At 34.1% G+C, this 70,498-nt stretch overlaps 10 protein-coding genes across 12 annotated transcripts; 4 read left to right on the plus strand and 6 right to left on the minus strand.

Moving 5' to 3' along the window:
* Positions 1-3,886: 3,886 nt before the first annotated feature.
* On the minus strand, positions 3,887-11,852 carry LOC121262898 (la-related protein 1C-like). The gene is made up of 6 exons (XM_041165580.1): positions 11,106-11,852; positions 10,156-10,723; positions 9,913-10,042; positions 9,704-9,794; positions 5,117-5,188; positions 3,887-4,880 (listed from the first exon to the last, which is right to left on the minus strand). Exons 1-6 carry the CDS (start codon positions 11,586-11,588, stop codon positions 4,593-4,595), a joined length of 1,632 nt encoding a protein of 543 aa, XP_041021514.1. The 5' UTR covers positions 11,589-11,852; the 3' UTR covers positions 3,887-4,592.
* A 4,189-nt stretch (positions 11,853-16,041) lies between these two features.
* On the plus strand, positions 16,042-21,027 carry LOC121263005 (probable cinnamyl alcohol dehydrogenase 6). The gene is made up of 6 exons (XM_041165761.1): positions 16,042-16,191; positions 16,339-16,452; positions 16,591-16,818; positions 18,653-18,941; positions 20,335-20,488; positions 20,593-21,027. Exons 1-6 carry the CDS (start codon positions 16,097-16,099, stop codon positions 20,796-20,798), a joined length of 1,086 nt encoding a protein of 361 aa, XP_041021695.1. The 5' UTR covers positions 16,042-16,096; the 3' UTR covers positions 20,799-21,027.
* A 2,229-nt stretch (positions 21,028-23,256) lies between these two features.
* On the plus strand, positions 23,257-25,141 carry LOC121262988 (UPF0496 protein At1g20180). 2 transcript variants are annotated; one of them, XM_041165731.1, is made up of 3 exons: positions 23,257-23,448; positions 23,643-23,691; positions 23,823-25,141. In XM_041165731.1, the coding sequence occupies exons 2-3, from the start codon at positions 23,643-23,645 to the stop codon at positions 24,899-24,901; spliced, it is 1,128 nt and encodes a 375-aa protein (XP_041021665.1). In that variant the 5' UTR covers positions 23,257-23,448; the 3' UTR covers positions 24,902-25,141. The 2 variants fall into 2 exon arrangements, with proteins under 2 accessions (XP_041021665.1, XP_041021664.1); XM_041165730.1 differs by lacking the exon at positions 23,257-23,448 and having other exon boundaries at positions 23,455-23,691.
* A 1,419-nt stretch (positions 25,142-26,560) lies between these two features.
* LOC121263091 (expansin-A11) lies at positions 26,561-30,529 on the minus strand. 2 transcript variants are annotated; one of them, XM_041165882.1, is made up of 4 exons: positions 30,142-30,529; positions 27,858-28,256; positions 27,447-27,768; positions 26,561-27,272 (listed from the first exon to the last, which is right to left on the minus strand). In XM_041165882.1, the coding sequence occupies exons 2-4, from the start codon at positions 27,994-27,996 to the stop codon at positions 26,966-26,968; spliced, it is 768 nt and encodes a 255-aa protein (XP_041021816.1). In that variant the 5' UTR covers positions 27,997-28,256; positions 30,142-30,529; the 3' UTR covers positions 26,561-26,965. The 2 variants fall into 2 exon arrangements, with proteins under 2 accessions (XP_041021816.1, XP_041021815.1); XM_041165881.1 differs by lacking the exon at positions 30,142-30,529 and having other exon boundaries at positions 27,858-28,823.
* A 140-nt stretch (positions 30,530-30,669) lies between these two features.
* Positions 30,670-34,849, minus strand: LOC121263095 (ribonuclease P protein subunit p25-like protein). Its single transcript, XM_041165888.1, has 9 exons — positions 34,689-34,849; positions 34,327-34,449; positions 33,653-33,736; positions 33,465-33,553; positions 33,260-33,334; positions 32,522-32,583; positions 32,382-32,441; positions 31,801-31,986; positions 30,670-31,016 (listed from the first exon to the last, which is right to left on the minus strand). Exons 2-9 carry the CDS (start codon positions 34,447-34,449, stop codon positions 30,940-30,942), a joined length of 756 nt encoding a protein of 251 aa, XP_041021822.1. The 5' UTR covers positions 34,689-34,849; the 3' UTR covers positions 30,670-30,939.
* A 6,814-nt stretch (positions 34,850-41,663) lies between these two features.
* On the plus strand, positions 41,664-46,042 carry LOC121262957 (probable nucleoredoxin 2). Its single transcript, XM_041165677.1, has 3 exons — positions 41,664-41,983; positions 43,884-44,378; positions 45,148-46,042. Exons 1-3 carry the CDS (start codon positions 41,834-41,836, stop codon positions 45,790-45,792), a joined length of 1,290 nt encoding a protein of 429 aa, XP_041021611.1. The 5' UTR covers positions 41,664-41,833; the 3' UTR covers positions 45,793-46,042.
* Positions 46,043-46,996: 954 nt separating this feature from the next.
* LOC121263172 lies at positions 46,997-47,834 on the minus strand. The gene is given in 2 exon segments (XM_041165997.1): positions 46,997-47,503; positions 47,506-47,834. Coding segments are annotated over 2 exon segments (465 nt in total). The 5' UTR covers positions 47,768-47,834; the 3' UTR covers positions 46,997-47,300.
* A 2,598-nt stretch (positions 47,835-50,432) lies between these two features.
* On the plus strand, positions 50,433-51,641 carry LOC121263081 (uncharacterized protein At1g76070-like). Its single transcript, XM_041165871.1, has one exon. It carries the CDS (start codon positions 50,660-50,662, stop codon positions 51,461-51,463), a length of 804 nt encoding a protein of 267 aa, XP_041021805.1. The 5' UTR covers positions 50,433-50,659; the 3' UTR covers positions 51,464-51,641.
* A 2,789-nt stretch (positions 51,642-54,430) lies between these two features.
* LOC121263006 (thioredoxin-like protein CDSP32, chloroplastic) lies at positions 54,431-55,753 on the minus strand. Its single transcript, XM_041165762.1, has 2 exons — positions 55,598-55,753; positions 54,431-55,561 (listed from the first exon to the last, which is right to left on the minus strand). The coding sequence occupies exons 1-2, from the start codon at positions 55,736-55,738 to the stop codon at positions 54,617-54,619; spliced, it is 1,086 nt and encodes a 361-aa protein (XP_041021696.1). The 5' UTR covers positions 55,739-55,753; the 3' UTR covers positions 54,431-54,616.
* Positions 55,754-57,817: 2,064 nt separating this feature from the next.
* LOC121263008 (24-methylenesterol C-methyltransferase 2-like) lies at positions 57,818-59,367 on the minus strand. The gene has a single exon (XM_041165764.1). It carries the CDS (start codon positions 59,154-59,156, stop codon positions 58,074-58,076), a length of 1,083 nt encoding a protein of 360 aa, XP_041021698.1. The 5' UTR covers positions 59,157-59,367; the 3' UTR covers positions 57,818-58,073.
* Positions 59,368-70,498: the final 11,131 nt, after the last annotated feature.

Raw genomic sequence — 70,498 nt, forward strand, 5'->3', positions numbered from 1 at the left:
TCCTATGATTTTTTTTTTCTTTTTTTGTGTTTTGTTTTGTTTTTAGTTGTGTTTTGGGCAGAATGCAAGACTGGCAAAAGCAGGTGCCTGTCAAAGGTAAAATTCCCGTAACAGTGATTGAGCACTGTTGTGTGATTCTCTTGCGTCATCTGTAGAGAGATGGAGTGTGAAAGACAAACACAGAAATGAAACGGATTGAAAGAGATGAAGGAATCTAAATCATTACGTTCACACATCGGGAGAGACTTGAGAAACCAGAATCTGTTCTATTTATGCCATTCAATAAAACTTCTTTCAAAACTTGATTGTCCTGCATCTACCGTTTTAAAACGCTGGGGCCACTCGGAATCTAACATTTGTCCCCAAAATGCATATTTCTATTTGGAGTTTTTAATGTTCGAGACTCCTATAAATTATGCAAAGTCCACTTTTGTTGAAAGAAAAATACTAATATGTGGTCTGACTTTATATTCTTATTTTGACCCTTTATGTATTTAAATTTATTTTTACTTAATGATTAAAGAAGTAATTTTTAGTGTATTGATATTTTTTTTAAATATTTAAATATGTTAAAAAATATAAAAAGAAAAAAAATGAAAACGGTAATTTGTGCTAGCGAGCACATCCAGCAGCATGCTAGCACTGCCCTTTGTTGAAATAAACTAAGTTCGATATATCGGAACTGGTGGATAACGACCTTACCATCAGAGTTGTCAACGTCGTTTAAGAATAGAGAGGTGCTAGAGATACAAAATGATCTCACAAAAGGATTTCACACACTGATGTGGCGCAGTGTGCCACTTCTTCCTTCTTCTTCTTCTTCTTTTTCTTCTTCTTTTTTTCTCTCTCTCCCCCTCTCCTCTCCCCATGCCTCCCCCCTTCCCTCTCTCTCTCTCCCCATTTTCCCTCTTTGTCGACATTGTCTGCCCTCCCGGGGTGGTTCCCGACCACCACAAATGGCCAAGGGGCAATGCATCAGCTCAGATTCCACCACCCCAGCCAACTAGTGATGCGCGGTCGACCATGCACACAGTGTGCGAAATATGGTCCCCAGCCACCAACGTGCATGGCGAGCTGCCGTGAGCTCCAAGCAAGCAGTGCCGCTTGGACCGTCAGTGTCTTCTACCCACCTTGAGGTGGTCCCCGACCAACATAGCCGGTGTGGAGAGAGGGCAATGGTGGCGGCACAGGGGAGGGGAGAAAGAAAGAGGGGGAAAAAAATGAGGAGACGTGGCGAAGTAGTATGCCATATAAGTGTATGGGATCCCTTTGTAGAACTCCTTTGTTTCTGTAGTATTTTTCTTAAAGGTATAGGTACAGAGTTTTAATACTAACTCATAATTCATTTATGTGTCTGTTGTTTAAAGTTCAACCCTAAATAGAAACCAACCTAGCCTGGTGCCAGCCCGTTTAATTAAAGTTGCTTCATGCACCATCTTTTCCCTTGTATATATTTGTTCACTGCCAAGAGCAGGGTATTCAAAAGCCAACTACGTTCCCGGCCGATATATCTATGTTATTAACCACTTTTCTTTAATTATTTGAGTTTAATATTAAACTCATCGCAAATAAAGCCAACTATCAGATTCTACGTAAAGCCAAACATGTTTTCTATATTGAAAAGACTAATTAGATTAAAATTTAAAATTTAAAATTATATGTAAGCTAGAAATGAAAACACGTTGGTTTTATGCAGAAGTACATAAAATTGATTGTATGTAGCATAATTCATATATATATATATATATATCAATATATGAATGAGTTTTAATCAAATCGTACTAACAAGTCGATTCACACATAAAGGAACGGGCCTTAACGAACTTTATTTGAGTCAAGTCGAATTTAGCCGGATATGTATTATTTACTAATCAAGCAAGTATCTACTGTTACAATCAAACTTTCTTTTTTTACGAATCAAATTCGATTTGAATTTAACCAACCGAGTACCAAATAGGTTATCAAAGAGATTGGTTCATTTACAGCCTTATGTGTAAATGACACCTTACATGCTGTTTAAATGACAATATTCCATTTATAAGAAATTTAGTTTTAAAACTTTTTTTTTTAAAAGTTGAGTCATGCTAAGTCAGCCATACATAGAATATATTCTCCACACAATTGAATAAAATAAATAGTTTTCAATATAAAAATTAAAATTGAATGAAATAGATAAGAAATATTATATATAGAAGCTACTGTTTATTGAAGTCAATTTTGCACACATTAGGTGTCAAAATATACACCATATGTTTGAGAGGGAAAACGAGTGAGAGAGCAGAGATGAGAGAGAGAACGAGAGAGAGAGAGTGACAGCAGAGATGAGAGAGAGAACGAGCGAGAGATGAGAGAGAGAGCGAGATGAGAGAGAGAGAGAGAGAGCGAGAGCAGAGATGAGAGAGAGCGGGACGAGAGATGAGAGAGAGAGCGAGACGAGAGAGAGAGAGAGCGAGAGCAGATATGAGAGAGAGAGCGAGAGCAGAGATGAGAGAGAGCGAGAGAGAGTAGTGATGAGAGAGAGAGCGAGACGAGAGAGAGAGCAGAGATGAGAGAGAGAGCGAAGATGATGAGAGAGAGAGACGGGAGAGAGATGCTGGTGAGAGAGAGATGAGAGAGAGAAGCCAAAGGAAAAAAAAATTGGATGAGAGACATCCACGTAGTATGTGTATTGTGTGCACCATTACAATAGATCTCGTATAGCACTTCTCGATAGATAAATATAGACTAAAATTTTTATTTTCATTTTACCAAGTGAACGAGAATGCTCTTTAAGTGGTAGACTTCGGGAGACAAAATATATGCACACCGGCTGCCGGCCTCGTCACACAATAAATCCCACCATAAATACAAGTAATTTCTTCATCTTTTCAACGGTCACAATCGAGCAGGGGGGCTGTAAAAGTCTTATCAGATAGCAAATGAGCCATACAGCTGTAGCCTGTATACACAGAAGGGCAAGTACCAGCTACATCCGAGTATGGGTGCCATCAACTTAATTATTTTATCTCAAAAGTAATTATTTTTGAATTAATTTTATTATTCAAAAGAAATTATTCCTGACTAGATGGTAAATTCTACCTCGATCTAGAGGAGGGTGAAGACAGCACTCTTTTAACAAAGACACTGAAAATCATACAATGCAACTCCAATTACAATAAATTTCTCAAACATTCATTGAAAGCATTCCTCCGAGAGGAGCAGTATAATCTAAAATGAATAGTAGAAACCTAATCGTCAATGGGCGGGCATACTAGGGTTCAATTGGAACTAAAAATTATGCATTCTAGAACACTCCAAGTGAACTTCATGCTACTACAAAAGGCCAACATAGTAACAGAAGAAAATCTATTTAGAAATCTACCACCGTAGATGAATACTGTGGGTCTCGTCTAGTAATTTACACCGTAGATGAAAAATACTAAACAAGCTTTGACAGATAAAAGCAGGCATAACAATTATGCCTTGAAACTTGCAATATTCTAAAGATTTGCGATATGAGATCCTTTATAAATAGTAATGAAATAATTTAAATTAATATATTTTATAAAATTTTGAAAAAAGAGACAAAACTAATAAAAATATTATTAAGATATAATTTTTAATATTATTTTTATTTTAAAATTTGATAAAATTAAATTATTTGTTATATTTTATTTAGAAGTTTAGAAAAATTGTAATGAATAAGTAATTATTAGATAAAAAAATTAAGATTTGAAATTGAAAAGTATTTATATTTATAGTGTTTAAATATTGAGATGAGGTAAGATGAAATGAGTTTAAATGATTTTACCATCCAAACCAGGCCTAAATAAACACTAATATTTTAGCCTGAAACAAAGATCCAAGACTAATGCAGAGCACAACTTAAAAAAATAAAAATAAAAAAGATCTTCTAATCTTCCATGCAGCATTTCAGACTATGCTATCATCGAACAAAACCTTCACAAAATTCCTTAAAAAAAAAAAAATACATTTAAGATCTAATGTAACGATGTATTTTCCAAGAAATAATAAATTTAGAAAATAAAAGATAAAAATTATTGAAGTCTGAGGAAGTACAAATAGGAGGCATTCAAACAAAGTCTCGCCGACCGTTTTCTGGCCACCGAGCACACCAAGGCACGGCAATTCACATCCCCATCTTCTCTGTTTCCCCTAGACAAGGAAGTTAACCAGGACCCAGAACAAGCTTACTGGGAAACACCTCTAGTTTTGCCCTCTTGAGTGTCTTACCCACCCACACCACCGGATAGCATCATAAATCCAAAAGACAGACAGACATCCACGCCAAAACCAAGCTATACAACCCGAGAACTTCAGCGGTTCAGCCTGAACCAATCGTCTACGTACTGTCTCACTCTCTTTTCATTCTTTATCTTTAGCCAATAATTTATAGATAATTTTATTCTGTATCTTCTATCAGCCTCATCAAAATATTGCCAAAACCAGTCTGTGACCGAGTAAACAAAAGAAAAGATCTCACACCTCCAACAGAAGCCTCACTCCCAATTTCCCCCCAGAAACCCTCCAAAACATAGAAGTGCACTGACTTGCCGCGAGTGTGCTTGAATTTCTTTGGGGGCATATATTGATCAGTTCCGTTCTGTGTAGGTGTTTTGGATAACCTCCCCATTAGGGATTTGTGACTCTCCAGTTGACTCGGTTAAACATCTTCCTGTAACAGGTTCAGAGATAGGGTCTGCCTTACCTATCACACCACTTTGATTCGTATCGACTTCCCCCACCGTGATCTTCTGAAATGAAGTGACCAGCCTATCATGACTTGAGTTATTCGGAGAAACAGAGCCTGAATCAGAGGGAAGTAGAGCAGAAGCTGGTATCCATTTCTTCCAATCGTTACGCTTCCTCACCTTGTCATCCTGCAGCAATTTCAAAACAGATTCAGACCAGCCATACAAAACAATTATTATTTGGCAGCATATTGCTTGTTGTTTCCATAATGCTACAGTGCCCCCATAATTCAGTATAAGCATGTAGTATCCAACCGAATGCAAAAATATGATTAAAACATCAGATTGCAAAACATACAAATCCAATATGAGAAAGCAGAAGACGGTCAAAAGAATTCAGTTTTAAAATGAGCAAGGAAATTTACCTGTACTTCCACAATGGTCGATGCTTTCAAGGAATCCAATATGTACTTGATATTGGTTGACAACTTCTTAACCTGCAGAGCCATAAAGTAAAATTGATCAGCAAGGATATTCAATACTGGGGAAATAAATGGAAGGCAAAAGCTTGGAACAAAGTTGGATTCAAATGGAAACAGGAGGCAAGATACATGTAATATATAGAAAGCAAATTGCAGATATTATGCCACTCCTGAGTAATAAACACTTTGCTTGTTGATGTCCTGCCTAAGGAGATCTTAGTTATTTTCAATACTGTGTTAAATTCAGACTGAGGGCCTGCAAATTTTAAAGAAAAGAGAGGGAAAATAAAATGAAGTTGCCCACTCGAGTCCCATATGGCCTGACAAAGTGCGATCATTACCTGAAGTCCACATAAGTTGGGATCTTGGAAGAGAACTAGATATGGCATTGACTCCATAATGTCAACATTTAATTTTAAAATATAAAAGGTATCTACAGCCTGATCTAGTACAAAAACACTAATCCACATGAAGAGGATTTCATGTTAGGCAACATCAAAACATCGTCAACCAGTGCAGCATCCACCATTAAATAGTCTCACAAGTTTAGACAACACAGTTTTAATAATCAACATATTCAACCATAAAGTAGAGTTCACAAATTTCTTAAGATTCTAGTTCAAGATAATTCTTTTTTTTTTTTATCAGCAAAACATGGATTTCATTGATATAAATAGGCATAAATTGCATAATAATGGATCCAAAGAGTATTAATTGGTATAATTTTTAGTTTGCAACACATTTGGGCCATTGCTTTGTCCAAAGCACACCATATATCACAAAGTGAATATGTAACATGGACATCACTAGAGAGAGAAATTTCTTCAAGATATTTGGATCTCCATCGTGTTGTCCTCAGTTTCTTAATAGTCTCATACAAAACAGATTGTTTGTGTGTGTTTTCCCTTCCTAAAAGAGTATGGGGACATTACGAGATCAAGCCACAATTGCTGCATGAAAAAGTGCTACCCGTTCTACTGTTGGCCATTACAGCAGATCATATGGCCTAGATATTTCATTATTTCCAGCACGAGTATCTGAAGAAAGAGTGAGGAAGTAGTCAGGCCCACAGCCAAGGGAAAGTTTCCCATGATCAAAGGCAAAATTACGGAGACTGAGCAACTCAAACCTCTCCATCACCATGTGCCACATGGCAAATTCATTGAATGAAGCACCCAAAAAATGTCTGAAAAAACACTTAAAGATCTGTATCCAAAAACAACTCTTATTTATTAAGCACATACCCTTTCACCACCACTTAAATAATATTATAAGGTATTTTTTAAAAACAGGTACAAATAAATTGCTATTAATATGATAAGAGGGTGTTACACCCATACAAAAGAAGCATACAAGAGATCCACCTAGCTAGCAAAAAGAAAGAACTCAAAAAATCCTTGAAAAAGAGAGATGTAAAAAGCTGTACTTGGACAACCATCCAAAGATAAAGGCTATTAAGAAATGATGACATGAGCTCCATTAGTCCATCTCTGGACTTTCATAGTCCTCAAAAACTACGCACATTTGTTTTCCAAATAGATCACAACAGGCAAGACGGAATGAGTCTCCATAATAGTGTGCACTAATGGCTACCAAACAGCCCTTCCCACACATGCTAGGAGTTCCACCACTAGATTAGGCAAAATCCAATCCATCCAAAACAAGCTAAAGACCATGTAGCATAAAATGCTAGCAACCTCACCATGCAATAAAAGGTGATCCACTGTTTGCCTGCTCTTCTTATACATGAAACACCAATTGAGAACTACAACCCTCACTTCCTCACATTATCCAATTTAAGAATCTTCCTAAAAGCATTGTCAAAATGAAGAAATGCACTCTATGGGTAACTTTTTTTTCTCCAAATAAGTATCCATGGAAAAGGAACCCTATCATGCGCACATAATAATTATAAGATGACTTTGAAAAATCCTTTTCTGAATGGGCCCCACATTATTCTATCGACAACATTGCAACTCACCATATTGGAGTATAGCTGGTCAAAAAATGATGTGAAAAGGTTCACCTCCCAATCACTATCCTCCCTAATAATGTACTAGTGGCACATTATTCACTCATCTTATGCTCTATCTTGCAGATGAAAGTATCATTTGCAAGATCTAGTAACTGGATTTGAACCTCTTCAATTCATATCATTTAGGGCAAAACATGGAGCCAAAAAAGAGTATTTTAGAATATACTAGCAGCATAAAAATTATTTTTTTTATTTTTACATCTTTTGCTATACATTCACTGTCGCACGTATCAACTATTCTCCTGAGTTGCAATTATCTTTTATCTTCCTTAAACTTTCCCACTTACATTAATTTCTAAAATCTTAATTTATAAGCTCCTATATATCATAACTACTTTGATAAATTGCAATTTAATAGCTCAAAAATACCTGCAAAAGAGATTAGTTTTCACATCAAGCATACTAGTTGATTCTATATGTTGGTTTCAGTTGAGGAAAAGTACTCTTTCCATGAAAGAACAGATTTATAGAGAGGATTTTTTTGTCGTGCTGGCCTTTAGGGCTGAAAGTTGAGGGTTTAGGGCTCAAACAATGTAGATGTGATATCCCATATTGAGTCATAAGGGTAGGTGGTGTATGGGATCTCACTTTACTTGGGAATGAGAAGTTTTTGCTCTTTATAATAGTTCCAATGGGGCTCAATTGTATCATTGACTAGTCTTGTTGGAGTATAGGACTAGATGTGGCTTGGGCCTTCCTTGGGGCATTACAAATAGTATCAGAGCCTATCCCAACCAGACATGTGGGACTTGAGCCATACCACCTACGACAGATTTGCCCGACGAGGACGTCGGGAATTTAAGGGGGAAGACTTTGATACCCCATACTAAGTGCTACACGTAGGTGGTGTATCAAATCTCATATTGCTTGGAAATGAGATTATGTTCCTGCCCTTTATACTAGTTCAAATGGAGCTCTAATTGTATTATTAACTAGTCATTTTAAAGTGTAGGCCTAGATGTGGCTTGGGCATTCCTTGGGGCATTACAGTAGAGCAATGTATTTGGGATTTGAATTTCTGTTCTGAAAGGATAAGGATAAAGGACGATTAGGACTGTTTCTTGAAGCAAACAGATTGAGGATTTCGTGTAAAACAAGATATTACATTTTTTAGTTCGTTGTACGGGTCCATTTGGTGGCTTACAATATGGAAAAATTTGAAGTTTCAAGCTTCGAAATATCTAGGACAAAAGTTGAGGATTCATCACAAAAGCACAAGAAGAAAAAAAGGAAGAACGAAAAAGAGGAATTTGAAGAATTGTGAGCAGAGCTGTGTATTAGTGATCAGTGAAATGAACAGCGACCAACAGAAGAAAAAAGAAAGCACCTTAGGCACACAAGCTTTACATAAACCAAAGTACTCAATTGCATCCTTCAACTCTGAATGATTTCAGTGCAATGGAAACTTATATATAGGCTCTAGATCTTAACTCTCCCTAATACAATTAGAACTCCCATCTTGACCATGAACAAGCTCCAAAGCCTACTGCCTACACAAAGAATCCATAAACTGGATGATATTTCACCTATTGACAAAATAAAAGCCCACAACCAGCAATTTCAGGCCTCACAAATATAGCCTAGACTATGGAAAAGTATGTTTCTTCTCTAGCCATGAAATGGCTGGCACCATCATTCCATACCAACATTGGAGGGGCTTCATAGCTAACTAGAAGAGTCTTAGGCCTTGTTTGGATGTTGAGATGAGAAATTTGTGAATAGCAGTGAAATGGTTTGAATTAAGATGTTTTATGGGGTTTTGAGAAATGAGAGAGAAAAAGTTGAATAAAAATATTATAAAAGTTAAAATAGTGTTAGAATATTATTTTTGTTTTGAATTTGAAAAAGTTTTTTTTTTTTTTTCAAGTTTGAGAAAGTTGTAATGATTAGGTACTGATTATATGAAAAGGTTAAAGATTTGAAACTGAAAGGTGTGTGTTTGGATGTTGAGATGGGATGAGATGAAACCATCTCAACATCCAAACGTGTCCTTACTCTATAGTAAGTCCAAGAAATTTACTAAATATATCAAGTAAAGGCTCTTGTTTGCTTGGCAAACATAACTAATGAATGCAACAAAAAACCAGAGGGGAGATCGAATCTCCTAGAGTGAACAAGTGCAGTTGAGTTTATTGTTCTGTGTTTACTAAAACCATAAACAACTGCACTATACTTGAATGAACCTCCTTACACCAGAAGTAATAGGAGAGGACTAATAGATAAGCTTTAAGGGTGCCCTTTAAGCCCCTGCGCAACAATCTAGTAATCTACCACAGAAGAAAGGTAGGCTAATTTTTAAGCTTGGCTGGATTATAGTCATATTTGATAGCTGACATGCTCAACTACCACTGAATTATATAATTTATTAGAAAAAGGTTAATATCCTTGTGAGATGCTGGATAACGCAAAATTGATCGATACAAATAAGATAGATCTAAAGCATAGTCACTGTATTAAAAATGAAATGGGGATTGCTTAACCATAAGAAAACTTACACGAGGGAAGCTTGCTATTAAAGTAATTGGCACCCAGCCCTGATCATCCATGTGAGACCTCAAAAAGTCATCCGTGACCAAATTATTATCACTGTATTTAACAAATCAAGGGTGAATTAATAGTTAACTTCACAAAAGGCTTTAAAAAAGTATAAATAGATTCATATGATATAAACATCCATAAAGAAAGGCTGACAATGTTAAAGTACCCGAAATAATAATTTATCTGGTGAACTAATAAAGCAGGCAAAGGCGGAGGTTCAGGCATAAGCAATGGCAGTGGATGAGGAATGAATGGCCTATTGGGCTCCATTGACACTGGAGGTATATAGTAAAACTCTGAAAAATATTGGAGATATTAGCTTCACGTTTGCGCCATAGAAATGGATATTATCACAAAGAAATAAACTCCTAACGTGTAGATTTTCCAAGCAAAAAATAAATAAACTTACCAGGAAAACCCATGGGGTTGACAAAGGGTCTCACCATAGGATGGTTAACAAATGCAGCTGCATTAGGTTGTGGAGGCGTTACAAAGCCCCTTGGAGGAGCTCTATGTGGCTGCAAGTGAACATCTCTGGCATTCCCATAATTCCCCCGATCATGATCGCGCCTGCCCCCATGATTGTTATGGTAGGTACCATCTCCACGTTGGTGGGGACCAAAATTTCCCCTGCGGAAGGTATTCCGATGATCATTCACAGAATGTGATGGAGACACAAATCCTCCAGCTGGTCTGGTTTCCCAATGACTGCTCCTATAAGGAAACTCTCTATGAGACGGATCAGGCACTCCTGGTACCAGATTAGGATAACCTTTCGGAGCTATCTGGAACACAGGAAACGGTGGTGGTGACGGTGGAGGATGAGTGAAGCCACTATGTGTAGACCCACCCCTGTTGTTTCCACCACCACCCCGCTTCATAGATCTTTGACGAGCAGGAAATATGTGGTTTGTGGTAGAATTAGGATTTGCATTATTAGTAGCTTGTTTCTGGGGTGACTCTAGAATAACAGGGCCCTGTTACAGCACAAAAAGTCAAGCACAAAGATAAGGGTGAGCCTTATATTATTTATTTTTATAATTACTAACTTTATATAGGAAGAATAGCAAGTTGCAAAGAACATGTAGAGGGACAAAAAAAAAGGAAATTCTGATTCTGAATCTGATATATCTTCCATTGTTTAATTCCAGAAAACCCTAAAACACCACCCAACAACTACGCAAGTTTTTTCATTCATCGAAACCCTAAAATAGAAAAGTAAAAAGGAGAAAAAATACATTAAACGTGATATTCAAGATTCTATTATGGAACCAAACGTAAGATCAAGATAATACTCGGCATTCCCTTTTGATCTTAGAAACCAAATATAGAATTAGAGTGAAAGCATTGAAATCAAACCTGAGAAGTGGAGAATGATGCATCGGTGACAATCTTCGAAGATGAATCAACCGACGATTTAGGTAAAGCCTTAGTAGACTCGGATAATGCAGGCCAAGAGGCCGAATCCATTACGGAACCAACCTCGAGAACGCCGTTCGAGAGTTTGTTCCAAGCCAGCTTCGTCTGCCGAGCTACATTGCCGTTATTGACATCAGAACCCTCACCGGCTGAGCAGATATCCAGCGGCGGCGGTGACGGCGAATCCCTCTTCGGTGGAGAGCAATCGGAGAACAGCGTTTGTTCCGGTTGAGAAGCCGTTGATAATGATGAAGACGAAGGCGAAGAATGGACAGCCGAGAGAGACTCCATAACTTCACCCCGAACAACTTGTGTCCACGGAGACTGTAGATTTTTAAGTCGGAATTGCGGACTGTTTATGTTTTCGTCAGCCAGTCCGGATGGTACCGTAGGAGTAGAGGGAGAATCAGCTGTTCTACCCATTCCAAAATTTAAAATTTTTTAAACTACAAAAATTCGTTATTTATATGTAACAGAAAATTCATCTAAAAAGCAAATTAGGGCTAATCTAATACGAGAAAAAACAGAGCGCGAGAGCAAGCGGAGCAAAGGTCTCCATTTCTCCCTCTCTGGTGTTTCTTATAATGTAGGTTTTTGTCATGAACCCTGATTCTGATTTACGAGATAACCCCCAAACTTTTCGTGATTTTTCGAATCACACCATTTTCCTTTTCCGATTTGGATTCTGTTACTTACCTTCCTAAATTACGATATTACCTTGGATAAGACAGATATAGATAGATTTGGTTTTAAATTTATTCATTTATTTGTTTTTTTTAATATATATATATTTATATTTAATTAACTGCATCTAAAACTTATCGCTTAGATCCGATAAAAAAAAAATCCTATAAAAAAAATAAAATAAAATAAAAAAAAAAACTTATATGATTATTGACGTGACACTACCATGTTACGTGATTTATTAAAATAAATTTAAAAAAATATATTCAAATTAAAAGGAAAAATATAAAAAGAAGAAGAGTAAAAATTTAAATTATCTCTGCTCTTTTGTGTTTGTTATTTTATTTTTTTAATAAATCACATTTAAAAATATCACCTGAGCAGTAAATTTCAAATGACAAAATAGCATTATTCTATTAAATTAAAATTTTCTCATTTGAATTATAATTTGTCTTTTTTTTTTTTTATCTGTTATATATCATACTATTATCTTAAAAAATGTAAATTGAGTACTATTGACTTTGACTTTGATATAAATTTGGATTGAAAAAAAATATATATATATTTTGACCTCTGAAACTATAACTCATTTTATAACATGATCATTAAACTATCATAATTTCATTTTATAATCATAATTTAAGGTTCATTTTGAAGCTCATAGTTCATTAAATTATGAACCTCTTTACTGCTCGTTTGTTGACAACTAAAATACAGATATTTTTATACCATATTTAAGCTTTGCCTTTGGTTTCATCTTAGGAAGTTGCATAAACCTTTACTAATGATTATAAATTGTACATATAACCATTTAATTCGCGCCTACTCAATAACTCAGCTAGTTTGATATAATTGTAAAAATAAAATAAAAAAATACTTATTGCACACAAATTGAGTATAATAAAGTCTAAACCAAAAATCAAACGTTAAGAAAATCGAACAAACTAAAAATATTATTTATTATCTTAAATTTTGTCATTATCATTTCTTCGCCAATCATATTTTGAATGACTGTTTATTTATAATAAAAAATCTATATCACACTTTTTTTTTCTTATCAAATATGTAGTGTATGGATGATGAATAGAATAATTCAATTAGTTTAAAAAAAATAAAATCTAAAAAAATTAAAAATAAATATTATGTATGATATGTGAAGTTGATAAGTATTAAAACTCTTATTTAAAATGGTGATAGCATTTGGTCTTTAACAAATTGATAATCAAATTCAAAATCCAAGTTTATGCTAGCGAGTAGAGGATTTTGATGTTGTATACATGGTAACTTTGGAGGGTCAAGGCAAGAGTCCGAAGCCCATCACAGTGGCTGTAATGGGCCATTTAAGTCCATAAAAGCTAAGGCCTAAAAATATAGAGTTCTATGCCAAATTTCTCTCTCATTTAGAGGGAGCTTAATGTTGTATACACACTTTTCTTTTTAATTTTATCTCACTGTGTAAGATTGACACATTTATCATTTTATTCAATTGTGATAAATATGTCACATCTTATATATTGTGATGAAAGTGAAATGCTAGTGTGGTATGTAGAATTTATTTTATTTGGAAAAATACACAAATGTCAAATCCAACTAAACTATTAAGTATTAATAATCGATTTACAATTGTCCCAATACTATTAGTTTTGGTGTTCACCTCCAAACTGTTAATCAATTGCATGTACCTAGTTTTTTCTCTTAAAAAGGAAAAAAATTACATTACAAATGGTATAATAATACATATTGACTCATGGATCATTGATGCTCTCGTGGGGCTAGGTCAGGCTATGGCTACTTACAGTGAGTGTATGCGGTTCTCACCGTCTAAGTCCCTCATGTCCGACTCCCCAGCTAGCAGGTTGGGTGCTACTATGACGAGTACATTCTAGTAGAGAAACCATCTCTAGTCGCTTCCTCTAATCTTTTTTATAAAAAAAAATATAATAATAATAACAATAATAAGAGAGTTCTCTGTGTTTATATCAGAATAAAATAGCTTTGATTACCAATACCAACCTCATCTTTGTCATGTACCAATATAACAACTACCACGTTAGTAACGAGCTAGTACAACCAGGTTAAAATAATAAGACCTTTGAAAAATGTTATAGGTTTCGATTTCTCGTATTTTAATATTGTAATCTTAGAAAATATAGACATTTTTTTATAAAAAAAATCATACTCAACAGTACTACATCACATATTTATTTTTATTTTTTTATCTTTTTTCCTTCAACAAATATATAATATAAGCTGTTGAGTAGAAGAAGTCTTTTTCATGATTAATATAATAGAATTTGATTTGTAATAATACTCAAATTTAAATATTTTATAAATCAAATCTTATCGTATCAATTATACAAATGATAGGTCCTCCACATTTCTTAGAAGGATTACCACTTTCCTTTCTTTTTATTGGATGAGTTTTTATCTCCTGACTGAGTCCAATATACATGGGGATTTTTATTTTTTTTTTAAGCCCAATTTATACATGGGGACTTGAAACATGGGATATACTAATAATTGAATGGATTTAAAACATGCGAGCCGGTCAAAGATCAAAATGAAAGTTTGACTTTTGGGAAAGATATTTCCTTGATTAATGTTAAATTAAAAGTTGCCTAGATTTCTATTAGGATATGGGTACAAAATTATAAAATGGTTGGTACAAAGAATTTTCGCGTCTGCAATCTTTTAATTATTCATTTTGCTCATGAAAAGTTAATTAAAAATGACAAATAATGTATTAATTCTAATCTCTTAAATTTTAATTCAGGTGGACCTTAATTTAAAGTTTCAGACATAAAATCCCCAAAAATATAAATGCCAATACCCACAAATATTAATTTCAGTGCCCCTCGTGAGAATGGTTCTTCTTGTTGAATTCTGCGTCAAACAAAATTTTGAAACATACAGATTATATATAAAAAATTATTTTTATCAGTTACTATTAATCACTCCACACCTTACATTTTATGAAAAACATCCTTAAACTCTATAAAAAAATATATATGTGAGATATGAGAATGAATAATAACTTATGTTTAGCATTTCTATATATAATCACGTTCTCAAGTGAGAAAAATTCCGGATAATTTTCTCCGAATAATTGGGAGATTATGTAGTTTTCTCCGAATAATTTAACGTTAATGGTAGACGAAAGTGGGGATTGGAAAGTTTTGAAAATTCGAAGGTCCAAACTTTGATGTAATTATTAGTTTTATAAGCATATTGTGAATTAAGTAAAAATTTGATAGATAAAGTATAATTAATCTTTTGTGTTTTCTCATTTTATTTTTTATTTTTTGTTTAATAATAGCTGACGGCCACCACGTGGCAAGGCTACGTTAAAGGGGCCAAATGCAAGGGGTACCATAAAGGGGCACCGTAGCATTTTACGTTTATAAGATAGACATGTGAATCTTATTGTATAAGGTTTATATTATCTATTAATAATATTTAATATTTTAGAATTCACATGTGAATCTATCTTCTGATTTATAAAAAAATTATATAAATTAAAAAATTATAGAAAATCTTAATAAGAAAAAGTTTTAAGATTCATACAATTTAAAGTTAAGAAGTCCTAGATCAATATATGGATGGTACAAGAGTAAATTTACGTGCTGTATTATTTTCTATGATCCATGATCCATTAAATTTACAATTCAACCAATCAAAACACTTTACTTTCGTAAGATTAAAAGTATTAAAGTTGTATTAGCAACTATAATCTCAAGAATAATATTAGATACAGACAATTTGAAGGTATTTAATTTCAGCACACTTCTTTAAAAAAAGTTATCTTTGGGGTTGAGAAAATAATTTTTCCTCTAAATTCTAAATTTAATTACTTTTTTAAAAAATAAAATATAGAAAACCTTCACATATTAAAAATATAAATAGAAAAATATTATAATTATAAAAAGATTTTATAAAAATAAACTTACAAATTAAAATATATTTTTATGATATATTAAATATATTTTATAATAAAAATAATTTTATAATCTAAAATCATACATCAATCTAACTTGAGATAACAATTTATTCATCTATTAAGAATCTTATCATTTCTCTAATCCGAACGTATGAACAAACATTAGTAGGACAGGACGTTTCAACAACCAAGGCTTTTGTTTTACTCGAACGACCCTCTTTAAGTATCGGACCCGGAAAAGACTTCAAACTTCAAAGCCGAACTCGTCTCTGTGCGTGTCTCTATCTCTCTCCTTTCTCTGTTATCAGTCATGGCTCAAACTACGCCAAACCACACACAAAAAGTGTCCGGCTGGGCAGCTCACGATTCCTCCGGCAAGATCACCCCTTACATCTTCACCCGAAGGTATAACAACTCGAAGAATTCTTTAATTTATTTTCCTTAAATGAACCACATATTTTCACTATTTCTCAATGTTTTCTCCGTTAATTGCTGATCATTAATCAAGATATCGTCCGTATGAATATGGCTTAAATATTTGTTGGCACGCAGAGAAAACGGCATAAACGATGTGACCATACGGATATTGTACTGCGGGATTTGCCACACTGATCTCCACCAAGCTCGGAATGACTGGGGCATCACCATGTATCCTATCGTCCCTGGGTAACGTCGACATAAGATCTATCTATCTATATATCTATCTCCAGCCTCCACCCTCTAGCGCGCGATCGATTTCTCTGTAATTTGTAGAAGAATCCTAACGCGGTTATTATTTAATTACTCGTGTATGTGCTATGGTAGGCATGAGATTACAGGGGTGATCACCAAGGTGGGAAGCAACGTAAAGAGGTTCAAGGAAGGAGATCGAGTTGGGGTAGGGTGCTTGGCCGCGTCGTGTTTGGAGTGTGAGTTTTGCATCAACTCTCAGGAGAACTACTGCGACCAGATGCAGTTTTCATATAATGGCATCTTCTGGGATGGTAGTATCACTTATGGTGGCTACTCCAAAATGCTAGTAGCAGATCACAGGCAAGTGCATCGACTACTCAAAATTAGTAGTAATACTGATAGAAAAATTCACTTATCCTCACTATATATCGCACATAATTTTTTATTTTTTTTCTTATTAAATATATGGTTTATCATTTCTTATTAAATATGTGGTATATAAATGATAAAGTAAAAGAATTTAATTAATTTAAAAATAAAAAATAAAATAAAATAAATATGATATGTGGCGTTAAGATTATGAGCAACAGGATTCGAGGTTGGTAGGGATCCAGCTTACTCTCGTCCATCTTTTTTAGACCACCGTTTCCATTCATGAATCACTTGGCTGCGTTTAAAAAAAAAAGAAGAGAAAAGAAGAGGATAGTGCTACACTCATGCCGAGAGATTCTCTCGATAAGTCATTTGGCATTTTGTTGATACATTTTTTATACTTTTAAATATTTTTAAAAAATTATACATTATTAAAAAATATTTTCTTAACTACTAATAAACAAAAAGAATAGCCAAAATAATGTCTCGGGACCACCTAAAAAAAACCATATTTTAAAGATTATTAAAAAAAATCATTTTATTTTAACTATTTTTTTTTACAAAATTTTTATATATATTTAAGATTCGATACTTAACATTATCCAAAAAATAAATTAAAAAATAAATAAAGTAAATGAAATATATAGCTTTTGTACGTTGTTATATATTATTTTACACCTGTCCTCGAACTTTCCTGGGTACTTCCCCGCATGCACAATTCATGGTCCCTCCATGCCTGCGAGCAAAAGATAGCATATTTTCTAATATTAGTTGCTAAGATAGTTGACTGAGAATGACGCTTAGGGAGGACTGGGAGTCAGCAACTTAGCACCCAACTAAAAACATATATAAAGTGAAAAATACTTTAACCATAAAAAAATTTATGTAAAAATAAATTTATAAATTGATGTGATTTGATATAATACGTCAGATTATAAAATTACTTTTAATATAGAATAGATCTAATACATCATATGAAGTCACGTCAATTTATAAATTTATTTTTGTGTAATATATTTGTTTATATAGCATTTCTCATATAAAATACTCGTATGGGGCACATATTCTTCACACTTTCAAATGCATTTGTGCTTCAAGTACACATCAGTTTCCACCAATTTTTTTTTTTATAAACTATATTTTATAATTCTGAACTTTATTATATATATATATAGATATATATTTTGCTTAGACTTGTAATTATTGAAGTTGGCAATTGTTACTCTAAACTACCAACTTTTGATAACTTGTAGTATGGTACTCTTGTTTAAGATTTAAACTTAAAGATCATTAATGAACATTAATATAATCTTTCACATAATTTTAATGGTCAAGTTTGGCTCAGGATGTATATATATACAATTACCAAGAATATGGGTAATCTAGGACATCAATTATAGATTAGGGTAGTTAGATAGCAAGGGATATAAATAAATAAATAAATATATTGTAATTCATGATGCGAAATATAATCTCTTTATATGCGCATGATCTGATCACCAATATATTGAAGATGAGATTCGATTTCCAAAAATATCTCACAAAAGTAATTTTATAAATTGATATGACTTATATTAATAAGATACGTCGTTAGCTTTACAATAAAATTAAGTGGCTAACTGTACAATCTAATATACTGTATCAAATCATGTCAGTTTATAAGTTTACTAATTTATAGAATCTTTTTACGGATAAAGCATATGATCTCATTGAAGATTGCTACGATGAAATTAATGTTGACCAACAATATTCTATATCAATATGTGTGTAAATAATTATATATATTGACATATCTGTAAATATTGTAATATTTGGCATGAAGGTATGTGGTGCACATTCCGGGAAATCTGCCCATGGACGCAGCAGCACCGCTTCTATGTGCCGGAATAACCATATTCAGCCCCATGAAAGAAAATAATATGGTAGCGTCGCCGGGGAAAAAGATGGGTATAGTCGGTCTGGGAGGCCTTGGACATGTGGCTGTCAAATTTGGCAAAGCATTTGGTCACCATGTCACCGTCATCAGCACCTCTCCATCCAAGGAAAAAGAGGCTAAACTGCATTTGGGCGCAGATAACTTTATACTGAGCACCAGCGCCGAACAAATGCAGGTTTTTATGGCCTTCCCTTCTCTCGAGATTACATCCCTGCAATTGCTTGGAATTTTTGAGATTTAGATTGAATTATACGTATAATATGCTGCAGCAGCTTCTATGCATTATATTTAGAATTTTGTTACGTACAAGTAAGTTTGCATACCAATTTGTGTATTGATGTTATTATCTTCATATTCTAAATTTAAATTAGCACTGTTTTCAATAAAATCTACTTTCTGACCAATCATATTTAATAAGTGCACGTATTAATGCACAAAATCGTTTACAATTAGATTTTTCCTTATATTTATGAGAAATGTTTTAGCCTGATATACAAATTGACATAACTTGATCTGATATGTTAGATTGTAAAATTAATTTTTGGATCCATTTGATTCAGAAAGTGTTTCATCTCATCTCATCATTATAATTTTTTTAAATTCACACACAAAATATAATAAATAATTCAAAATTTTCAAATTCAAAAACAATAATAATATTAAAAAATAATATTTTTTCAACTTTCATCTTTATTCTAAAATCATATCATCTCATATTTAAATCCAAACCAACTCTTATTATAAAAAAGATCTAATATATTATATAAAGTCATGTCAATTTATAGATTTATTTTTATAAAATATTTTTACGACAGTAGCACTTCTTTTTATTTATTGATACATTCAAAGTGTTTATCACAATTTCAATCCAAGTAAAGAAGTTAGGCTGTTTGAATTGAGAGACTTTCAACTTATTTCATCTCATCTCATTATTATAATTTTTTTAAATTTTTATATAAAATATAATAAATAATTTAATGTTTTTAAATTTTAAAATAAAAATAATATTTTAATAATATTTTATTTAACTTTTAATTTTTATTATGTCTTAGTCTTCACTGTCCGAATCCTTCCATACCACTTGTTATGCACGTGAATTTTTTACAGCTGAAATAGTATATTTATATGGTTTTGGACGACAGCATGAACCATCACCCGCCTCCCCTTCTGGTTGGATCTAGGATTCCTATCCTTTGTTTGTTGGATTTTTTCCCCATTCCTTTCCTGGACTGGTTGAGGACAAAGATTAAGAGTGAGTTTGAATGTTGAAGTGAATTGAATTGAGTTGAGATGATAAAATATTATTAAAATATTATTTTTTAATATTATTATTATTTTAAAATTTAAAAAAGTTGAATTGTTTATTATATTTTATGTTGAGATTTAAAAAAATTATAATGATAAATTAAGATAAATTAAGAGTAGTTCATGATCCAAGTAAGACTGCTATTCGAACACATTAGTGCATTTGCCCTTCGGATTTGAGTGAATTAAATTATTCAAGAAAAAAAAAAAAGAAAGGTGTCCTGATCAGACTCTTATCTACTTTTTGCAATTGTCTGGTGCAGGAAGCTCGGAAGACCCTAGACTTTATTATAGATACAGTATCAGGAAACCACTCTCTGGGTCCCATCCTGGAATTGCTCAAAGTGAATGGGACATTGGCACTTGTGGGTGCACCAGATAAACCCTACGAAATACCTTCTTTTCCTTTGCTTTTTGGTAAGAATTATGCTAATTTTTCAAGGCCTGGCCTTCGTTGTGATGCACAAGACGTAATAGATCAAAATACAAATAAATAAATTTTCTTTGCATTTATTTTACAGGAAAGAGAACAGTAAAGGGCAGTGTTATAGGAGGAATGACAGATACACAAGAGATGATGGATGTTTGCGGGAAACAAAACATTACGTGTGACATCGAACTTATCACACCCGACCAAATCAACGAGGCGATGGAACGCCTCGCTAAGAATGATGTTCGCTATCGTTTTGTCATTGACATTGCCACAGACTCATCTAATAAGCTTTAACAAGGGTACGTATAACGTAGTAGGACTTGGAAGCATTGGCTGATGCTGATCCCCTGATCTGTTCACTTGTGTTCTTGTTCTGTATAATAATAGAGTAGGTGAGTCCGTCGAGAGTCAAGCGACTCAATTAGCATGTGTACGTTTCAAAGTTCAAGCACGTCCCAAATGAATAATACTCTCTCGATCGATCTCAACCTCAAATAATAAAGGCTAAATTACTTTTCAGATATATTAGATTTGTAATTTCTACGTACTGGTATTTGTGATTTAAAAAGTTTAGAATTAATCTTAGGGTTGGAATCATATTTTAATACAAGATAAATTATATTTGTAGTCTTGGGTTACGTAAGTACTGCATAATTTTTTTGAAAACAATAAGTAAATATGATATCCACATAAAAAATTAAATTTTTAAATGGTAGATTTCACTTTTTTAAAAAAAAAAATATGCAGCAACACACATGATTGTATATAGCATTACTATTAATATAATAAATCCACCAAAATTCAACGTGTTTATTGACGAAAAAAGATGATACAGTACATAAGTGCCATGTATCTGAGAGTGTGTCATGATATTTGAAGTCATGGAGTATACAAATATCGCGTATTTCTTTTAATAAAAATGAAAAAATATAGGTTTCACATTAAAAAATTAATTAATTAATTTTTTAATGATATACCCTATTATTTTTTAAAAGGAATATACGATATTTTTACAATATATGACTAAATCTATCATTATTAAGGGTTGTAACTTTGTGTCATGAACTGGGTTTCGAATCTGTTGAATATGAAAGTGATGCAAAGATGGTTGTAGAAGCAATCAATGCAGGAAACTCAGATTTTTCATGATCAGGTCAGATAATTGAAGCCATAAGGCATATTATGGATTGGCATCCAACTTGAAAATTTTCATTCATCTTAAGGGAAGGAAACAAAGTTGCTGATGTTGTTGCAAAATTAGTTTTGTCTCCATCTGGTCCCTCCTCCATCCAGATGTGGTCCTTCCTAATATTGCTTTTGATAAGTCTTGTATCAGTTGAGTTATGAAATGAAAGTTATCTTTTTCAAAAAAAAAAAAAAAAAAAAAATTCTAATACATTAAGGGTGTTGGCTACTGGACTTATGAATCGATTTTAATCCCTGTTTAAGTGCCAAGTATTTTATATTAATTATAAAAACCTTACAATCTTACACATCATATCAATTTTAAAAATTTATGTATAGATTAATATATTTTCTTCTTGTTTCATTTTGATCAGTTTCTCAAGAAAAGAGTTTGTTATTTGCACATTTTAACGTCTATATATTGGAAAAGAAAAATCAATTACACTTGAACGATATGTGCCCACGTGGCTAAATACTAGTCTCAATTAATTGGTGTCGGTTTTGAGGGAGTGGAAGCAAGGATGTCTTCGAATTTAAGAGCTAATTTTGAGGCCGAAAGCAATCGTATAATACTGTATGCTAAAGAAATCAAAGCTTTGCCTTCCCAAATTTTAGGAAATATTTAACTGTATGTATTACAGTACACACCCTGGTAGGATTTAAATCTTATACCGTTATATCAAAGACATATAAATAAATATAAAAAACAAAAATTATGTTCATCATCCATACACTACATAGTTTTTTTTTTTTTTTTTTTTTAGCAAGTATGTAATGTAAGAATAATAAATAGAAGAACTCATATATAAAATGCATCTTACAATATAAAATATATCATTTTATTTGTCAGATTATCTTACAAATTAAATCTTACCACATGAATGATGTGATTGGTGTGTTCTACGCTTGCAAATAGAAGAACTTTATTTATAATTATCTTTATAAGTTAAAAAATCATATTTATAAGCCGGAGTGGATAACCTAGTAAAATGTTTATATGATATAATTTAATTTGAAAGAAAAATTTTAAAATTTGAATTTTACAAATTAAATATTATCATTTAAATAATGCGGATCATGATATACTCTACACACTGATTTATAAATAGAATAACTCTTATGAATTTATCCAACAAAAAGTGATGCTTTTAATATTAGAAATACTTAAAAGTTTCATGACATATATAAATCAATACTTGCAATTTTGCTTCTATAACCATACGTCTTTATGCGCAAGTTATTGAAAAGAGTGAAAATTTTATAATTAAAAATTTAAAATTTAAATTTAAAAATATATAATTTTATGCGTAAAAATGATATGTACGTGTACCACAACTCATCTTAAGAATCAAGTCAGGTGTCATAAATTAAAGTTAATCGACAAGGAAAGTTAAGAGCAATGTGAACCCAGTCTGGTTTGGCTAATAATTACTGGATTTAATAAGCATGGTGGACCCAAATGATCAGTAATCAACTAACCTGTATCACCAACAATCACTTTCATTTAAGATCTTAAGTGGAAAATGACAAACCAAATCTTGAACATCATCAATGGAAACGTACATAACACAGTTCCATCTACAAAACTTCATTGGCAGCTTGAAATGTGAAGCACACGGTACAGAAAATTAGCAGCAGTTTCTACGCATGTACCCCAACAAAAGCATTCTTTACAAGCAGAGAGAACTCACCGTGTGAGCGACGTTTACGTGGGACCAAAGCCATATCCAATGAATTAAGGCGGTGCAATGACGGCCAAGTACTTCTTCCTTTCTTTTGTTCTCCATCTCCAGTACTTTAAATTAATAATTACAAAAGCTCCATATACGTACACAAAGACGCCAAAACTACTGCAGATTTTATTTGATATTTCAAGACGTACAGGATCTGTTCCAACTGATCGCACCTCTTGATTTCTCAGTTTCTGCTTATTGTATTCTTTTAATGACCCAGATGAGAAAGATTGGTTGGCCCAAGTTGAAATTTCCCTTTGGAAGGGCAGGTTTGATTCTATCTTATGATCTTCTTCTTTTATCCTGTTCATAAAGTTTTTCAAATCCTTCTCAATTATTTATTGGGGAAAAGGACGTTGCTGTCTTCTCTGTTAACTGTTGTTTTGTGTTTTGGTCACAGCTCGATCTCGGAAGGAAAGGGCAAATAGCTTGTCGAGCAAGTTAAGCGTGAATGAAGAATACATGGAAGCTTTCAGAACCAAGTCGTACATAGAAATATGGAGCAAAGTTCAAGGTCAGCTGGGAGGAACAAACAATATTAGTAATAGCAGTAAACTCTCTTCATCGCCTTCTCTTCCTCTCTATCTGCATCTTTCTGAATATTTACTCGAACCAAGTCAAGAAACCCTTGTGGAAATGATACAAGGCATGAATCTTCATTACCTTTTAATGAATTATTTTGAAGCCAGCTTTGAAGCGTGTAAAGTCTGTGAATTACTCCTTCAAAGCATCCATCAAACGCGTGCTAATTATAGGAAAATCAAGCTGGGTAGAAGTGGGCATGATCATGCAGATCATTATGCTGATAAGCAATATTGCCAGGCTCTCCTCTGTGAGCTTGCTGCATTTGCAGTGTCAAAAAATCCATTATCGAATATTAGTACAATGCAATTTCGTGATATTCATGATGGCCACATGGCATTGTTCCATAGACTAACATCAAAATACAGAAAGATCAAAAGGGGAGCAAGCTTTCATAGAATTTGGAAGAGGGCTTGTGGGATTAGTCTTTGTATATCACATACTGCACTTCTGATTCTACTCCTGATATTGGCACTCCATAGCATGGTTGGAATCGTGGCAGCACCAACGCTACTTGCATTTTCCTTAGATTCATCCACAAAGAAAATGAAGGGGGGTTGTGGAGGTTTTAAGACTAGATCATTGCTTGATAGACTTGGTGAGCAACTTGATGTTGCAGCCAAAGGGGTTTACATATTGATCAATGATTTCGATACTATAAGCCGGATGGTTAAGAGGTTAAACGATGAGGTAGAGCACCGGAAAGCTGTTGCGGATATGTGTGTTAGGAATGGGAAATGTGAAATATTAAAGGAGGTTGTGAGGGAGTTTCATATCCATGAGTCAAGCTTTCTGGACCAGTTAGAAGAGCTTGAAGAACACATCTACTTGTGCTTTCTCACAATAAACACGTCCAGGAGGCTTGTAATTCAAGAGATAATGGAGGCTCACCATTGACACAGATCTTCATAAGAAAATGAAAATAGACGGTGACAGTTCTTGTTGATCCATAAGAGTCAATTCGAGATGAAGAGTGTTGTGGAATAGATTTTGTTAATCCACAATGATGACTGATCCTCATGATGTTTAATCTGTTCAAGTTCTTATCTTTTCAATTCGTCATTCTTTTTGTATTTAGTTAGTACTAAATATGGCTCTGAAACAAGTCAATTTATACAACTCACATTGTATTCTTCATGTCCGGCTCCACACTGAATTTTAAATATATTATGTATTTTGAGACAATAATTTTAAAAGAAAACATGGAAACAAGAAGAAAAACTAAAGCTTCCCTGACTGGGATTTAGAATGCATGCCGGGAGAATTAGCATCATGAAGCTCGTCGCCAGTGGTGAGGTTACCTGGCAGGGCCATCAAATGAACTGATGAAAAGGAACACAAATCATGCAAGCACTTCCATGGGGCAAGCTTCACTCAGTTTTCTTCCCTCTCTCAAGGCTCCGTAAAGTAACGACATGCTCGATGATTAAAATTCCCCAAACCTCTTATAATGGCAATCTGCTGGTTGTGGCATGATAATGGCAATGTACCCTTCTCTATCTGCCTGGTGGGGAAAAGGCAGATGCACTTAAATTACAAACTAGCAATATCTTCCATGAATGCTACTAGCAAAATGAAGAATCAAAACCAATTTTATACGGGAAAATCATGGAAGCCATGAGAAATGACCATGTCAGCCATTTTTTTAGCTTAGATCAATTGTAGACAACCTGTACGTGTACTTCAGTTTCTTCTTTTTATAATTTTTATTACCTATTTACTCCACCAACATCCTAAAAGCCAGTCACTGATAAACTATCTATTCTATGAGTCAAAATCAACCACTTTCCAATGCCAGAATATATCTTGTATCCTGTGTCTTATAGTCTCCTAGATGATTTTCTAGACAGCTGAACCTACCAATACATTCTGCTTCGTTGGATTAGAATATGATTGGATTAAATTCTCAGAATACCAATATCCTGTTTGTTGAAGCACCAATGACCGTTCATAAAGAGTTATCGACAGCCAAGTTTCCTCGTTGCTTTGCATACCAAAATTGAGTGCATCCAGGAGGTCTTTAACTGATTATGAAAGTACATATGATATGGTCTACCAACACATTGCAGAAAATACACATGAAAACAGAGTTTGTTCTCCCTGATTACCATATAGAAAACTGGCTAATAGATGCAATCTACTGTTCATTTTGGATGTCGAGAGTAAAACATATATATGCTTTTCACCCACTGTATCACTACTCAATGTACTCATGACTACTTGTTTTACTCTCATCAACTACTACATTATTCTCGAATGCCATTGCTGAAGTTGATCAAGTCTTGTATAATTACTTGCGCAGCACCTTTCTCTGCATATTTCCCAACAAATCTCTGACTTATTAGAAGGAAAACAAGTGACTGCATAGTTTATACCATCCAGAAAATGAAATGCAGAAGCAAATGCCTAGCAGGTACTTTGTCTCTAATAAACGAATATTGATAGGCTCTTATCTCATTAGGTTATGCATGCTTCGTACTATATTAAAGCAGATACCGTATAAATTCTGTTATAATTTTTTTGAATAATCCAAAAACATTTGTATGAAACTCCAATTCCCCATTAATGAAACTGTCACAATAAGATTAATATTACAAGCATATATATATATATATATATATATTGCGTAAATTTAAAATTTTCTACAGGCTGAAGGCATTTTCACTGCGCTTCTTATTGGTGTCCCACAACAAATAATGCAAAATCGACACAGCCCCCCACAGAAAGCTGTGAGGATGGATCAAGCATAATGCCTTGTCTTTGTTAAAAAATGCAAACAAGTAGTAGCTTCGAGTTCTTGAGTTTGCTCCCCATCTCAGCCACCGACCAGAACTGTTATGTCCTAACCACCTCAACGACCCAAAAAAAGAGTGGCGGGCTGCTTCAGTAAATTGGTAAGCACGCCTCTGCCTATGGGCTTCCAAACCCCAAAACCCTCAAACCCTGAAGCTGTTTTTCATCTTAGAACTGTACATTGCTGGAGAAGGTTTGGCCAAAAGCCCAGTTGGAAGACACAATGTTTTGGAACAGTCTGGTTTCTCCATCTGTAGTGGTGACTTTGAAGGACAGAGGCTGGCCATTGAGATAGACATTCGATTGCCAATTAGATCCCCAGTTTCTTGACATTGCCATCCAGTTAGTTTTCGAGCCTTTAATGGACACAGATTGAATAGATCCAGCTCCTGCCACATTACTGATCAAAACCAGCTCAAAATAGTCCCTTCCATTGATTGTGAATCTAACACCGCCATGCTTCTTGCAGGGAACCCTGCACCATCAGAATCCAAAGAACATTAGCTAATATGTTAATGAAGTGTACAAACCTTTACTCTGATACTATGTTAAAATATCACTTGCTCCAAATGCTTGAGCTGATGGGAATAAGTCAATTTAATCTTTTAAGTTTTATGTTAACAGAAGTGAAAGAAACAAGAGTTAATACCTTTGGAACAACACAGGCACAATCCCTCCCTTGTAAATGCCAATCTTTTCCCAGGCAGGTTGAGCCATATCAAAATGCTGGAGAGGAGGGTTGCACCAGCCTCCATTGTTGCTTGGAAGATCATAGTTTGGAGGGCAGAAGTTGGTTGCAGTGACTGTCACAGACAATCCCTTCTTACACCACTTAGAGTCAACATTATAATCACATATGATCTTATAACATTGCCCACAGGAAGCTCCATCGTTGAACAATGCAGTACTTAAGGCTGCAGTCCTGGTTCCATACCCGGTAGAAAACAAGTTCCCATAACCACAAGCTCCTCCTGCAGCAAAACCATGACTCATTAAGATTCAGCCGTGTCTTTGAGAAAAGAGGAAAATGAAAGGTATGTTGAAATGGAGTTTTACATACCCATAGTTCCTGAAGCATCACTGCCACCATAAAAGGTAGCATGAGCTTTAGTCCACCCGGAAGGTGAAAATGCATTGGCATGGATGGAAAAATAGCAGAGTCCAGAAAAGATTGCTAATACAGAAATTATTTTCGCCATCTTATGCTAGCCCAGTGAAGGAGAACAAACCGAGACAAATGGAGGAAAGAGTTGGGAGTTTTATCAATGGCTATTGACATTTCCAAGCACAAAAACTTCCTCTATAAATAAGGGACCAGATTCAAAAATGCTAAAAATTTTACATGTGAACTCTGCAAGTAGAGAGAGCTTATATGTTTTATTTAATTGAATTGTATATTGGGACCTGAAGATTTCTGAGCCTCATTCAATTATTCCCATGTTCTCTAAACTCTTACCTCCTGCACCCACATGCTTTCCCCATCAGAAGGGCCGTGAATAAATCGAAATCCACACTCACAATGTTCTTTTATTTTTATTTTTTTGTTTTCAGATTTGTCAATGTGTCGGTTGCTGCCACTTGAAGATAAGATGAAATTTTTAATGATTTTGTAATGGCATATTTTGGTTAGATCATAGCACACAACTTCACATGGTACTACTACTTTGAGCCATATGATACATGGCATTATTCTTCATGTGCAAAGAATATGACCCGCTTTGACATTTGGGGAGACTGATTATATTAATGGGTTTATATTTTATTTTCAAAAAAAAAAAAACAGACCAAACTATCCTTCATAAGTGGATCTATACTTGTAAGGAAGGGTATATTTCAAGATATAACAACAATGAGTAATTTTAGGACCATATTTTTCTTCTATTTATTTATTTATTTATTCCGACGAGTTTAGCTCAACGAGGTGGAATGACTACAAAAGTGAATAACTTCATCTAAACAGGAGTCCTACAAAAGTTATTTTACAAGTTAATGTGCCTATCAATTTTCTCATGAGTTGAACTTTTGAATATCAGAGCATATTTCCAGTCGGCCTGCAAGGTATCAAATGCTCCTTTTATCTAAGTTTTAAGGAATATAATAAATCAAATTTATTTATGTGTCATTGGGATCTACCATTGAATCAACACATGTCATGTGGTTTATTAGCATGATGATCGTCAAGCAAAGCCGCGAAAATGGCCTGTTTCGTAAGTATATAAAAAGAGGCCAACACAATACACAACTGGCCATGATTAGGCAGCCATATGAATCTTCAATACGAAAATTATTTACTATAATTAAAGGAATTGTCATGCTTAATAAGAAGTAATGAATTTCTTGAGACAGCTCGCGCATTCACACCTCAAAGGTGGTTTGAGAAATAATCTCGCTTCGTTAAATAAATTCTAAATTCTTAAGCATTAATAATGAATTGACTCATACAGCGCATGACAAATAAAAATTAGAAAAGGAGATCAGAGGACTAGAGACCCCAACGTACATTATTTTTATAAATTTATTTTTATAAATTTATTTTTATATAATCCTTTTTATATCCGTAGCAATCCACTTTTTATAATTCGAGGAATTAAATCCCATCACAAGAGTTGGGAGACAATAGATTTTAGATCTTGAAATTTAAATGAAAATATTATTTGTACTTACAATTTTTTTTTTCTAAATAACTGTAACTAACATAACATAACAATACGTGCAAATATGTAAGTTATTGATACGGTAAAGATTATGAAATTAAAATTCAAAATTTGAATTTAAAAAGAAATTTGATAAAATGAATATTATAGTACACGTAGCACTACTCAATGTATTCCACTTTTTATATATTCCATCAAGTAGTGTGAGAACCTGACTGTCAAATTGCTTTACGAAGGATCTACTGCTGCCACTAGCCAGCATTAACGGCCACGATTCTATGAGGTCAAGGCCATATTCGATCACATGCTGCGATATAATTCCCCAATGACTGCGACCATAAAACTCTCGCATGGTATTTCACAGGACTTGGCTTTAAAACCATCGGCGTCTCAGCAAATTGGTGCCTAAATCTATTTTCTTCTTTGTAAACAAAGCAAAAAATGGTGCAATCGACCCAACAAACAAAAGCAAAAATTGTGCCTAATTCAAATCAATGGAACGAAACTGTCCCAACAAAAAGATAATAATAATAATAATAATAGTCTTCTTCGAGGAAAATGAAATATTCATGGGGATTTATAAAGCGGAAACAAATGCAGATATAAGAAATGTATAAGGCTCTTTTCACAACACAAAACTAACATCCAATGTTAAAAATCATCATCTTCTTCACACAGATATTCATGTACCTGGCGGCAAGTTCTTGCTCCTGCTGTTGCCTCTCTCTCTCCCCTCTTTTCAGAACTTTACTTCTCCTTGTACGTATTTGGAAGGACCCGAACTGCTTCATTGTACATTTCAAGACAGAAAGCAATCCCCTGAGAGTTCAAAGCAACTTCTGACTCATTAGGGGAGTAAAAATCTCCAATTTCCTGTGATACCATCCATCCATTTCCATAATCCAAGGTGGAGGCTCCATCAGAAACCAGGAAGTGTCTGGAAAACCACGTTTGGGCTGGGCAAGTTCTTTGCCATGGCATTACCCTCACCCTTCACATTTATGAAAAATATACACACATGCATATGCCCCAGTAGATAATGTACACATACACCTATATCTATAGTGTGTGTGAGGGAAAGGCCACCATGATCAAGAACTTTTGGAACCCCTTATTGCAACATCCCCAGCATATACATCCAATTTTCGAAATGCATAATAAGAAGCATTAATTTATCCTAAGAAAATTTAAAAAAAGGTATTAATTTGACACCAAAACTCTCCAAACAAAAATAAAAGAATGCGGCTCAGTCAAAATGGAAAAGTACAACTGTCCAAGCATGTCACCTAAATCTACCACAAAAAGGGTTTGCCTCATTTGGGAGCAATTCCAAACTCGCAAGTCTACAGCACTACCATATGAGTATGACCTACAATAAGTACTAGCACGGGACCATAAATGGTACTAACAAGAGAGAATGAAACATAGATCGGAAAGTTCCATAACTAGAGTCATTTCCATCGTGCTTGTGGAAGCCCACTCAATGTCTCATGCAGTTGCCGGGATCAGTCCATTGGATCTAAAGCCACGGCCTCTTCCACGATTTCCCCTCCCACGGCCTCGTCCTACCACAGAGCAATACCATCACATTAAATTTAGTAATCCCTATCACTACAAGAACAAATAGAATTGAAGAGGGCTGTCTCCTTTTAGTTTACTATCAAATCGTCTGGGAAGACAATGTGTTGAAACTTATCCAAATTCTCATGATTTGTCAATTATAATCCATTAAACAAAATCAAACAGATGCGACCAAGACTTGCTTTGATAAAAGGTTTGCCTCTGACTTGATAAATCATATGATTGCAACAAAACTGAGGCAGTTCTTCTTTGATAGGTCAAAATTTAGGCAGTTCTATTGTTCAACTGAGGATCACAAAGGACATTTTATAGATTGTGATGAAATCATGGCTTTACCACATCTCTGAATTGAGTGGGGCCATCACAAACAATGTTCTACTCAAGGTTTGATTAATGGCTGACAAACAAAAAGAAAAGGGAAGGGAGTTAAATTTATATGACTTCTCTTTCATCTTTAAGGTCTTTGGAAGCTTCGAGTATTATTCAAAACTTGTGGTTAAAGGTAAGCCATCAATTAGTTATCAGATCATGCATCAATTAAATATTGCCAAACACATTTGCAAAATGCTTATGGCGGTAAGTATTTTCCAAGGGAGGGTTCAGGTCCTTTGTTCTCCCAATAATGAACGAATTTCCACAAGAAAGAAAAGGAAATTGACCAAACCCACACCCATTTTTAAAAAGAAAATGCAAGAATGCTGGTGCTCCACCTACAGGAACCTATTCAACAATACCCAGAGTATTAAACCAAAAAAAAAAAAAATTTACCACGGCCTTGAACAGGTGCTTCTCGATGGTATCCTCCCTCTTGCTGTGTATCAACTTGAGGTCCACTATACCATCCCCTTCCACGGCCACGGAAACCACGTCCTCTTCCACGTCCCCTACCCCTTGCATTGCCTCGACCGCGGTCCCAACCTCCATCCTCATAATCAGCTGCCACAAAACCATTCCCTGAAATAAAATGTAAAATCTATCACGAGACATGTCGTCATGCTACCAAAAATCCTTAATATAATTATAAAAAAATCCCTAATATTTCAGAAAACTGATGTACTATCACATGTTGCTTATTTATAATGTGAAGAAACGGATAACACAGTCTGCATCATTAGTTTTAACAGAGGAAAACAAAAAAGGAGATCTCTCTAAAAGTCATTGTTCAATTCCTGCTCACTGCCTTTCCATTTGCAAGACCTATTTGAGACAACTCTCTTGAACTTGACACTCACACATTTAGTCTGCCATCAATTAACAAGAATCGAAATCTTCGACCCAATAAAAAAAAAAAAAAAAGACAAGATATTATGAAATTGAAAGTGTGCAAATAGATATAAAATGTGAAATGCCTCTAGCTTTTGCCCTTCCTCTGCCACCACGGCCCCAACCTCGACCATTAGGTGAACCCTCTGCAACATACAAAGAAATTGAGCGAATTCAAATAAGACAATATCAGAAAGATAAAAGGATAATGATGGTGTGGAACTACCTCCATCATAATCAAACTCTGTAGATGGCTTCACCTGCTCTGCGGGTAATGGAGGCTGGTACCTGAGAACATAAGCAATCCAGAAATGATATGTGACGATAGATATCTGCAAACGATCACAGAAAATCCATCTAAAAAGTAGATAAAATCCTGCCAAACAGTGTTCAAGTTAAAGCTCAACCTCCATTAACACCTTATCTTTCAAAATCAGCCCAATAATCCCATAAATGTAAGTTATAGAAGTCCAGATTCCCTTCAAAAATAACTATCTACTCAGCTTTCAACTTGTAAAGATTAAAAAGGCCTCATGCCAACCTCAACAAAACCATGGCAAGATAAGCAAAGCAACTCATACTTCCATTGCCACCAACACAATCCACATGTAACTATCACATAATAGTTTTTTTTTTTTTTGGTAAGTAACTATCACATAATAGTTTATAAACTGCAGCATGTAGATGCTAAGAGAGAGAATTCAATATCGTCTTCCCAGATGAAAGGGACACAAAAAAATTGTTGATGGTACTTACAATCACATCACACAGCTCACACCACAAATTTATCAGACAGCACTTGAAGCATTTAATGAACTCCATAATAGTTCCAACATATCAAAAACTTGGAACAATTCTAATTTCTATCTTGCAAGTATATCGAAAAAATTCCATAAATTCACACAAAAAGAGAAGCACCTACCGATTTGCATTCAATACTAAATGTCAACGAGTAAAAACTCACCCAACAGAGGATGTATTTAGTTCCTTCTTTGAAAGGGTTATTGTTATCATTGACACATGCCTTGTGGTTTCCAATCTGTGATAAACACAACAGAATAAGTCATTGGAACATCTATAATCATAAATAACCCAAGAATAGGAATCTAACCCCTTTCAAAAAATTTAAAATGCAAAATTTCTTAAAATAAAGTTGAAGCTCTTCTTACGGAAGGAGGCCTTCCTCTAGGGGCTCCCATGTATCAGTTATATCGGTGGATCCAATTGAAGTATTCTGATGAAGGCCAACAATTCTTCTCTGCATGGAAATAAAAAAGATCATATTGAAGCATATTCATCCTAACTGGGAAAAAAAGTCCAATTCTCAGCCCATTGATAGGCAAATTGTAAGAACAACCTTAATTAACTCCACAATTGTCACTGTCTTGTTGATGGCTCTTCCCATTGCCTTGAATACAATTTCACTTGAACCTTTTTCCTCCTACAAATAATATAAAAGGACAAGCAGGGGATTAAAAGACATAAACTAAAACAAAAAATTTAGTGGAGAAAAGGAAAACATTATTACCATGAAACATAAATTCATCAAAATAACTGTTTGACGAAAGGTCTACCTATAACAAAGTAAGCCCTAACAAGGAAAACCCACATACTTGGAAGGCTAGCACAACCATTCCACATTGTGTTAAGAAAAATCAATCTCTTGGTCCCCTTGGTGGTTTTAACTGGTTCAAAATTCATTTCATTTGAGAATACATGATTGGACCTAAGATTTTAGACAATTCCAGCGATAAATGCTCTTTCTCGAAGCTTCCAAATTGTTTTCAAAAGGCCCCAAACAACAACAACAACAACAACAATCACTTAAACCGAAACCCAACAATTTCCCTGGCGTTTCAGAGTCAGTTCAACAAATACAAATTTGACAAATAGTTTTCCTAAAAGGCCCCAAACAATTCTATACAACGCTTGTAAAAACAGCCAACTAATCAGAGGTTTTTCACCACAAAGAATTCAACGATATAACCATGCAAAGGGAAATTGGAGAAAGAGTGCGAGAGAGAGCAATACTTGAAGCAAGCTCATGGCATAGGTGATATAGTTGCGCATCCTTCCCTGACTCGTAATACGAATCTCATTCGCATCAATCGGCGTCTCAGCTCTCGGCTTCTCCACTCTCTGGTACCGATCCATCTTCTCAACCAAAAAACCAAAAGCACATCAGAGCCAAGCACGGAAATCAAGAACAGCTACCATTACGAACAAGAGATTTAAGGCATGAAATAAAGAACACCTATCATTACCAACAGAATTTGAGGAAAATATCACCTAAAGATAAGAAAAGTGATTTCGGAAGAAGGGGGAAGAGAAACAAAACAAAGTAGTTTGAGAGTAAAAATCTAGGATTTAGATAGATATGTTGGGTCTGTTACCGTGGTTCGTTAGGATAAGTTTGCTCCACCAAGAAAGAGCCCTCTTCTACGGCTTCGTTTCTTCTTTTACGCCCTAATCTCTTCCCGACACATTACGCAGTTTATATACTCACACTTTTCCGAAACTGCCCCAACCAAATCTTTATCCGGTCCATCCAGTTTTTCTTTCTAGTACATCCTTGAAACTCCGTTGGATATATAGTTTTGAGAAATGAAATGATATTTATAGTCGTGACTCGTGGTGTGTAATTGTTGTACAATATTTTTAGAAAAATAAAAAATAATATTTGTAATTGTAAAGTACGTAAGAATTGTATAATTATTTTAAAAAAATAAATAAATATGAGACTTACGTAAAAAAAATTAATTTTTTAATAGTAAATTTAATTTTTTTTTAAAATGACTGTACGACACTTGCGCACTGCACCATTACATATAATATTACTTTAAGAAAATAATAAATATGAGATTCACAAAAATAAAAAAATAAATTTTTAATAATAGATCACGTTCTTTTTCAAAATAATTGCATAATATTTAGACATTCTAAAACTCTATACAGCATTACTTTATGGCTTTTACGTTGAAATTTCTAGGACTAGAACTTACCTAATAAATTCTTCTAAAATATTTTTAAATTTATTAAATTTATTTAAAAATAATATAACTTTTAAACATGGTACATTGGTTTAAAAACAATATAAAAATATGATTTTTGAGTTATAAACGAGATAAAAGGTCGTTTAAAAGTTGTAGTGTTGTACATATTATAAGTTTAAAGAACAAAACTGTAATTATTTTAAAGTTGTATTGATAATTTTGTCTATTAACAATCTTTTTTAAAATTAAAACTACATACCACATTATTCATAAAAGCGTGTTTGAATAAAAGTATCAAAATAATGTTTTTTCTTAAGCATATTTTTTAACTTATTTGAAATTAAAAAGTATTTAAATATACAACACTTCATAAACCTATTTTTATTATTAACGAACTTTTAATACTATTTAACCACATTTTAAGACTCTTAATGCAATCTCAAACAGTACCAAGCTTTGAAAAACCAACGCACAAAAAATATATGTGACGTGGGAAATGCTTTGGCACACTTAGATTTCAAAAAAATCAATTCATAAATTAACATGGTTTTATAAAGTAAATAAGATTTTAAAATTATTTTTATTATAAATTAGATGTAACATATCACATAAAATCACGTTAATTTATAATTTAATTTTATAAAATATCGTTATAACTGGAACACTTATCTTTGTTATCTAAATACTTGACTTATAAAATCCTCACTATGACTTAAAAATAAAAAAAACAAAACAAAAACTAGTAAATGATATTTGGATTTAAAAAGTAATGAATGGATTGGAGTCTAATTCTCGTATGTTACGTAGTTATTTAAATCTAATGGCCTTATGAAATAAGCTAATAGATGAGACAATTCTTTTCGGCAACGCCCCATTAGTAATAAATTGTTTTTGAAAGCCAGAAGGAAAATAACAAAATTAAGAGTTTTCTTATTTATCATCTTCACATATTATTTTTATTTTTATTTTTTAATTTCTTTTTAATTTTATTCTTTTTAAATTAATTAAATTTGCCTATTCACCGTTCTATACATTACATATTTAAACTAGTCGATCTTTCGCACGTTAAACCCATTAAATGAAGTCATAATTAATTAATGTGGAGCACCCGATTGCGTATGCAAAACCGTTTTGGATTGCACTTCTTTATGGGAAGTGGGAGCAGAACTAAATTTCATAATTTCATTCGACTGCCCACTCTACTTATAGTAGCCTAGCCATGCCCTTACTCGGCACTAAATTGGTTGTTCATTTTTCCTCTTAAGAAAATCACTTTGTAATTCTATTATTATTCTTTTATAAGAGGAGTGATAAGACTATCATTATTTCTTTGTAATTCATAGTCAAGATGCATGCACACTATTTTGAAGGGAATGTCCTTTTGAAATCCAAAGGCATGCAGCAGTTGGTATGGAGATAAAAAATTATATTTATAAGGAGGTGTGAAATTATTAGGATTGGGCAACGCGGGCAACTTCGCCCGCACCATGCAGGGGCAGGATACCCTGCTCGCAAGATGTGTTAGGGTCGAGCTGAGCCTAGGTTCGCTCTCATTATACCTCTCCCTAGTCATCCCAATAATATATATATAGATAACAATTTCTTAAATATAAAACAATATCGTTATAAGAAAAACTCATAACCGACGTCGTTAACTTACATCCTAAAAAAAAAAAATCCTAACCCTAAATCACTCTGTCTCTCTCTCCTCTCATCTCTTCTTTATTCTTTATCTCATCCTCTTCATCTTCCTCTTTTTCTTCTTCTCCTCTTTTTTTTTTTTTGGTTCTTCTCCTCCTCCTTTTCCTATTTTCAATATTTTATTTTTCTTCTTGATGTTTCATTCTTAAAGCGTGACTATGGAACCACGACCACAAATAGAAAACCCACATCCATTCATGGCCATTGTTACTTTACTCAAATCACAGTCTTACCGTGTGCTGTAGTGGTGATTTTATTTTATTTTTTTGTCATGTGTCACTAATTGTACTTGTAATTTATTGGATGATTTATTTGTGGATTGTAGAAATGGATCTATATATTTGATGTTGTTTTTCAATTGTTTTGAACTTTTTTGACTTTTCCCGATTGTTTTCTACCATGGGTGGACGATAAACAACGGTGGACAGACGAACTAAGGGGCCAATCCGCCCTCCGGAATGTGGATGGGGTATCTCGCCCACGAGGTGTCGGGATGGATTTCAGGATGGCAAACCCCACCACTTGAGCTCTCTTTATTTTTATCTAGCTATAGTAACTCTTTATATTTATATGGTTACTATTCACCCTCCATTGAATAATTTATATTAATTTATCTCGTTTTGTTGCTACATAATAGTTGCACCACTAATTATTATGCACGCACACAAGTTCTTGGGTTCATACAATTTTTAATGGATTTGAATTGCAAAATATGAGAAAAATAAATTAGATAAAAATTATTAAATTAATAATATTTTATTATTATTTTAACTAATAGATGAATAATTCAACGTGAAAATATCTCTTGAATGAAATAGACAAAAAGTAAAATATGTGATTCTAACTTTGCATAAACCAAACAGAATGCTCTCAGAGGGAAGGGAATCGATTTCAAATGAGAAACTAAGGCTAAACAAAAATCTGAAAATCTTACTTCACACCGACTCCACTTTGGAGTCGGAGTTTTTTTACCAAAAAAGTTGAAGTTAGAATCAGAGTTAGATGTAGCAATGTACCGACTCCGACTATGATTGTCCGACTCTGACATCGATATTGTACATATTTTATAAAAATATATGTATTTTTTTTATATACTAATCATATATATTTTTTATATAACTATAATTTATATAGTTAGTTAAATTTAATAATATATTAGTATGAGCAAATTATTATAAAATAATATACTTATACTATAATATAAACAAACTAAATTATTTATTAATATAGTATTCTATTCAAATTAAAGTTTAAACACAATTCAAATAAATTCTACACAAATATTTATATAGCATCTATCTTTAGCACCAAACGTTGTTTTGCTTTTGAGTTTATCATGGAAACTTCAAGAAATGGAACGTGAACTTACTAGCCATGTTTTGCCGACCCCACCATCCCATATTCACACGTTTTGGTTTCACTGCCTTATCCATCAAGGGTGGGTGGGGTTTTGATCACATTTTTGGACATTTCCTTTCGTTTGTCGATTGTGTTCCCCACTTTCATACGCTCCTTTTAAGGTCTGGTTTATTTTCATAATTCTTATCAATTTATCTCATCTTATTTAATTATTATAATTTTTTTAATTTTTATATAAAATAAAATAAATAATTAAAATTTTTAAATTACAAAATAAAATAATATTAAAAAAATATATTCGAACAATATTTTATTCAATTTTTAACTTTAATTTCAATTCATCTCATCTCATTTGCCAAAACAAACGAAATCTTACATATATACTAATAAATATTTTAAAGAGAAGTGATACATATTATAACTATAAAAATATTTTATAAAATTAAATTCATAAATTGAAATAGTTTAGTGTGATTCGTTATATATATTTTAAGATAAAACTAATTTTACAATGCGATATACCATGCTATACCGCTTCAATTTATGAATTTTTTTTGTAATTGTTTTTATTGTTAAAACATTTTTTTATTTCAAAACCACTGATTCTCGTTGTGGGAAACTAGGGCTAAGAAAAAAAAATCTGAAAATCCGACTTCACATCGACTCCATTCTGGAGTTGGAAGATCACCTCCAAGTGTCTTATCTTACTCTTTTAGTCCATTTAAAAAAAAAAAAAATTGGTAGTTACAAGACATTTTCATTATTATAGTAAATCACTCACGCATTAATAGTCATTATTATAGATAACGCTCGCAACGTTAATAAAATAAATTAAAATAATAATAATAATACTATTTTTAATGTTGATTAAGGTAGAAACTTATGCCATAAATAGTGCGTTGTGTATACCAATAAACAAACCTACATATGAGTCTTCTCATTATTATTGTTGAGAATTTGGGTGCCGATCAGGAACACAGTCAGGTGGATTAGTGGACAATTTAGTCAAACTTGGGTCACAAAATAATAATAATAATACTATTAATAATAAAGAAAACTAAACTCGGGTTTTTGTTTTGGGCCCCTAAACCTGTCCTCTGGACCGATGGTTCCTACTTTGATAATGGGCTCTTGGCATATCCAATAAAGCCCACTTTCGACTAAATACGATATCCATTCTTCGTACCTTTTTTAGGTCGAGGAAAAATTAAAGGATGGATAAGTTACACTCATTTATAAAAGGAATAAAATCTTTTATTCATATTTACATATTTTTTTTAAAAAAATTATTTGTTTAATTTATTATTAAATAATTAATTAGGTTTGGAAAAAAAAGTGGGGTCAGTGGCGTGGCACCAAATTAAGTACGAAATACCACGTGTTCGAATCGGAACACACCAAAAAGGCCTTTATAGCTGGCTCTCTCAGATCACGGACTCCAATCAAAGGTTTTTTTGTTTTTTTAAACAAAGTGAGCAGCTTTCTGCTTTGGCAAACTTCGATACGGAACCTTGTTTGGACACGTGGCCATAAGACGCTTAAGCTGCTAGCCTTTCGAGGTGGGCACCAGTATTATTTGTAATTATTGACGTATCAAATCAGTCCCAACATTAGGTGGCTCTGTCACTTGTCCTCATTTCTGGCCACGTGTCTACTCCACTATACTCTCTCTCCGATCTCAATTACATGGGTTAAAATAATTTGATATGAGTTGAGTAGTATATGAGTGGAAAATGATAGGTTTGTACTCTTCTACTATTTATTTATTATTTATTTTATTTTTAATTTTTTAATTTACTTAAGTATTAAAAAAATAACTATTAATAAAATTATATATTATTTTAATTTTTTTAATAATTAAGTATGTTAAAAAAATACTTAAAAATAATAATAATAAAATAAAAAACTTAAAATAAATTATGAATATTAAATAGGTAGTAATAAAATAGTAACTCTATCATTATTTTTTATAAATAATAGTGAATGAAAATAGTAAAATGAGTTTCATAAATTTATTTAAGATTAGTTTAAATGAGTTGAGCTCTTTATAAATTTTAATGAGTTAAGATAATAAAATAAATTTTATAGGACTCACCTAAGATGAGTAACATGTGTTTAGATTTTAAACTGAATTTAACTATATTCATGAGAAATTAAAAAAAGTTATGTGGATCTTACGTATAAAAAATTTTTTGGATGAGATAAGTTTAATAATTTAAAAGTTGAATGTTTTGATGTTAGATTTAGCTTAAAAAATTGACTCTATTTTTTTACCTTTTTTTCATTTTTCTTTGAATTATTTTAAATTTAAGAAATATTTATCCAAATTTTATAATGTCTTATAAAAGAGTATAAGGGAAAAAATTGAGTACGGATTGAACAATGAGATGAATTGTGAAGATAATTAGAAATTGAAAAAAATATTATTAAAATATTATTTTTAAAAATTATTATTATTTTTAAATTTTAAAAAAATTTAATTATTTATTATATTTTATATAAAAATTATAATAATGTGATAAAATGAAAATATTTATATCTAAACATATTGACACGTCAACATTGAATCACATGGCAGAAGTCTACGACATCATTACTTAATGTCCGGAAAAATATAAAGTATATATATATATATATATATTTGAATCAAACTCATGGTATCTGTGATTTTAGTGAGATTACAGTTTAAACACCTCGTGGCTCGTACGCAAAAACCTGATACTTTCCCGGAAAAAAGAAAGATGGAAAAGAAAAAGAAAGAAAGCGACAGACAGGTGTCCCTCTATCTATCCTCTGTACCCTTTGTTTGCTGTTAACTTTTTCGGAACATGAAATTCAATGTCTTTTATGAGAACATAGACCTTTGCGGTGCCGTTGAGTCAATTCCGGTGTCAAGGGTAATTACTGCTCTCACCATCAGCTACCGTTCACGTGGCTCGATCTTGTTTATTGGGCTTAGGGTCAAGCATGCGTTATCAGTGATCAGTTTAGATTAATTATTATTATTATTATTTTTAAAATAGGATGAGATAAAATAAATAAAAATAAAAATAAAAATTTGTATAAAAATTTATTAAAAAATATATATTTTAATATTATTTTTATTTTAAAGTTTAAAATTTTAAAAATTAAATTATTTATTTTATTTAAAATTTAAGTTTAAAAAAATTATAAAATAAAATAACATAAAATAAAATGAAATGAATTGAAAAATTTCTTCAAAAATAAACTAGGTTATTTTATTTATTTTTTTATAGTTCAGGAAATCCTGATACCATCAATATACACCGAAGGATTGATAGGACGTGGCACTCTTCATGAACGACACATGTTGGGTCGTTGGGTGTATTATGGGGAGTGTTGAATAGGATGTAATGATGTAGAAAGAATATGGTTCTTAGGGGAATTTAAAGGCCGGAAGAATGATGTTGGGGCCGGTTTTTTTTCTCTCATTTTGAGAAGGTGAGAAGAGAGAAGAGACAGAGATGAAGGAGGTGAGAGAGTTGAACGACGAAGACTTTCAAGCCATGTTAAACGGTGATTCTGATCAGCAGGCCGTCTCAAGCAGCTCCAGAATCTCATCTCTTTTGGCTTCCAAAAATCGTGATTTTCTTCTCTCTCCAACCGGAGCTCAGGTTCTCTCTCTCTCTCTCTCTCTCTTTAGTTAAGTTTATTTATTTTATGGCTGAAGTATGGATTGATCTTATTTCTCCTTCAATTCCTGTGTAACATAATGGCATGGGAGGCCGTCTGATGAAGCATATACACACTTTTTGCCTAACTTACTAACAAATCATTGACGTCGGTCGGAAAAAAAGGAGGAAGGGAGAAAGAAATTAAAGAAGAAGACTAGTACAATACATGAGCTAGAAAGAGAGAGGAGGAGGCGAGGGAGTAGTCGGGGTGAGAGTATTAACTCTGATAACTAATTTGATGCTTTTCTTTGCTTTTATTCTTTTTAATTCCTTTATAATCCTAATCAAGTTTTTCTTCCTAAAACTTTATTTTTTCTTTATTTTGAGTTTCACAAACACATGAAACTCACACACACGCATATATATAAAAAAAATAATGATTAGGTTCTCCGAAAAAACTAATTGTTGATAGTATTTTGTAGAATCAGAAACTAAAATAATAATTTTGAATATATATTCTCTCTTTTGTGTATAAATCCCAATTAACTCATATATATATAGAGCAAAAGAGATCGAACTTTAATTGGGTCGATCTTAACGCCGCAAGGAGCTAGCCTCAATCTAAAGAGTTAAATTCATTTCAATCTAAAAAAGTTATATCTATATTAACGAGATTCGCAAAATATTACTATTTATAATTAAGCTCATCTCAACCTACAAACGCAATCTTAATTAGCTGGTCGGTGGACTATATATTTACGCGCGTATAAGGAAGTGCTTGTATTTCATGGCCACATGGAGTATTTATGTGCCAATAAGTCCACATATATATTATTTAAATTATTTCATAGATAGGTCTGAAATATGGAGATAACAATATCTCTATATCACATGTACTAATTAATTAAAACACTGCTAGCTAGGTCTAAAATCGATTTTTTATTCAGCAGCTACTATCTATATATATAAGCTGGTAGATATGGATATTAATTTTATGTGGTAGGGTTATTAAGTTGAATATATATGTGTTTATAGTTGAGGCAAAGCTATATATCCAGATTAGCTCGATCGTTTCAATAATCATGCTTTTCAATGGGGGGAGGGGTTTGAGCTCATCAGCTCAAAAGAAAGGGGAAAAAAAAGAGAAAATTAAGATGTTGTTTGGTTATGCAGTTCAGAATAGTTGGTTTATTGAAAGTTAAATAAAATATTATTATAATATTATTTTTTAATATTATTTTTATTTTAAAATTTGAAATAATTGAATTATTTATTATATTTTATATGATAATTTATGAAAATCATAATGATATATAAAATGAGATGAGATGAGTTACTTTGATTACAACTCTACAAATAATCGTGGGTTAAGCACTGGAGATCATGCACATTTTCACGAGGAATGTAGGCCAAATTTTGCTGTCCTAATCAATGGAGAGCACCCACCCCGGCCAGGCAGTGGTTGTCGTGGACAGCCAAGCAGAAAGCACAGGTGTCTCGTATTAATCTCCTTAGCGGTTTAGCCTCACCTCGTCGCTGTTGTTACAACACGTGGTCTGTAGTAGTTAACCTATACACAGGAAGATCGGTGGGAGATCGTTTTCAAGTTTTTTGGGTACCGGACCGAACCTACTGGCCGGGGCAATGGATTCTGTGCTGTCCACTGGAGCTGTCCTTGTCCGTACGTCAGAGCGTGCTGTTTTTGGATCTACACTATATATGTATAGTACTGTATCGTTGTCTTTCGTAAACGATCCTGTAGTATCATCCATGCATTAGCTATTGTACATTGAATTGGATAATTAACGCTCCTTCTCTCTCTCTCTCTCTCTCTTGGGTTTTGGTTTTCAAGTAAAAATAATTGTAAGGTTTCTTCAATCTTTTACTGGGTGTTTCGCAGGTCAAATTGTTTGATCTTGAGAGCAAGGTCATAGGCCTTTACTTCTCGGCCAACTGGTATCCACCGTGCTGGAATTTCACCCAAGTTCTGGTTGGAATCTACGAGGAACTTAAGACCAGTGGATCTAATTTCGAAGTTGTGTATGTGTCGTCCGATGAAGACTTGGATGCCTTTAACAACTACCATTCATGCATGCCATGGCTGGCTATTCCATTTTCTGATCTGGAGACGAAGAAAGCATTGAACCGGAAGTTTGACATCGAGGGTATTCCTTGCCTAGTTGTTTTGCAACCTAACGATCATAAAGACAATGCAACTTTGCATGATGGGGTGGAACTCATTTATCGGTATGGTATTCAAGCCTTTCCATTTACTAAAGAGAGGTTGGACAAACTGCACGAAGAAGAGAGGGAGAAGCATGAGAACCAGACCCTAACCAATTTACTAACAAATCATGACAGAGACTATCTTTTGGGTCATCCGAGAACTGAACAGGTCAGTCACTACGTTACCTTATGATATGTAGCAATAATCAGTGTTTATAAGATTAACTAATGAGAAATGCTACCTATACAAAAAGAATAAATCAAAATAAACTTACAAATTAACAGAATTTTATGTGATCAATTTGATTACTTGACAATAAAATATAAGGTATCACATTAGGTCACGTAGTTTTTTGTGTTTATTTTTATGTAATCTATTTGTGATTAAAATATTTGTCTTAATTAATATATTTTAATTCGGATCATATTTTCCTATAAAAAAAATTTCATTAGGGAAAGCATTTACCATTACATTAATTGAAACGAGTATATTCGAAATTGACAAGCTCTCAACAAGTCTTAGTAGAGGTTTCGTATTTTTTATTCAAATTAAATTAAAAAAGATAGATATAAATTATATAATATGTGTAACTCATAATATTAAATATTGTCAGTAAGCACGTGGATCACAACATTAATGATTAAATATTGCATCATGTCCGAATTGTAAAAAGCTTAATTTGGAAACAAAATTAAAGAAAATATTCACATTATTTCAAGCGAAATTAATAGTATCTACTTAGTAATAAATGGGATTTTTTTTTTTATCATTTCTCTTGATTTAATGCCCACCCACTAGCTTGTACCTTGGCACAGTAGCAGTACTGTAGTCAGCAACTGCATGGCACAGATGCTTTGAAGTGGTGCACTATTAATTAAAATAAAAAGCAATCATATACAAAGCAATACCGGCTTATGGATGTTTCCCACTTGTGCAGGTGCCTGTTGCTTCACTGATAGGGAAAACAGTAGGACTATATTTCTCTGCTCAGTGGTGCCTTCCATGTGTTAAATTTGCTCCCAAATTAGCCTCCATCTACCACAAGATCAAGCAAACGCTGCTAGAAAATGGAGATGATTTTGAGGAAGACTTTGAAATAGTGTTTGTGTCAAACGATCGTGACCAAGAGTCATTTGACTCCTACTTCGACACCATGCCTTGGCTAGCCTTGCCTTTTGGAGACCCAGCTGTGAAGGAACTTGCTAAGCATTTTGACGTGCATGATATCCCTTGTTTGGTAATCTTAGGCCCTGATGGTAAGACTGTTACCAAACAAGGAAGGAACTTGATAAACTTGTACCAAGAAAATGCCTACCCTTTCACTGAGGCCAGAGTGGAGTCGCTGGAGAAACAGATGGATGAAGAGGCTATGAGCCTTCCTAGATCGGTTTTGCATCCCGGGCATCGCCACGAGCTCACTTTGGTCTCTGAAGGCAACGGCGGAGGACCTTTTATTTGTTGCGGCTGTGATGAGCAAGGCTCTGGCTGGGCTTACCAGTGTCTGGAATGTGGGTACGAGGTGCACCCCAAGTGTGTCATAACTGTTGCAGATCCTGCCTCTACAGGCAATATGGATAGTTGATTCATGTCGGGGCAGCTCGTGCTGATGCTAATAACTCGGAAGCTACTTGTTTGGGCCTTGGAATTTGGATTACGTCTTTCTGTTTGCTGATTTAGAATTGGGATAATCTGCTATTCCAATCTGTTTCTAATATGAGTTTCCAAAATGTATCTTTTATTGTTGTTAACTGCTTTGAACAAAACTGTAAACTGAATTTATTACCGGAAGAAATGTGCTGAAAACTAGCAAAAGTTCTTCCAAGTTTCCCAAATCTTTTGTTATCATATAATCTGTTGTAAAATCCAAAAGTATTCCATTAAGTACCATGCTCCAAAACACAACAAAAGTCCACTTCGTATGGCAACCTTGAATATTCTCGAGAGATATAAAACACTCTTTAGACGATGGGGGTGGCTCTGAGTGCTTGATCTTGTGCCAAATTAAAACTTACAAAAGCTTCCATAATCTAATCGAATCGAGGTGTAAATGCGAATATTTTGATTCATTTGCTATTATAGTGTAATATCTCTAGAGATAAATCATGTGGAATTTTTTCTGCCCAGAACTCATCTGTGGGTTTCAATTTGCAGCGTATAGACCGTCTCCGCGTTGCGGGGCCGCGCAAATTCAAGGTGATTTTTCTTTTAGGCTTTGCTAACTATCGCAAAACTTTCAGGGCCCCAAAATACAAGGACATTGTCTGGAAGAATCAGACTTGATGGAGTTCTAGAAGTTGATGGAGAGAGCTTTTGTGCAAGTTCTTGTGTTGGAACTCTTATGCGCGTCTAACTGTCTGAATTTGTGTAAGGAATCAACAGTTGTGTGATTCTCATAGCAATAGGGCATGGAGTTTATATTCAATGAATCTCTGATCATGAGAGTGGTCTTTCACAACCTTAAACAAACAGAAATAAATAGATTGGAAGAAAAAATGACTGTAGGTTATCCTTGCATTTCATAACCACAGCTCATGGTGTGAGCAAGATGGGCATTATATATAAATGTCGTACAAAGGCACACGGGTCTGAGTAGATATCAGCCAGGAATCTTACGACGGATACGATGCGTTATGTTTACAAGATATCACAAATAGTGTACAATCATTTTCTCAAGTATAAAAGAGAGAGAGCCAAGTATTTCAAAGGTAAACTTACAAACTTATACATCAAATCAACCCAGTTTATAAAATTTATGCTTTGAGTTAGAACAATCATTTGGAATATGATAAAATAGAAAGAAGAAATCTTTCTTAAAAGCAAAATACATGGAAACAAATGGCCTGACTAGGCATTTGGTTTCAAATTACTCTGAGAATTTCGCCGCCTCTGTTGTAAAACAAACCTATGAGAGCTTTTGGAAAACCATTGACTCCTTTTATCCAGAAGCTCTAATACATTATATAGAATTGATATGTAAAATCTATCTATCATGTAAATGTTCCAATTCTTCATCGGTCCAGCAACGAATTCAAAACACAACAGACATTTCGATTGTAAACCAAGATCGGAATCAGAATTACCCCCAAATCATCAGTCACCCCGTCGATCTCCACCGCCGCGTTCTTTCTCAATTTGCTGCTTCTGTTTCTCCACGAGCTGATCGAGAGCCGATTGCACGGCATCATGACCTCCAATAAGCAACCGTGTCACGACTTCCGGGTCGGTCTCGAATCGGGCCTCCTCGAACTCCTTACGGGCGTTCTCCCTAAGAACATCACGCCAGATGACGCCCGGGAATCGGGCCATATGAAGAACCGGGTTGCGCGGAGGATGTCTCGGTAAAGACTCAGCGCCTCTCGCCTAGCGCTAGTGAGTCGGCGCCGAGTTTCCAACTCGGCCAGGTCGTCGTCGAGAGGTTTCTCTTTCTTGACCAAGTGACGGTCCAAGAGTTCTTCCACGGTGTCGGGACCGTTATGTAAGAGACGGCGGAAGCAAACGATGTCGTGACGCGTCATGAGGTTTAGAGGAATCCGCCATTTTTGCATCTTTGTGGTCATCTCTCTCTCTCTCTCGCTCTCTCTGTTACTTCGGCCGGCTGGGGACTTTGGGTGAACGAAGAGTGGGCCTGTAGAGAAATGGTGGGGGTATTGGGCTGAAGGGGCTGTCTCAGCGACGTAAACCGTGCGAGTGAGTTACTGGTTCATGACCCACTAACAACAACTATGGGCCTGACCCAAAAGGAAAATTAGTAAACAAGTTCACCTCTATTTTAGCCCGCCAAGAGAACCAAATTTTCGTTATCAACTCTAATTCAATCAAAATATTCAACTTACACAAAATCTCGGGAGACAAAACACAAAATTCTTATATCATCTCATTTCATTATTATATATTTTTTAAATTTTTATAGAAAATATAATAAATAATTAAATTTTTTAAAATTTCAAAACAATAATAATATTGAAACATAATATTTTAAACTTTCAAACAAAACACAAAATTCTCATGTCACCTCTCAAGCCTACCCAATTGAGACTTTTGTGTGAAGGACCAAGATATCCTTAGAAGATCAAAATTTAATTTTAAATTCGAAAACCTAGAGTAAAAGAGAGATAGATAAATGAAATAGAACTCACGACATTTAGTGTGATGTGATACTTCCAAATCTCATGCTCTTAGTTATTTTCATTGAACAAATTACACATATGATACAATATTACAACCATGCGTCACACTTTTTATCTACTAAGAAACTGGCATTTTTAAAGAATCAGGAGTATTGAGGCCCATTTTTTTTTTCTACGAGAAATGCTTTAATTATAAAAAGATTTTATAAAAATAAACCTATAAACTAATATGATTTGATGGGGTATGTTAAATTATAAAATTCTAACGTATCCATGACACATGTCATTTATGGTTTTATTTTTGTGAAATTTATCTTTGTTTTATTGAGTAGACCGAATTCAACTCTCATAAAGAGTATATTTCAAAACCGCCGTTGTTCGAACTTGAAGTTAAAAACAAAAACAAAAACAAACAAAAGTGAAAATAAGAAGAATGAGCAATTTCACCCAATATTAAATTCCATATCTTCGTGATACACTGATATATAATATGCTCTTGACTAAGATCATAAGCTTTGAGAGTTTCAAATTATGTGATTATTAAATACACTTGTGACGTTGTTAATTAGATAAATATAAATTATTAAATCTAATTCTTTTTATCATTTTTTTTAATAAGTGGTGATTCAGATAGCATCACCACTTGAAATATCTGTATTATTTTCCTTATTAAGAAAGTACAAAAATAAATGTCTAACTTTTAATTTGATATTTTGTTGAACATGATCTCGTTTTTTTTAAAATAATTTATGTTTATATAATAAAAAAACGTGTCTCCATCATGTAATATAATTAATTAACGAATAACATTCTAAAAATTTTATTAAGAATTTTGCTCTGTTTTTCTTTCTTGCCTTTTCATGGTAGTTTCTCTGCCGGCATATCTACCACTGATATATATATATATAGCACAATTTTCATGCCGGATTTAAAGCCCTGCACATATATATATATATATATATATATATATATGTGCCTCATGTGGTATGCCTGACTTGTTTGACTTAATCGAAAATCAAATTTGAGCAGTCCAAAACGTATTAGTAATCTTCATTAAGTAAGAGAAATACAGCTAGCTAGCAGTATGTTGATTCATATTATATGTCAAAGAGTCCAAAACATTGACCGTTTATAATTTCGACGCCATATATGAACACGGATTCCGACAATGGTGATAACGAGATGAATGCTATTGGTCCAAAAACTCATGTCAAGAGATATACATGGTGGACTTATTCATGGTTATTATCTTAATTAGCTGGGAAAGGAATTCATGGGGTCGGTGATCATGAATGGCGATCTTAATTAATATGAAAAGTAAAAAAAACAAACTAGCAGCAGCATTCACCGCGCAATCTTCTTAAAAATAAATAATAATAATAAATATCAAACTTATTAAAAAAATTAATTTTTTAATAATTAAATACATTCTTTTTTTAAAAAAAATTACACGACGATTGCGCATGTGTGTCTATCATTACTCATATTACATATGCCTCACCTATATATCCTCTTTTATGTCACAGTGGCATCCAGTAATTAATCTATCAATTTGTGTAGAAAAAAGATGGGCCGCCAAGAAACAATATTGACACATCACCATGCATTTAGATCAATTAGAACTCAACTTCCAACCTGGTTTAAGAAGCTTTATTTACGTGTCATTTCATTTAAAGACAGTATAGAGAAAATCCCTTCACGTTCCTTTATCTTAAAAAGTGGAACTTAATTAATAGATAAGAAAAGATAATTAATTTAATTGCTAAAAAAATTAATTATGAGGTTTTTAATTAATATCTCATAGTTTTGTCAACAAATTAAACGTCGTCGTCATTATTAAATAGCCAGGTTTGAGATTAGGTCCATGTTAACAAGTCACAAAGGGATAAAATTACCAAAAGTATAGCATGCATACCATTTTAAAATGATCATATTAATATATATAGCTCCCAAAAAGGAAAAAGGTAAAAGAAATTAAGGAAGGTTTCTACGTACGGCCAGTCGATATTGCTAATTAGTCTGTGGGTTAAAACACTGGATGCAGACAGAATTGAATTTGGTCGTGTGCAAGAAGCGTACGGTGTATATACATGCATGCATCAACTTGAGCTAGCTGTGTTATTTAATTCTGGTGGGTGGAGAAAGCTTGCTCAGTCAGTCACAACATCTTCTTTGACGCCTGCATCTCTCTTCTCCTGATCTCTTCTTCTCTTTCTCTTTCTCTTTCTCTTCTTGACAACGTCAACAATATAGAACCTCAAATCACCCTTATTGCATATATAAAGAACTTATCATTGAGGAAGAAATTGATCAAGTTCTACCATGGAGAAACAGGCTAAACCAAAGAACAAGATCTTGAAATTTCTACCGAGAGCAGCTTCAGCTGTAGTAGTCTCCTTCCAAAACCCTCCATTCAGCCCAAGTAGAGATAAGAGATTATCGGAGATATATACAAGCAAGCTTAAAGCTGCTCATCATCATGCCGGCAGAGGATTCTCGGGTCCTATCATATCAATAATTCCTCATGAAGCTCGAAGGAAGCCCAAGAATGGAGATACGTCGTCGTTCGAAACACAAGAACCCACTTCACCGAAAGTCTCGTGCATGGGCCAAATCAAGCACAAGAAAACCATCAAGAAAGCTAAGCTAATTGCCTCGCTCCCTCGAGATCATCAACTGAAGGCAGCCGTGTCGTCGTCTTCTCCTCGTGACCTAAAGAAACATGCCTCGGCGATTCGGAGGATCTTTAGTACCGGTGCAAAAACCGGTAGGAAGTCGGATGCTTCTGCGCCTGCTGATCAGAAGCCTGCTCACGATAGAGCGCCTTCTTTGAGTCAAATGAAGAGGTTCTCGAGCAGACGTGATTCGTTGCCTGGTTTTGAATGGACGGCTCAGATTATGCCGATAGACAAGGTTGATCACCGGAACTATTACTCGGATGAAGAAAGAGAGCAAGAAGAAGATCAGGAAGAAGAAGAAGATCAAGTCATAATTCCTTTCTCTGCACCTATAATGATGGTAGGTGGAGGGGTGCCTTTGCAGCCAAGAAAAGAAATTAACCTGTGGAAGAGAAGAACCATGGCTCCACCTATACCTCTTGAATTAAATTTGGTTAGGGCAAATTGATATTATTTTTTTCTAGTTTTACATAGATTCATGGTTCGATTCAAATATATGAATGAGATCTGAAGGAAACTGTAATGGGCTTGATCATCTGCATCTACATTAATTCATGCATCATGTATATAGATCATAGATGAATGTTCAAACAAATATACTTTTAATTTCTACGCCGGCCGTTATTCTTTACTTTTTGCTTCTGGGACTTGCTTTGATCATATATATCTAGTACGTTCTGGGTGATCAAATTAACAAGCTTACCATAAATTTCAGAGAAAAAGAAAAAGAAAAAAAGAACAAGCTAACCATCGTTAAGCTACTACAAGAAAAGCGACATCTATGATCAATTATTTGATTACGACAGAAATAATTATTTATGATAATAATATACTAATTATTTTATACGCGTGTTATACGTGTATATCTTGATCTAACAATACAACTTTGTATATATATGTACTTTGAGCGGATAATAGCTATGATTTAATTAGGTAAATTCCAAACCAACAGTACTGTTACAAAGGAAAATTAGAAAACATATGATCATTTAATCTAACCTCCATATATGGTGAACCATCGCATGTATAATTTTCATATATAGGGATGATTTTTAATTGGTGGTCTTTCTTGATCTCCATTTGTCTTTTGACAGCAATATCTATATATGATCCAGATCATGTGGTGTAAAATATAGTTTTAAGTTGCGTTTAGATGTTGAAGTGAGTTGAATTGAGTTGAGTTGAGATAATATAATATTGTTAGAATATTATTTTTTAATAATATTATTATTTTAAGATTTGAGAAAGTTGAATTGTTTATAATATTTTATATTGAAATTTAAAAAATTTGTAATGATGAATTAGAATGAGTTGAGATGAGTTATAGTTTCAAACGAAGTCTAGTTTTACACTTTCGAACAAATTAAATTTGACTCATCAGTCTCATTATATATTTTTATTTAGAATATATTAATGATTTATATTTTAAATGTTAAAAAATAAAGAAAAATATAGTCACTAGCATAGAGTGGGGATCAGAACCACTCCTAAAGGTGGCCCGTCACACCACAAAATGGGATGGTCGATCGGGCACCCTTGGAGGTGTTGCAGTACTGGTCGGGCTACCTCTGCAACTACTCCTCTATTGGTTGCTGAACCATTCAATGGCAGGTTAGGGAGCCACCTTTTATGGTGTTTTTTCTGTTTAGATTTTTTATAATTCTCTCTTATTTTTCATATTTTTGAACTAAAATATTAAATCTATTTGTAGAAAATTTATAAAAAATTTATTTTTCTACCTGTCAATTATTAATATGTTAAAAATAATAATATTTAAAAATTAACAAAATAAGTGTTGTAAATAAATTATAAATACACGTATCACTACTATTTTTTAATATTTAGAGTGGGTTTTTTTAATTAATCGATATAATTTATGTATCAGTTTCTTTATTAAATTAAGAATATAAAACGCCTGATTTCTACTACGACCAAGATTCTTTTTTTATATTTTCATCGGATCCTTTTGTGAGGTCCTAAGTTTTTGCTTTTGCATAGGGAACACTAGTGCTAGCAAACGCGACAACACTCTTGAATCTGTCTTCGGTGCCAGTTAAAAGACAAATTGGAAAAAAAAAAAAAAAAAACAAAAAAGAAAGAAAGAAATGTTTATAGAAAGCTAAGGCTTGAAAAGGTTTTGCGTAGCGGCAATGCCAATGTTGACTAATTACAATTTACAACTTCTATATGAAAGAAAACAGAGTAATATAATAGAGTAAACTAAAATAATGAAAACTAACACCGGCCGTTGGATTATATATGGGCATAGAAATTGATATGAAAGGCTTTTGGATACATTGCGTGAGAATCTAATTTCTTTTGCTCAAATACATGCCCACAATTGATTATTCTTTTCATGTTTGTATGAGGTGAAGATTGAACAGTAAATTGAAATGAAAATTAAAAGTTAAATAAAATATTATTAGAATATTATTTTTAATATTATTATTATTTTAAAATTTTAAAAAGTAGAAATAATTTTTATTATATTTTATATGAGATTTAAAAAAATTGTAATAATTAAATAAGATGAGTCAAAATCAATTATAAATCCAAACGGGATTAAATTGATAACCTTATTCCCAATCGTGACAACAATTATCCGATAAAGGACTGAAAAATGATTCATTTGCATTAATTAAGATTAAAACCAAGAAATTAAACAAGGAGACCGCTCGAAATAATAAAAAAAACGTGGGACAAAACAAATTGCTATTTCTCTTTTCTCCTTGGACTGCTCTAATAAATTGTCAATTTGGCATCGGACTACGTTCGGTTATTCAGTAGTGTTAAAGCAACAAAAGAGTTTTATAAAATTAAATCTATAAATTGACATATGATATATTATATCTATTTTATAATAAAAATAAATTTATAATTTAACAAAACACATTAAACTATATCAAAGTGTGAATTTACATTATTGAAAACAGGTATATTGCCAAGCGGACCTTAACAAAAACCCCGGTTGAACCACAAGCGTGAAGCGTGAATGCTAAAATATAAATTTAATTCTTTTAAGTTTTTAACTGCAATCTGGAAAATGAAGTCGCAGGCTCCACACCTTTTATTAAGAAAAATAGAGCTCATCGTAAACCTTTAAAAAAGTTCAATTTCTTAAAATAAATTTAAAGTAGAGGAATGCTAATTACAAACTAGACAAATTATATATAAGTTATTTATAAAAAAAAAAAATGAATTTTCATTAATAAATTTATTTATTTTTTTTTATTATTATTTTTTTTAAGTAAAGTCTACTTTTCTAGCGAGACATGTCTATTTGAAACTATCTTAGTATAGCCTACTTTTTGCAAACCAAGTTTAAAACTATACAAATTATTTATTAAAATGAAAAACAAAAGCTATATATATGCATATATACCGTTATACCGTTATACACAAAACTTTCATGAGTTTTTCATTTAGTTATATCCAATTTCATTTATAAAGTAATACAATCATCAAGATTTGCACAACCAAATCCAGTTTGCCTCACTTGGTTTTAAGTGATTATATATAGATATAGATATAGCTATATATCCTAAATAAAAAGAGTAGGAAGAGATAACTTCGCTATTCGTCGTGACAGAATTAATTGATTCTATGTTACACGAACTCCTTGGTATCGAAGGATCTCACCAATAAGCTCCCCCTTACCCGAACCCACGTACCTTCCGCAAATCTCACCGTCTCTGATGAACAAAAATGTGGGCACCTCCACCACGTCCATCTTCTTCAAGAACTGCATGCAGCTCTCGTTTTCATCGCCATTCATGCGTGCAAAAACCACCGTTTCCGACATCTGCCTCGACAACTTAACCACCGTCGGATACACCTTCACGCATGGCCCGCAATGCTTCAATCCCACATCAAGTACTATCAGTTTGTGATCATCCTTGTGATCATCAATCAATTTCTCCACATCCTCCCTGCTGTGCAGTTGCTCCACTGCAGAATGGTTATCTCCATAGTATAATACATCTCCCATGAGCACATCTGGGCGAATACCATCCTCTTCGTGGATTTTCTCCATGTTCTTGTAAAAGCTAAAGTGCGGAACTTTTTTAATTTTTTCTCTCTTGCAAAGTTCCCTAGTTTCCCCCGATTCATCACCCAATACCAGAAGGAATTCAACGTCGCTGCATGTCCGGCTGAGGTCCACCATGAATGGGTAGATTTTACTGCTCCGGTAACTGTGGCTGCCCTCGTACTCTACCACTACGAGCTTGTTTTTGGCCATTCTGAGTGATTCATCGAATTCTTCTATGCTGTGTACTTGCTTTACTCTATCTTTAGCTTTAACCTGTTCAGTACCAGATGCGGCTGCTGCCTTTGTGACAAAGTGAGTTCGGCTTGTTAAAAGTTTTCTTGGCAGAGGCTTGGGAGCAGACACCAAGGGCAGAAAGGAACTATGGAAGCAGAGAGAGTTGATTTTAGAGATAGTGGCGAAAGAAGAGAGCGGTTTGAATAAGAAGCTTGTAATTGCGGCCATGGAAAACAGAGAGGGGCTAGCGGCAGATCTGTTTGGAGATGGGATTTCAGAGATATCGAGTGATCAAAAGGGGAAAGTGTGTTGGGAGATGGGACTGATGATCCAGAGATGGAGATGCAGATTGAGAGGGTGGAAAAGAGACATGGATTTGGCATGGAGTCTCGTTGAGCAAAAATCATCTCCACCTGCTCGGTTTGTGTGGTTAATCGTAATCCACGTGTACGAGTCCATCTGGGGAGATTACTAGATAGGGTCATAGAGATATTATCATGCCACTACAGTCTACAATAAGAAGAGAGCATGTTCCTTTTCATTTACTCTAGGATATTCCCCTCCCCCCAAAAATATCATATTCTAAGGCTGTGTTTGATCGTTAAAATGAGAATTCATTTCAAACCAAATTCTGTTAGATTTTTTTTTTTTAATTTTTTATAATAAAATTAAACTTACGAAATATATATATCAATTTATTTACATTCAAATATATCTTAATACAATCAATAAAATATTATTATTTATAAATTAATTCAAATCAACTAAAATTACCTCAACTTTCAAATGCAGCATTTAAGATACGTGCTGGGACCTAAATCTAATGGCGTTACAAAAGGCCTGTTACCTGTAGATTTCGTTGGACAGTTAAAGCCCAGGAAACCGCCTGTCATGAAATAACTCATTCATAATACTTACCATATTCTTTTGTTTCTTAGGGGAGCCCTTTCATTGGGATAATGTGCATGTTGAAATGTTTTGCCGAGGGAGCCCAATAAGGCAAGACCGAAAAGATCGGTAAAAATAAACCTTAACAAAATTTTAAGTTGGGGAAAAGCAAAAGACAGAGAACACCAAACACAAAAAGATTTCAAAAAAGATTTAGGAATAACAGCTCTTGAAAACCAGAGCACTAATTTCTTTATTCTTGTTACCCATGAGCTCTATGGGGAAATGTTGTTTAACGGTTCATATTCATGTGTTCAAAAGGCAGTTAGTTGTCTTGATTCTAATTGCCAAACATCGTGAACATTACAAAGTAAAGTTTTTAAAACAGTTCCAAAGCTGAAATTTATCATGCCGGAACAGTAATCCTTTATATTTCATTTTGGATTAACTTTCGGCCAATTCCGGCATATTTTGGGTGCTTCGGCTGGTTTCCGGTATTTTCGGCTGTAATAGCCATAGGCCTGGTATGCTTAGTAAATGGCAGATACTGTGTAATGTTTTTTCTTTTTAAAAAGAAAAAAGCATATGCATTTAGGTAATTTCCCGTACAAGGTTAAAAATCCCTTATTCTTTCTCTTCCTCTAATTTCACGGACATCTTCACAGCCCTGGCCACACTTCCAGCTTCCTCATCCTTGCACATCTCGGTCTAATCAAGGTAAATGCGAACCGGAGGCTTGGATCAAAGCCACGTGCAGCTTTATTCCTGCTATTACACCTCTGTGTCTCTCATTATGATTTGGAATCTCTCTGTGTGTTAATTCTGCTGCTACCTATAGCTGTAATGGTATATAGTCTTAGTAATGATTCCTAAAAGGCAAGCCTGCTGCATCTAACGATACAAAGTTGTGTAATCTCGAAACTATTTCTGAAACAGAAATCAAAACGATACAAAGTCGTTACCCAGTACATATAAAACGATTCTTACACCCAGGGATTCAGATCACGAACGAGTCTGTCCATTCAAACTCGTGTTAACCAATTGGAAGAAATAAAGACAACAAAAGTTTGGAAGGAAACATTGCCCCCCATATGTACTCTACTTTCTGGTTCTTCCATAGTAGTTAAAAAAATCAAAACAAGACAGAAAATTCGAGCAGAACTGGTCGGGATTCTGACAATTAATAATGCAAAACATAACAGCCAGAAGAGGTGCAAGAGTCAAGGTCATTGCAGGACACCAAAAACATTACTCAAACGCAAATAGCAAGCGTCTCCTATCTCTATCCATGTGCGCTCCACGCCACTCCTCGACACTACAGTCTACACTATCTGAGCAAAGTCCGCCTCTTCTCACGCACATTGGCAACATGAATTTCATTAATGAATGACTCTGAAAGCATAAAGTTCCTCCTTGACAGACGCTCTTTTTCCTCCATTTTATTATTATTATTATTATTAATTAACCAGCAAAAGCAAACAAGGAAAGGAAAAAACAAATATCCGAAAGAGACTGTGATTTCCATATAACGTGGCGGACAATCCGAGGAAGAGATTCCTCACACTTCGAGTGGAAAGATAATCAGGGCAGCTCTATTTTACACTTTCATAGGCTAAAAGCCTAAACTTTTTATTGAAAAGACACTGCTAATGATCAAAGATGCCCAAATATTATAAAAAGTTCAAAACTTCAAACAAAGGAACTATCACAGAGTAAGAAACCAGGATTCAACCACGAGATTAAACAAAATTCGGCAAAAAAGAAATGCAAAGATCGAAAATAATTGAAATTGGGTGATAAAAATTAGGAAAACACCTAAGCAAAACTAAAAGCAACAGGCGGTTGGAAAGGGAATTGGCGGTACTGGAACTGAGGAATATGAGGTGGTTACATCGTCGATCGTTGATTAAGACGATGCCGGTGACTCGGGCTTTCTGCAGAGGATCATGTGCATCGGAGAAAAAATTCCGGAATCACCCCCTCGGGTCAAATAGTCGGCAGTCACGAACAGCATCTCGTGTACATCGACCGTGCCTTTGGGCGCTATCCCCAAGGCCGAGAGTACAGTGACCACAATGTGGTTCCTCCAGTAGGCGATCCTTCCCATCTTCAACCTCGTCCACCACGGTTGGGCCGGCGGCTTAGACAGATCACGCTCCTTCACGATCTCAAACCCTACCTTTCTCGCCGTCTCGGCTATGTCCGCGTAGCTTCTGAGCCCCGGTAAGGCGTCCCCTCTCTCAATCCCCTGGATGATCTCCACGTGCTCCGGATTTTCGGCCCTGAACTTGTCCGTCGTTACCCACTCGTACGACACGTAGAGTGATCCAGGCTTCAAAACCCTAAATATCTCGGCGTACACCTCCTCCAGCTTCGGCGCGTGACAAGTCGCTTCAATCGAGTAAGCACCGTCGAAGCTGTTGTCCGGAAATTGCATCTTAAGGAAGTTACCACACACGACTTCGCAGAGCGAATCCAAGCCTGCCTTCTTGTTATGCAAACGAGCACGATTCACTTGGTAATCGTTGATCGTTATACCCACGACCTTGGCGCGGGAGTGGGCGGCGATTGCACGCATGGGCCCGCCGACGCCGCAGCCGACGTCCAGAATTCGATCTCCTGGCTTGACATCGATGAGATCGACTGCCATCTCCTCGTGAAGGCGAGTCGCATCGCGGTGTGACTTCCCAGGGATTGAAGGGGAAAAGTGAAAAGACTGGCCCCAACCCCACTCGTATATGTCGGTGACCAGGTTGTAGAAAGTGTCGACGAAGTCAGGAACTTTCTCGGTGGTTTCAATCTCTTTGGGGCGGCGGAAGAATGACCAGTATTGGTTGTAGTTATCTTGCACATTTTCGGCAGAGATGGAACCGCCCGATAGATCGACTGCTCGTTTTCCCTTCTGTTCGGCGGGACCCAGAATGCAAACGAACCAGATGAGGCCACCGGCAAGCAGAGCCCCGGTACAGAAGAGAGCAAGAGAGTCCATTGAATTGAATTCAGAGATGAGAGATTCAGATGAATGTTTTGATCGCTTTTATTTGAGTTCAAAGATAAATGTTGTGTCAACGAGTCTTCCGGACGAAAACTTACACGCGCTTTGCGCGTGGATCAAACGTCTGAGTTGAACACATGGTCACGGAATTCATTTGGGCAATGCTATCATTTCTCTCGGGCAAATATCGGATCTTGGCCCTTCTGTTTTGGGTTTTTGCTTTTTCGTCGGCTACATTTTTCTTTAGCTCGGGGGTGGGAATTGGCTCGGGACAGAGACAGTTGGCACCGAGAAACAGGAAGGAGAGATTTGGATTTAAATTTATTTTATTTTATTATTATAATTTTTTTAAATTTTTATATAAAATATAATAAATAATTTAATTTTTTTAAATTTAAAAATAATTTTTTCAAATTTCTATACAAAATATAATAAATAATTTAATTTTTATTCTATTATTTACAAATCATCTCAACTCATTTCAATCAATTTCAATTTATCTATGAATCAAAACCTCTTCTTAATTAGTTTTCAGAAATAAAAAAGAAACAGATCAAAGACGATTATTAAATTTACAGTATTTAACGTTAATATTTATACTGTTTATATGTATTATTTAATACGTGGCATTTATAAATTGTCTTTATCTTTCTTTAAATTGTTAAATAAAGACAAAGACAATTTATAAATGCCGAGTTGTAAAGAATTTTAGGCCTCGTTTGGAGTATCTCAAGATATTTGTAAATGATAGTTAAATTGTTTGAGTAAATTTCTTTTATTAAATTTTAAAAAATAAGAGAGAAAAAATTAAATAAAAATATTATAAAATTAAAAAATTGTTTAAATATTATTTTTATTTTAAAATTTGAAAAAGTTATATTTTTTTAGTGTTTTGGTTAGAAGTTTAAAAAAATTGTAATAATTAGATGAAAAATTTAAAAATCTGAAATTAAAAAATGTTTTTGATTAAAGTGATGTTTGGAAAAAAAAAGAATCTGAAAATATATAAGAATATATTGATACACAAACAACGCCCTTTTTTTTTTTTTTTTTTTTTTTTTACGGAAAACAATATCTTTTTCATGGGAGTCACAATGGAACCATTATATAGAGTAAACATTTCTCAATTTTAAGTAATATGCAATCCCATCTACCACCTACTGTTATCAATTAACATGGAATATCACAAAGTGGGTATTAAATCTCTATTCCATATTCTTAAATTCATTGAATTTGATAAAATTAACACTATAATCTTAAGATTTGTATCTCAACTCACTGACTTTAGAATGCCTTGTGATTCGTTCAGCCATGCATACTTTTGAGAATTATTTTTCTTTATTTCGGAGGAATTTTTTCCCTCAAATATAAAAGCTTCCCTAATTGTTAGTCTTTGCATTGTTTTCTAGGAATTAACACGTGTGATATTTCGATTTTCGTTGGCGAGCACGTTCATGTGTACATGTATGTTATTAATTCATTGCAATAATCTTATGGGTTTTTTTTTTTTAACTCTCCTTCGTGCTCACACATTTTTGTGGCCTTTTTTAACTTATCATTGTCTCTCTGTTTTTTTTTGTTTTTTATCTTTTGTTTTTTAGTGCTTCACTTTAGCTGGCAAAACATTTAGAAAAGGGTAATAATAGGTTTACATCCTTTTTACCATCGAACAATTCTACGAATCAGCTTGTAGTTGCAGCACACTACACAATTTTTTTTTTTTTTTAATGTGCTGCGGCTATGGGCTGATACGAATAATTTTCCTTTACCATCTGTTTATTACTCTTATGTTTATTTTTTTAAGTATTTTTTTAACATCCTTAATCATTAAGAGAATTTTTAAAAATATATAATTATACTAATAGTCAATTCCTTAACCATTAAGCAAAAGAAAATTTAAAAAAAAACTAAAAAATAAAAAGAATAGTAAAAAAGTAGTAGAAAAATAATAAGACTATTATTATTCTTTAAAAAATGAATAATTACAAAAAACATATGCTTTTGTCAGTTAACTATTGCGAGAACTTCAAACGTTATATCGATCTGCATGTACTTGTACATTTTTGTTGGTTAGTTTCATGAATGTGTAAGAAACAGTACGCTAAGCACGATCTCAGCATGTGATTTTTATCTCCTAGAGAAAGTATGTCCTTGAACTCCTCGAGAAAATTGGAATGCTTGGATGCAAGGCAGTGGATAATCTAGCAGAACTGAATGCTAAGTTGGGAGAAGATGTTGGAGGAAATATGGTAGACAGGAGATTGGTTGGTCGGTTAATTTATCTATCCCACACTTATCCAAATATTGCCTATGCAGTTAGTATGGTGAATCAATTTATACATTTACCACGTGAATCTCACATGAACGCAATCTATCGGATTCTTAAGTATCTAAAGTCATCACTAGGGAAAGGCTTGTTGTTTTCTAAGCATAATCACTTCAATACAGAAGCATATACAGATGCAGATTGGGTTGGATCAGTGGAGGATAGAAAGTCTACTTCAGGTTATTGTTCCTTTGTGTGAGGGAATTTGGTGACATGGCGTAGCAAAAAACAATCAGTGGTTGCTAGATCGAGTGTTGAAGCTGAATTTCGAGCTATGGCACATGGAGTATGTGAGTTACTGCGGTTGAAGTTATTGTTAAAAGAGCTTAAGGATGACACTACAGACCCTATGAGGTTGTACTGTAACAACAAAGCAGCAATCAACATTGCACATAATCAAGTGCAACATGATAGAACCAAGCATATTGAAATTGATAAGCATTTCATCGAGGAGAAGTAGCATGCAGGACTGATTTGTACCCCTTATGTGAAGATAGTGGATCAGTTGGCCGACATCTTAACAAAAGGAGTTACTAGCAACATGTTTCAAACAACTATTGGCAAACTGGGCATGAGAGAAATTTTTGCATCAGTTTGAGGGAGAGTGTTGAGAGTTGTCTATTCCCTTAGTTGTACTGTAGCATTTACTGTTCCACTTATTTAATGTATTTACCCTTTATAGTATAAATAAGAAACTTAAGAGAAGGAAATACAATCTTCCATGGAATTCAGTTGTCTATTCTCTTTTACGTTATTTATCTCCTCCGACTTTATTGTCGACTCTATCTCCTATGGAAGAGTCAACTCCTTCTCCTTCTTGAGAGCCAAGAATTATTGGGCTATGTTGATGGATCCATTGTGTCGCCACCTCGGTTTGAACCTGCCAACTCTCACACACCAAATGACAAACACTTGGTTTCGAAAGCTGCTGACCAACACCTTCTCAACCTACTGCTTTCCTCTCTCACTGAGAAGGCCATGGCTGAGGTCGTTGGCCTATCCACCGCACGCAAGGTCTGGCTCGCCTTGGAGAACACGTTCAGCCACCATTCGAAGGCCCGCAAACTCCGCCTCAAAGATGATCTCTAGCTGATGAAGCACGATACACATTCTGTTGCTACCTATGCCCGAGCGTTCAAAGCTCTCTGTGACCAACTCCATGCGATTGGTCGGCCTGCTGACAGCGCCGATAAGGTGCACTGGTTCCTCTGCAGCCTTTGCTCCAATTTCTCGAGCTTCTCCACCTTGTAAATGGCCCTTACGCCTCTCCCCTATTTTACCAATTTGGTCTCCAAAGTTGAGAACTTTGAGATTTTTCATAAATCCCTTAAGACTTCTGCTCCCCTGCTGCGGCGTTCGCTGCCACAAATTGCTGTCCTGAGTGGTTGAACCAGAGGAACTTCTCCTGCAACTTGCATGGTCGAACCAATGGTCATGACCTCACTTCTTCAAACAAAGGTCGTTCCCACTCTGGTCAAGGACGCCGCCCACCCTGCTGCCAAATCTGTCGAATGGATGGTCACTTTGTTGATCGGTGCAACCAGCGATATGCACACAATGATTCACTTTCGTATGTTTCAAATCTGACTTTTATAATTTTTTCACTCAATTTAAAAAAATTGTGGAAAATCAATATTCTGCTCTTATCAAGATTTTTCAAAGTGATGGAGTGGTCGAATTTACTAACAATTGCTTCAAAGCTCATCTTCGTACCTTTGGCATTCACTATCAACTTTCTTGTCCATATACACCCACCCAAAATGGTCGCGCTGAACAAAAACACTACCATGTGACTAAGACCAGCTTAGCCATTCTTTTTCACTCTCACCTTTCTCCCTGCTTCTGGGTTGACGCCTTCAGCATTGCAGCTTACATCGTCAACCGTTTGCCCACACCATTTCTTGGAGGTAAGTCACCGTTTGAGCTTTTATATGGTTCCTCTCTGAATTATGAAAATTTTCATCCCTTTGGTTGTCATGTTTATCCTTATTTGCGTGATTATATGCCTAACAAATTTTCTCCTCGCAGTATTCCCTGCATTTTTTTGGTTTACAGTCTCTCTTATAAAGGGTTTCATTACCTTAATCCCATCACCTCTCGGTTCTATATCACCCGACATGCTCAATTTGATGAAAATCATTTCCCTTTCATCGATACCTCTCAAGCTCAGCCACTTTCCTCTCTACATTTTTCCAACTTTCTAGAACCCAGTCTTCTCCGTACAAACCTCCCCTCCTTTTTCCCCTGGACCTCATTCCCTGCATATTACTCAATCTGGATCTACCTTGTGTGCTATCTATACTGACCCAGTGGATGAGTCTTTGTAGGCTATTGATTCTTTTGCAGGTCCCTCTTCGCTGCACCTGGCTTCTAGCCTGCCCCCTACTAAGACACAGACTGCTCCTCATGTTCCTGCTTCTGCATTTTCGTTGGGTTCTCACCCTATTCTCACACGAGCTAAAGCTGGTATTTTCAAAACTCACCATATGGCGAACCTTGGTGTCTTGGGATTCTCTGGACTTCTTTCTGCTCTTATTGTCTATACTAAGCCTAAAGGATTCAAATCTGCTGCTAAGAATCCTTCTTGGCTTGCCTCCATAGATGAAGAAGTTCAAGCCTGCAAAATAATAGCACCTAGATTTTGGTCCCTCGACCGGCTAACACCAACATTGTGGGCTCCAAATAGGTGTTCCAGACCAAATTTCTACCTGACGAATCCTTTGAGTGTCTCAAAACCCGCCTTGTTGCCAAAGGCTATACACAGGTACCTGGTCTTCACTACACTGACACTTTTAGTCATGTTATCAAGGCTACCACTATTCGTGTTGTGCTTTCTCTTGCTGTGGCCAACAAATGGTCTTTTCATCAACTTGATGCCAAGAATGTATTCTTCAATAGTACTCTCATTGAAAATGTTTATATGAAACAGCCTCTTGGGTACATTGATCCTCGCTTCCCTAATCATGTCTGTCTATTGAAGAAAGCTCCATATGGTCTCAAGCAAGCTCCTAGTGTCTGGTTTCAGTGCTTCAGCTCTTTTCTCATTCAACTTGGTTTCTCTTGTAGCCGTGCTGACACTTCTCTATTTATCTTTCATAAGCAGTCTGACATTATCTATTTGCTTCTTTATGTTGATGATATTATTGTTACTGGAACTCATCTCTTCTTAACAACTTTACTTGTAAGCTCAATTCTGCGTTTGCCACTAAGGATTTGGATCCTCTCATTTACTTTCTCGGCCTTGAAGCTTCACTAACTTTCACTAACTACATATAGTCTTTTTATCAGTCAACTAAAATATGCAAGGGATATTCTTGTTTGAGCTCAATTACTTGACAGCAAACATGTCCATACTCCCATGGTTGTTTCCCAGCACTTGTATGCTGATAGTCCTCTATTTTTGGATCCCACTCTTTATAGGTCTCTCGCTGGTGCACTCTAATACTTGACCATCACACGTCCTGACATTGCTCATGTTGTCAACCTTGTCAGCCAATTTATGCATGCTCCAACTGAAGATCATTTTCTTGCTGTTAAACGTATTCTTCGCTATGTCAAGGGCACCCTCCATTTTGGCCTTACATTTCATCCATCTGCAACTCTTGGTGCTCTAGTTGCTTACTCTGAGACTGACTGGGCAGACTTTCCCAACACTCGTCGTTCTACCTCTGGCTACTCTATTTGTCTTGGCGATAATTTGGTTTCTTCAAGTGCTAAAAAGCAACCTACTGTATCTCATTCTAGTTGTGAATCTGAGTATCGTGCTCTTGTGGACACTGCAGCCAAACTTCTTTGGCTTACGCATCTCCTTCGTGACCTCCAGGTTCCAATTCCACAGCGGCCTCTTCTCTTATGCGACAACAAAAGTGCCATTTTTTTAAGCTCCAACCTAATTTCTCACAAGCATGTTGAATTAGACTATCATTTCTTTCAGGAACTTGTTGTCACTGGCAAACTTCACACGCAGTATGTGCCTTCTCACCTATAGGTTGCCGACATCTTCACAAAAAGTGTTCCTCAACCTTTTTTTGAATTTTTCCGACTCAAGTTTCACTTTCATTCCAATCCGACGCTCAGCTTGCAGGGGGTGTTGAGGATACTTTGCCTTAATCTAAGGCTTTCCATATGTGACATAAATGACCCTTAATTCTAGGAGATTCTTTTGTACATACTTTCCATTTATTTGTCCCCCAATTAATATATAATTATTTCCTACAATTTGTAATTCAATATAAATGGAAAATACTTACCACTTTACAAGTGTGACGGTTTTCATCAAACTCTTTCACATTGAATATAAAAAAAACATGTCATTTTTTTGTCGTATAAAATAAGAAATATCTAGATTGGAATACGTGATGTCCAAAAAATAAAGATGGGCAGATGAGTGGATGTCCAATACTATGTGTAAATGAATTGTTCCACCACCGGTCGTGATTGTTAATCTGTAAATTGTTAAGTACGGTATGCCTGTGATCCCTCCGATACTTAAGTTAGCGCTAAATGAGAGATAATAATTCAAGAATTTAAAAATCAGATCAGTCGAAGCAGTGGCAGGACTAGGAATTTGTTTTAGGGGGCTAAGCAAAGCTAAAACTATAATAAAATACTTTTTGTTCTATTTCTATACATTTTTTCCTGCGACATAGAACAATATGATAGTAAGATCTAAAATAAAAATAAAATACGTTTAATACAATATTTGTATTAAAAAAATATATGCTATGTCAAGAACAATATATCATTGAAATAACATAAAGACACTCATAAAAATATATCAAACAAAAGAAACCCTGAGTATCTAAAATTGTAACTTGCGTTCTTTTAAAGAAACAAAATCAAGTATTGAATCTAAATCAAAATTCTTAGTTATTTCTCTTTCAATATAGACAACTATATTATTTGCTAGAAACTCATCTTCAATTTTGTTAATAATTCAAGAATGTTTAAATCAGATCAATCGAAGCGGTGGCAGAATCAGGAATTTGTTTTAGGATGGGCAAACAAAGCTAAAACTACAATAAAATATTTTTTGTTCTATTTCTATACAATTTTTCATGCGGTATAGAACAATCTAATAATAAGATCTAAAATAAAAATAAAATACATTTAATACAACCTATGTATTAAAAAAGTATATGATATGTTAAGAACAATATATCATTGAAATTACATAAAAATACTCATACAAATATATCAAACAAAAGAAACACAGAGTGTCTAAAATTGTAACTTGCGCTCTTTTAAAGAAACAAAATATCAAGTATTGAATCTAAATCAAAATGTTAGCTATTTCTCTTTCAATATAGACAACTAAATTATTGGCTAAAAATTCATGTTCAATTTTATTGCGAAATCTTATTTTAACAATAGATGAAAATAATCTTTTATTGGTCGCTGTAGATACTGAAAGAGTCAAGACAAGACGAATCAATCTATCAATAAGATAGTATGTCTTTGATTTCTCTGTCTCTGTCAATTTTTGACATAAATCTGCAATGGATGACAAGTTCTGAAACTTTGGATTGGTAAGTACATTAACTTCAAAAAGTTTCAATTGAAACCTTAAATTAATTTTCTTGTTCTCAGAAAAATTAAGAGGATACTATTTTTTTGCAAGACAATAGATATCATCAATATTAAATGATTTATAAGCATTCTTTGGATCCAAAGCTAAGCTAAGGGTTAAAAGTTTTGTCGCTCTATTGTAATGTGATCTTGTAGATGACGGTCACGACCTTGTACATAACGAGAGCTCAATTCAGGAATGTCAATATCCAATTTCATGGAGAAAAAGACAACATTCTCAAGCAGATTTTTCTAACCTTTATTTCTCAACTTTTGAATGAGTCATTTTATAATAGAAACTATATTCATGGTATTCAAGATGTTTTGAGACGTTTGCTGCAAAACTTGACTAAAAACACCAATAATATCCATGATTTCTTTCCTTAAATGTAAAATAAATATAAATTGAAATGATGTCATCATTTTATAAACAACATTTGCATCCCCTCGTTGAGAGTAAGTGGATCTTTCTTTTATTATGTTTTCAAGCCCCAAGTAAGTGGCTCCAAACATTCATAGTTGACTGCAAATAGAATAAAAATGAGAACCCCAACGAGAATCATTGGCTCGTTTGACAGTGTTGATTTGGTTAGCTCCTTTTCCACTTTTAAGTTCATCAATAGCTATCATATGTGCAATTCGTGTTGCCTGAGCAGCTTGCAGTTCATCATGACGTTTACATGAAGTGCCCACCACATTGATAATAAAATTCAAATTTGAGAAAAAATCATGAGTAGAAACTACCTCTCTAGATGCATCAACTAATGTTAACTATAATCAGTGAGCAAAACAATGAACATAATATGCATATGAGCAATCTTTAAGAAATAATGCTTGTAATCCTTTCTATTCACCACACATATTACTATCATCATTATATCCTTATCCACGAATTTTTTGAATATCAAGACAATGATGAGAAAGAACTACAGATATTTCATTCTTTAGAGTCAATGCCGATGTATCTTTAACATGTACAAGATCAAAAAATCGTTCTTGTATAAAACCATCATCATTAACAAATCTTAAGATTTTAACCATTTGCTCTCTCTTAGACTCATCTCGTGCCTCATCAACAATAATGCAAAATTTAGCATTTCCAACATATTCACGAATTTTATTTCTCACTTTCTTTGCAAGAACTTCTAAAATCTCTTTTTCAATTTTCGGTGAAGTATACTTTGAAGATTTAATAGCATTTTCCAAAACAACTTTTCCAACCTTGTCATTATACGAAGTCAAGAGTTTAAGCATCTCAAGGAAATTACTTTGATTTTTTGATTCAAGGATCTCATCATGACATCTAAAGGCACATCCTTGAAATGCAAGCCATCGAACAACATCAATAAATGTTTTTACTCGGAGTCCATTGTTGAGAATTTATTCAGAGCTTTGTGCATTCATTAGTTTATCAATATGCTGTGATTGTTTTAATAAATCCTCACAAGATTTCACAACATTATTATAACAAGAGAAATGATCCTCCCCAATTTGATTAAAAAAGGAACATTATTTTCCATCATTAATTTTCTTTCAACTTCTAAATATTATGATAGTAAATACATCTCATCCAGAACGTCGAGATGCTTCATTGTAAAAATATAATAAGGTAAACAATATGCAGCATCCTTTGATGGAGAATACTTTAGCTAAGATGTTAATTGTACAAACCTAGAAGATTGAAAGCGACGATGATGCTTTTTAGAACCATAAAATGGATATTTTGATATACATATTTGATATGGACCTATTTTCAAGTAAATTCTTCTTATTTCATCACGTTGATTGATTGGATAGTCCCATATAGGAGGACGTAATCTTAGATCTCGTTGTAGAGAATATATCAATCTCTTTAGAATCAAGTGTTGACGATATAAAATGAATTTCTTCAGACTCCACAATTGGAGAGTTAAGATTAGGATTTTCCTCAGGTTCAATCCTTGAAATTTTAGAAAATTTTTCTAGAATATCATCTTCTTTTCTTTTGAAGAATGAGTTGATAGTTTTTAATTTAGATATAATTCATGAACCTAAATTTAAAATCAAATTGAAACATATAAAATAAAGTTAGATATATATATGAATTCAATTACTCATGAAACATGAATTTAAAGTTAATCTTTAAGCACAAAATAAATAACCATTCAATAAACATAATTATATATAAGCCAAACCAAGTAGTAATCAATTTATTTCAAAAAGAAAAAGAAAAAATCTAAACAAAAATACAACTACATCAGTACATGAAAGAAGGGGAAAAATGAAAAAAAAAAACTTCAAAAACACTGCATCAATAGATTCAATACAAATATATATATGAAAGAAGAAGAAAATCGAAAAAAATGGAACAAAAAAAATAGAGAAAAGTCAAACTGTGTATGTAGTGGCGGAACTATCACTATGTATATAGGCAGCCAGTCTATTACAATGTTACTGTTACTATAGCTTATAGAAGAGTTGCAGTCTGCACAAAAAATTTACTTCAAGATAACACGTAATTGTGTCCATGATGAAAAGCTCCCATTTTTGGCATTTTGGCAGATGGTAATAATAAGAGAATTTTCTTTTAGCATTAGAAATTTAGAAACTGCAGAATTGTAGGCGGTAGCAGGCAGAGGAGAAGAAAACCATCCGACTTCCCTTTTTTATTTTTATTGATAGTAAAAACGTGTCATCATATTATTAGATCATTTTATTTTATGTGAGATGTATTTTATTTATTTTATTTTTAAATCGGATTAAATTTTTATAAATTGGACTTATAAGTAATTAATCTATAAGATCAAAATAATTTTGTAGAGGGGGCCAAGATAATGTAACTAAAGTTTTAGAGAGCGGGCTAACACAAGATGAGATTGATATTATCCTATTAAATCATAAAAAATTAATATGTATTATTTTTTTTTCAAATTTTTGGAGGGGCCATGGCCCTCTTGCGCCTTCAAAGTTCCGCCACTGAGTTGAAGGTTACATGTTGCCTCTATATATAGGCATGAAGAATCTTGGATGAATACTATAAACTGATTAACTTTACATAATACTTAGCCATTATAAAGCTTATCTATGATATATTGGAATTATCTAATCACGTGATTCATATTCATTATGTGAGGTTTATCCGTCTCTAATAAATAGGGTAGCTAGGGTCTTCGTTAAGCTACATGACTCATTTGAGTCTTTTATGGATGATGATCTTGAGCCCCTAGTCTGGACCAAATCAATATTAACTACTCCACTATGTTTCACCTCTAGGTGTCGTGGAATACATTCACACTCAAGAGGTAAATACACTTTGCACTCTCTAATTACAAGGATCTTGCACTTTACACCCTAACCAAATCGACATATTGAACCATCAAAGTACAACAAACTGATATTTTGCACTCTTCATCAAGATTAATTATTAAAGTCATGCCACGCCTTTTATTTTTCTTTCATCTCG

This window comes from Juglans microcarpa x Juglans regia, chromosome 4S (assembly GCF_004785595.1).
Source record: "Juglans microcarpa x Juglans regia isolate MS1-56 chromosome 4S, Jm3101_v1.0, whole genome shotgun sequence".
Classification (NCBI taxonomy): Eukaryota; Viridiplantae; Streptophyta; class Magnoliopsida; order Fagales; family Juglandaceae; genus Juglans; species Juglans microcarpa x Juglans regia.

Coding starts and splice junctions, on each gene's coding strand:
- LOC121263005 (XM_041165761.1), top strand. CDS start 16,097: ATGGCTCAAACTACGCCAAACCACACACAAAAAGTGTCCGGCTGGGCA. Junction 16,192..16,338: donor CCTTACATCTTCACCCGAAG/GTATAACAACTC, acceptor GTTGGCACGCAG/AGAAAACGGCATAAACGATG. Junction 18,942..20,334: donor CCAGCGCCGAACAAATGCAG/GTTTTTATGGCC, acceptor TGTCTGGTGCAG/GAAGCTCGGAAGACCCTAGA.
- LOC121262988 (XM_041165730.1), top strand. CDS start 23,634: ATGACCCAGATGAGAAAGATTGGTTGGCCCAAGTTGAAATTTCCCTTT. Junction 23,692..23,822: donor ATTTCCCTTTGGAAGGGCAG/GTTTGATTCTAT, acceptor TTTTGGTCACAG/CTCGATCTCGGAAGGAAAGG.
- LOC121263091 (XM_041165882.1), bottom strand. CDS start 27,996: ATGGCGAAAATAATTTCTGTATTAGCAATCTTTTCTGGACTCTGCTAT. Junction 27,769..27,857: donor TGATGCTTCAGGAACTATGG/GTATGTAAAACT, acceptor GTTTTGCTGCAG/GAGGAGCTTGTGGTTATGGG. Junction 27,273..27,446: donor GTGCCTGTGTTGTTCCAAAG/GTATTAACTCTT, acceptor CTGATGGTGCAG/GGTTCCCTGCAAGAAGCATG.
- LOC121262898 (XM_041165580.1), bottom strand. CDS start 11,588: ATGGGTAGAACAGCTGATTCTCCCTCTACTCCTACGGTACCATCCGGA. Junction 9,795..9,912: donor CAGATAAATTATTATTTCGG/GTACTTTAACAT, acceptor TGTTAAATACAG/TGATAATAATTTGGTCACGG. Junction 4,881..5,116: donor CGACCATTGTGGAAGTACAG/GTAAATTTCCTT, acceptor AAATTGCTGCAG/GATGACAAGGTGAGGAAGCG.
- LOC121263008 (XM_041165764.1), bottom strand. CDS start 59,156: ATGGACTCTCTTGCTCTCTTCTGTACCGGGGCTCTGCTTGCCGGTGGC.
- LOC121263006 (XM_041165762.1), bottom strand. CDS start 55,738: ATGGACTCGTACACGTGGATTACGATTAACCACACAAACCGAGCAGGT. Junction 55,562..55,597: donor ATCTCTGGATCATCAGTCCC/ATCTCCCAACAC, acceptor TGATCACTCGAT/ATCTCTGAAATCCCATCTCC.
- LOC121263095 (XM_041165888.1), bottom strand. CDS start 34,449: ATGGATCGGTACCAGAGAGTGGAGAAGCCGAGAGCTGAGACGCCGATT. Junction 33,737..34,326: donor ATGCCATGAGCTTGCTTCAA/GTATTGCTCTCT, acceptor TATTATTTGTAG/GAGGAAAAAGGTTCAAGTGA. Junction 31,017..31,800: donor AGCACCTGTTCAAGGCCGTG/GTAAATTTTTTT, acceptor GCTCTGTGGTAG/GACGAGGCCGTGGGAGGGGA.
- LOC121262957 (XM_041165677.1), top strand. CDS start 41,834: ATGAAGGAGGTGAGAGAGTTGAACGACGAAGACTTTCAAGCCATGTTA. Junction 41,984..43,883: donor TCTCTCCAACCGGAGCTCAG/GTTCTCTCTCTC, acceptor GGTGTTTCGCAG/GTCAAATTGTTTGATCTTGA. Junction 44,379..45,147: donor GTCATCCGAGAACTGAACAG/GTCAGTCACTAC, acceptor CCACTTGTGCAG/GTGCCTGTTGCTTCACTGAT.
- LOC121263081 (XM_041165871.1), top strand. CDS start 50,660: ATGGAGAAACAGGCTAAACCAAAGAACAAGATCTTGAAATTTCTACCG.